General features: G+C 34.6%; 4 protein-coding genes and 1 long non-coding RNA gene across 5 annotated transcripts in view; 4 read left to right on the plus strand and 1 right to left on the minus strand.

Moving 5' to 3' along the window:
- Nucleotides 1–18534: 18534 nt before the first annotated feature.
- On the plus strand, nucleotides 18535–19692 carry LOC127094152 (RHOMBOID-like protein 1). Its single transcript, XM_051033016.1, has 4 exons — nucleotides 18535–18780; nucleotides 18856–19094; nucleotides 19183–19300; nucleotides 19564–19692. Exons 1-4 carry the CDS (start codon nucleotides 18736–18738, stop codon nucleotides 19690–19692), a joined length of 531 nt encoding a protein of 176 aa, XP_050888973.1. The 5' UTR covers nucleotides 18535–18735.
- A 15575-nt stretch (nucleotides 19693–35267) lies between these two features.
- On the minus strand, nucleotides 35268–37218 carry LOC127093267 (PKS-NRPS hybrid synthetase cheA). The gene is made up of 2 exons (XM_051032178.1): nucleotides 36002–37218; nucleotides 35268–35916 (listed from the first exon to the last, which is right to left on the minus strand). The coding sequence occupies exons 1-2, from the start codon at nucleotides 37180–37182 to the stop codon at nucleotides 35277–35279; spliced, it is 1821 nt and encodes a 606-aa protein (XP_050888135.1). The 5' UTR covers nucleotides 37183–37218; the 3' UTR covers nucleotides 35268–35276.
- A 489-nt stretch (nucleotides 37219–37707) lies between these two features.
- Nucleotides 37708–40192, plus strand: LOC127097240 (uncharacterized). Its single transcript, XR_007792961.1, has 2 exons — nucleotides 37708–38138; nucleotides 39828–40192. It is a non-coding gene; the product is annotated as an uncharacterized LOC127097240 (long non-coding RNA).
- A 4344-nt stretch (nucleotides 40193–44536) lies between these two features.
- Nucleotides 44537–48035, plus strand: LOC127092258 (protein NPGR2). The gene is made up of 5 exons (XM_051031106.1): nucleotides 44537–44991; nucleotides 45078–45330; nucleotides 45898–47114; nucleotides 47226–47379; nucleotides 47499–48035. The coding sequence occupies exons 1-5, from the start codon at nucleotides 44794–44796 to the stop codon at nucleotides 47816–47818; spliced, it is 2142 nt and encodes a 713-aa protein (XP_050887063.1). The 5' UTR covers nucleotides 44537–44793; the 3' UTR covers nucleotides 47819–48035.
- A 21236-nt stretch (nucleotides 48036–69271) lies between these two features.
- The window catches only part of LOC127094153 (exocyst complex component EXO84B), a 3531-nt gene continuing 713 nt past the window's right edge, over nucleotides 69272–72089 (plus strand). The window contains exons 1-6 of the mRNA XM_051033017.1: nucleotides 69272–69751; nucleotides 69838–69935; nucleotides 70010–71033; nucleotides 71118–71618; nucleotides 71760–71942; nucleotides 72031–72089. The exon at nucleotides 72031–72089 is cut by the window's right edge and continues 66 nt beyond it. Of these exons, the coding sequence (XP_050888974.1) occupies nucleotides 69566–69751; nucleotides 69838–69935; nucleotides 70010–71033; nucleotides 71118–71618; nucleotides 71760–71942; nucleotides 72031–72089 (2051 nt within the window). The 5' untranslated portion in view covers nucleotides 69272–69565. The remainder of the gene's footprint in view (nucleotides 69752–69837; nucleotides 69936–70009; nucleotides 71034–71117; nucleotides 71619–71759; nucleotides 71943–72030) is intronic.

Raw genomic sequence — 72089 nt, forward strand, 5'->3', positions numbered from 1 at the left:
TCCATTTTGGGCAGCTGAAATTACAGGTCACCTGCTATTTTTAGAAACTTTCTGTCTGACCTCCAAATCTTCAACCTTGGTCTTTGATATGTCAAATGAGACTCATATGGACATGAATGAGGCCTTTCAAACCATTTCCCACCTTCCAATCCATAAAATCGGGCACAGTTGACCACAGTTGACTTTCTAGGGTTTTTGGTTGACTGAACAATGACTGGTGACTTCTGAGCATCCAACCTTTGGCCAAACCACTTCAAAATGATCCTTGGACCATATGAGCTTGAAAAATCAACCCTAGGGCTTTGTCTCAATGAAAATGGCACTTGCTTGTTTGACTGACTGATTCTCCTGATCAGTTAGACCTGATTCATCAACTGAGCTTGCACTTGGGCAAATGGACAATGCAATGTTATGCAGTGGACATTGTTAATGCTATGACCTAATATGAAATGAATGTACAAAATGGTAGGGTGCGAATTTGAGGTGCTACACCTAGCTTTAGCCCTACGTCAGTTTGGTTATGCTCGAAGAGATGGTCCACATGAAATAATTATTCAAGGCACTGTGTTTGCCTATGACAACGACTCTCAAGGTCTCCGTCAAAAGTTTGTACGAGCTTGGGGCATGGTGAAAAGAAGTACTTTAGGACAGAAAAACTCTATTCCTATGGAACCTTATCTCAGATGGGTACGCGCCAGAGCTCGTGAGCTTACCATGCCATATCTTGCAATCGGACCTCTGATTGTCGAACCAAAAGTTGAAGGAGGTGCCCCTCAGATCATTCCTTATCCAGATATGCCTACCAATGTTGAAGAATTGAAGAAATCCTGGATCCAGTTGAGAGAGGAAAGGGATACTTTTGAAAGTCAGTTCGGTGCAGAAAGGAAGAAGGTATTAGAGCTCACCAGCCAGCTTAATGAGGAACGAAGACTCAATGCATATCTCCGCCCAAAAAGAAGCCGTCCCTGGGAGACTTGAGCTTTCATTGTATTTTTATCATTTTTTGTAATGAACATTGATTAAAGAAATTATTAATAAAAGTTTCCCTCTTTTGGTGGTTTACGCAAAGTTAAATTCCGAAAGTCCTTGAAAACATTTCATACATTGCATAGCATAACATAACATCGCATAACAGGTATTCTAAAGGATCAATGTTCTCACGGTCTTCCTTCTAAACAGAAAGATGGCTCTCGAACAAACTGTCAAAGATCTCCAGGCTCAGAATGCTCAATTCCAGGAGATGATCTTGAACTTATCCAAGGGGCAGGATGAGCTGAAGGCTCTCTTGCTCGAGAAGAAGAAAGACAAGAAAGTTGTGAGTTACAATAACCCGGGAAGAAGGCTTAAAGGACAGGCCGCAGGAGTCAAGATTAGAATTCCGAAGGATAAAGAAGATGAGACAGAAAATGATTCGGAAGATGAGAATGATGATCCCTTCGACCCTGAGGACGACGATGAAGATTATGAAAATGAACAGTACTCTCCAAAAGATGATAAGTATAAGTTGCTGGAAGAACGCATGCTAGCTATGGAGGGTCAAAAGGCGCCCGGTCTGGATTTCGAAGGCTTAGGTCTGGTCTCTGATGTGGTCATTCCCCGCAAATTCAAGGTCCCCGCTTTCACTAAGTATGATGGTGTGTCTTGTCCTCAGATGCATCTGAGAGCTTATGTGAGAAAAATTCAGCCGTATACCACTGATAGGAAGCTATGGATCCATTTCTTCCAAGAGAGTCTGTCTGGCACACAGTTAGAGTGGTTTATCAGCTCGAGAGCTCTAACACCCGCACCTGGACTGATTTAGCGACAGCTTTCTACAAGCACTACCAGTATAATTTTGAATTGGCGCCTACTCGGCTACAATTGCAGAATATGACTATGGGATCTAAAGAAAGCTTCAAAGAATATGCTCAAAAATGGAGAGATTTGGCTGGCAGAGTCAAACCCTCTATGACTGATCGAGAATTAGTGGACATGTTCATGGGTACACTGACTGGCCCATTCTACAGCCATCTATTGGGAAGTTCCTCATCGGGTTTCACTGAACTTATATTAACAGGTGAACGTGTTGAAAGTGGCATTCGAAATGGAAAGATACGGGTGACTACCTCTGCAAGCACCAAAAAGTCCTATCAGGGGAGGAACGAATCAAATGCTGTGTACGGTCAAAGGGGTCATAACAAGAAAAATCGTGACCATGCTGTTGGAGCAGTTACGATTACAGCACCGTCATCTCAAAACTTCCAACACAGACAAGACAGGCCAAGAAGACAGTTTACGAAAATCAATATGACTTTAGCACAGGCACTGCAGGGTATGCTAAAAGAAATTTTAATTACCCTCAGAGATCCTCCTGCAAATCCCAACACTACTTCTCCTCGTTATAATCCCAATGTCAGGTGTGCATATCACTCCGATAGCCCCGGGCATGATACAAACGATTGTTGGTTGTTGAAGAATAAGATTCAGGATATGATCGACGCTGGGGAAATTGAATTTGATCCTCTGGAGACTCCTAATGTCATCACTGCTCCTATGCCTAATCATGACAAGACTGTTAATGCTGTGGATGACAATTCCCACATTTCTAATGTAGCCGACTTAGCATCTCCTCTCCTGATCATCAAGAAAAATTTATTACAAGCTGGTTTATTTCCAGGTTGTGCTGAAAATTGCGATCTTTGTATACTCCGACCCAATGATTGCTTAAAGTTGAGGAATGGTATTCAACGGCTGATGGATGATCGTACAATTCTCTTAGAAAAGATTCCGGAGGTGGAAAAACCCCATTGAAGAAATATCTGTGATTTCTAGGTCCAAAGTTCCAGTGAAGATTACCGCCACTAGATTGCCTGTGAAGATTACTGTTGAGCCCAAGGTAGCTCCCCTAATTATTACTGCACCTGGGCCAGTACCGTATTCCTCAAGCAAAGCCATTTCGTGGAATTATGGAGGGGATGTTTACATCCACGGCATAAAGCAAGATGATAATTCTGCTAATCCTAATGACGTTGACATTGTTGGGACTAGTAAAATTACTCGAAGCGGAAGGATCTTTTCTCCAGAAATCTCACCTCCCATCCCTGAAACTCGAGGAAAGGAACCAGTAATCAATCCTTCTCAGTCAAGGACACCAGTCGAAGTTACTACCGAAGATGTTTCCAAACAGGAAATGGAAGAAATGCTGAAAATCATCCGCAAGAGTGATTTTGATGGGGTAGAACAGTTGGGGCATACTCCGTCTAAAATTTCGATGGTATCCTTGTTGTTATCTTCTGAATCTCATGCCAATGCATTGATAAAATTCTTGAAGACCGCTCATGTACCTCAGGAGACATCTGTCGATCAGTTCAAAAATTATGTTGCTAACTTGGCTGTTGACAATGGCCTAGGCTTTTCTGATGCTGACCCGACACCAGCAGGAAAGAATCATAATAAAGCTCTACATATCTCCATTGAGTGTAAGGGGATCACCTTGTCTCATGTGTTGATCGATAATGGCTCTTCTTTGAATGTGCTACCGAAAGCTGTGCTCGATAAACTTGACTGTAAAAGCATTGAACTGAAACCCAGTGACATTGTGGTGCGTGCTTACGATGGTGCAAAGAGCGTTGTCCATAGCGAGGTGGTTCTCCCTATCAAGATAAGACCTCAAGTCTTCAACACTACCTTTCACGTAATGAACATTCGTCCTGCCTATTCCTGCTTGCTGGGACGCCCTTGGATTCATGGGGCAAGTGATGTAGCTTCGTCTTTCCATCAAAAGCTGAGGTATCCAATAGAGGGTAAGATTGTCACTGTGTGTGGAGAAGAAAAGTATATTGTCAGTAGTGTGCATACCTTCAGATACGTCGAGATGGATGGTGAATTCTTTGAGACTCCTCCTCAGTCATTTGAAGTAGTTCCTCCAACCAGTCTTGTCCTTAAGCCAACTTCCCATGTGCCCAAGGTTATTCGTGCTCCTCCTACTATGACTTCTCTGAAAGACGCTCAAGCCGTGGTCGAAGATGGTGGTCGTACTGGCTGGGGTCAACTGATCGACGTACCGTACAAGTCTGATAGATTTGGCCTGGGATTTAGCTCTGAAAAGGCAGTCAAAGATCAGATTAATGATGTAGAAGATGTTGATAGCGATTGCGACTTGGATAGCTGGATTTTCCCAACAATTGGTGACGGACTCAATAATTGGAAGGCTGAAGACACTATCCCGATTTCCTTTAGTCAGGAGTAATTGTTATTGCCTATTTTAGTGTTGCAAATTTTTAATTTTTACAATTGAACTTCTTAAAGCATTGTGTCTATGCCCGGGGCATAAATAGCTAATTTGTTAAGGGTTTTGTCATTTTCATAAGCATATCCACATTCAATAAATCAATGGACTTTTTGCATTCAAATATTGCGCTCTTTATCTTTCCTGTCATCTTTTAAACAAGCTATGCTTTCTTACACACACTCACGTAACAAATTGAAGATCCATATCCACTCTGGATCATGTTGATAATAATTCTGCTACTGTTCATTATGACTTTGAAAATCCGATCTACCAAGCCGAGGATGGAAGTGAGGAAGATTGTGAAGTACCTGGAGAGCTTGCCAGACTGTTACTGCAAGAGGAAAAGACTATACAGCCGCATGAGGAATCAATTGAAACTGTAAATCTGGGTACTGAAGTAGACAAGAAAGAAGTCAAAATAGGAGCAGGCTTGGGAAACAGTGTCAAAGAAAGATTGATTCAGATGTTACATGACTATATAGAGATTTTTGCTTGGTCTTATGAAGACATGCCAGGACTGGATACTGATATAGTAGTGCATCGTTTGCCAAGGAAGGAAGATTGTTGTCCTGTTCAGCAAAAGGTTCGTCGCATGCGTCCTGAAATGTCTGAGAAAATCAAAACCGATGTTATGAAACAATTTGATGCAGGTTTTCTGGCTGTTACTTCTTATCCTCAATGGGTTGCTAATGTGGTACCAGTGCCAAAGAAGGATGGTAAGGTGCGAATGTGTGTAGATTACAGAGATTTGAAGAAAGCGAGTCCCAAAGATGACTTTCCACTTCCGCACATTGATGTTCTGGTAGATAACACCGCTCAACACAATGTATTCTCATTCATGGATGGATTCTCATGTTATAACCAGATTAAGATGGCACCTGAGGACATGGAGAAAACTATATTTGTGACGCAATGGGGCACTTTCTGTTACAAAGTAATGCCATTCGGTTTAAAGAATGCAGGGGCAACATACTAGCGTGCTATGGTGGTTTTGTTCCATGATATGATCCATCATGAAATAGAGGTATATGTGGATGACATGATAGCCATATCTCATACTAAAGAAGAACATCTCGATCATTTATACAAACTGTTTGAGAGGTTGAAGAAATACAAGTTGAGATTGAACCCGAACAAATGCATCTTTGGAGTAAGATCCGGTAAACTCTTGGGCTTTATTGTCAGTAGTAAAGGAATTGAGGTTGACCCGGCTAAGGTGAGAGCTATTCAACAAATGCCAGTTCCCCGTACAGATAAAGAAGTTAGAGGTTTCTTGGGACGTTTGAATTACATTTCCCGATTTATCTCCCATTTGACTGCTACCTGCAAACCCATCTTCAAATTACTGAGGAAAAATCAAGAGATGATATGGAATGATGAATGTCAAGAAGCTTTTGACAAAATCAAGAAGTATCTCCAAGAACCTCCAATTTTGATGCCACCAATCGAAGGAAGACCTCTAATCATGTATTTGACCGTGTTAGAAAATTCAATGGGGTGTGTGTTGGGGCAACATGACGAGTCTGGTCGAAAAGAGCATGCGATATACTACCTTAGCAAAAAGTTTACCGACTGTGAAACAAGATACTCATTGCTCGAGAAAACTTGTTGTGCTTTGGCTTGGGCTGCTCGCCGACTAAGACAGTATATGTTGAATCATACCACTTTATTGATTTCTAAGATGGATCCTATCAAATATATATTTGAGAAACCTGCCCTCTCCGGAAGAATAGCAAGATGGCAGATGATTTTAACAGAGTATGATATCCAATATACTACTCAGAAAGCAATCAAAGGAAGCGTGTTAGCTGATCATTTGGCTCATCAAGCAGTGGATGATTACCAATCTATGAATTTTGAGTTCCCAGATGAGGATGTCATGCTTGTTACTGATTATGAAGAACCTGGACCAGATGAAGGACCCGAATTGGGATCCCGATAGACTATGGTTTTTGACGGATCTTCTAATGCATTGGGTAGTGGTGTTGGTGTTGTAATTATTTCCCCCAAGGGTTGCCATACGCTTTTCACTGCTAGACTATGTTTTGACTGTACCAACAATATGGCTGAGTATGAAGCATGTATTTTGGGACTCAGAGCTGCTATAGACCTGAGAATCAAGTTTTTGAGTGTGTACGAGGACTTAGCCTTAGTAATCAGTCAGATCAAAGGAGCATGGGACACTAAACATCTGAATCTCATCCCTTATCGAGAGCGGGTGTTAACATTAATCCCATACTTTGAAGAGATTACATTCGAACATATTCCACGAGAAGAGAATCAGTTGGCAGACGCATTGGCTACCATGTCATCTATGTTCAGAGTCAGATGGGACGATGAAGCTCCCACGATCGCCATTGCACGATTAGATGAACCAGCATATTGTTATGAACTGAATACTGATGAAGTGGAAGAGAAACCTTGGTTCCACGAAGTAAAAAGATATTTAGAAACTCAGGAATACCCTGAAGGGGCATCCATCAATGACAGAAAATTCCTGAGGAAGTTCTCCGCTAAATTCTTTTTGAATAATGGAGTATTATACAAACGTAATCATGATTCGACTTTGCTGCGCTGTGTGGATAAAAGGGAAGCAGAAAAGATTATGGAAGACATACACGACGGTATTTTTGGGACTCATTCTAGTGGACATACGATGGCCAAGAAGATTCTGAGATCAGGGTATTATTGGTCTACCATGGAAGCTGATTGCCACCGTCACTCCAGAACTTGCCACAAGTGCCAGATCTATGCGGACAAAGTACATGTACCTCCTACTCCATTGAACGTGTTGACAACACCTTGGCCCTTTGCAATGTGGGGCATTGATATGATTGGAGAGATTAAACCTACTGCTTCTAATGGACATCGTTTCATTCTTGTTGCTATTGATTACTTTACAAAGTGGGTAGAGGCAGCCTCATTTGCTTCTGTCACCAAGAATGTGGTGGCACGGTTCATCAAGAATAGTCTCATTTGTCGGTATGGCATTCCTGAAAGAGTTATCACTGATAATGGTATTAATTTGAACAACAAGATGATTACTGAACTCTGCACGCAGTTCAAAATAAAACACCATAACTCTTCTCCGTACCGGCCAAAGATGAATGGCGCCGTAGAAGCTGCTAATAAGAATATTAAGAAGATCATACAAAAGATGACAGTAACATACAAAGACTAGCATGAGATGTTACCCTTTGCTCTTCATGGTTATCGCACTTCAGTGCGCACTTCGACAGGGGCAACTCCTTTCTCTCTAGTCTACGGAATGGAAGCCATTTTACCAGTGGAAGTTCAGATTCCCTCTATAAGAATTATGAAAGATGCAGGCTTAGATGAAGATGAATGGATTCAGACTCGACTCGATCAGATAAATTTGATTGATGAAAAGAGACTTGCGGCTGTTTGTCACGGACAGATATATCAGAAGCACATGATCCAGGCATTTAATAAAAAAGTCAAGAGATAGGTATATCAAATTGGCAACTTGGTAATAAAGCGTATCATTCTACCACAAGGTGATTCTAGAGGCAAATGGACTCCCACATACGAAGGGTCGTTTGTAGTTAAGAAGGTATTCTCTGGTGGAGCCATGATGCTTGCTACAATGGATGGCGAAGACTTCCCACATCCCGTGAACACAGACATAGTTAAAAAATACTACGCATAAAAGAGACCCGCTAGGTCAACGTATCTAGGCAAAAGTAAGGGCATCCCGGCGAACCAAAAGGGTTCGGGCAAAAATTAGGGATAAACATATAAAAATGTACACCCGGCAAGTCGAAAACCTGAAAAGGCGGCTTGGGCAAAAAAGAGTATCCTGGTGGACTGAAAACCTGAAAAGGCGGTCCAGGCAAAAATTAGGGATTAAAGCATATGACTATGTCCCGTTCTCGGTCAGCTTCACCCAAGTCAAAGGGATTGAATAAGCCAATCACTTCTATCCGACAGCAGGAGATGAGAGGCTTGAAGACATAATGGCAGTAGTGGAATTAAAATCAATAGGACTTTTTCTGCATAGCTTTCTCTTTGTTTTCTTGACAATTTCCTCTTACTAGGATTTTTGTCTCCTTGTACTCAAATTGCCTGTTTATAGACCCTCTTTCAAAATCAATACAATTTTTTTTTCCAAAAAGATGCTTTTGTTTTACTTTCTCTGTTTTGTTTGCATAAACGTCCATTGATTTAATTCGAATTAATATATGCATTTGAACATGATTGATGTTTACCGAAAATACATGCATAAAATAGAAATATCAGTTACTAAAAGACTTTAGGGTCGAGGATAAAGTCTAACCATGCTTTCCGATGAATCCGGTTGCTAATCCTATTCCCCAGCAAAACCAGTTATTTCCCAGAAGAAATTGGCATTACTAGACAGACTGGTCATCTCTTTTATCCCCCAGCCAGGTCCTGTGGAATATTTCTACCATCAGACAAGAAATCAAATATCCCCAGCTAAGAAAGGGTCATCAATACAAATATCTCCAACCAGAATGTGGGGATTTATTTTCCCCTGGCAAAAAATTTCAGACGCATAATTCATTCATGCATCATTTCACATCATACACATGCATGCAATGTTCGCATTTATTTTCAAAAGCATAAAACATCTCATGCATCATGACATGGCATGGGGCTAACTTTTTCAGGTTAATTATCCTCCCGATATAGTCAAAATAAAGGTTCATTCAGACGGACGCCCTTATCGGTTACATTTGAGATTCAGATGCATCTTTCAGATATAATCCATATGAATGTTCATTCTGATAAGCATTCTGACATCCTCCTAATGATGGCATCTTTAAGCCCATCCCGGACATTTATTGCAAATACAACATATACAAATATTATCAGATATAGCCTAACGTACGGTTCATTCTGATTCAACCTAACGTATGGTTCCTTCAACTGTTCCAATACGGTCTAGCGTACGACCCATTTGGATGTTCATCCCCTCAGATACTACCTAACGTACGGTACATTCTGAAGTGTAGTCTAGCGTATGACTACCCCTTTTATCATCAGATACAGCCTAACGGATGGCTCATTCTGCTCAGATACGATCTAGCGTACGATCCATTCTGATCTTTATTCCTCAGATACTACCTAGCGTATGGTATATTCTGAAATGTAGTCTAGCGTACGACTACCTTTTATCATCAGATACAGCCAAACGGACGGCTCATTCTGCTACTCAGATACGATCTAGCGTACAATCCATTCTGACCTTTATTTCTCAGATACAGCCTAATGGACGACTCATTCTGCTACTCAGATACGATCTAGCGTATGATCCGGTCTGATCTTCCATCCCCAGTGACGTCACCCGCCTAATGGACGACTCATTCTGCTACTTAGATACGATCTAGCGTACAATCCATTCTGGTCTTTACCTCTCCAGATGCAGCCTAACAGACGGTTCATTCTGCAATTCAGATACGATCTAGCGTATGATCCATTCTGATCCTTTATCCCCAGCAGCGTATGACCCATTCTGATCCTTATCTCATCAGATTCAGCTCACCATAACAACACCTAATGGATGACTCATTATACGGCCTAGCGTGCGACCCAGTATGACACCCATGTCTTCAGATATGGTCTAATGTACGACGCGCTCTGAAGCCCCCATCATCATACTTTCTGGATGGCATCTCTAAGCCCATCTCCGTCAAGACTAACTTTTAATTAACAAGCGCAAATTTTTGGGCATTCTAAGTGTTCAATAATCTTCTACCACCAGATCACGAATGGCATACATGCCATTCTAACTCTCTCGGTTTATGAATATTGAACAGGGGCAGCTGTCATACCCCAAAATTTGCCCGTTAAGTTTTTAGGACATTTTTCAAGACATTCTAATCCATTTTCAAGACATCAATGTTCAAGGAACAAGGGTCCAGTGCACAGGTTACCAAATCCAGAAGATGACCTAAACTGGCATGCTCTCTAAGCGAGCAAACCCTTCGCTAAGCGAGGCTCACGCGTCATTCCTTCGCTAGCTGCTCGCCTAGCGAATCCTTCACTAGCTCACTCGCCTAGCGAGCTCACGAAATACCAGAAAATTTTGGGCTTAATTCTGAGCCCACCAAGACACAATTATTATAAATACCAGAACTTCACACAGAGAAAGGAATTAGAGACAGACGGTGGACAGAGAGGGAACAGGCAAACCCTAACAGAGGCAACCGGAAAAACCCTGGAGGCTAACGAAGAGAATTCAGAGTAAACCCCAGATACCCCGAAGGAAACTCATATGCACAAAGGTTACCTCCGCCCAACTCAATCCGGTACAAACCATAAGAGTGATCTGCAAGTCCAGCGGCGCAATTGTAATTGCAAACAGGTTTGCCACACCCCCACTAATTTTATGCTCCTAATTTGACATCTGTAAATACATGAGGCATTATGATTGAATTTCTCATTTAGGTTTTTCATATGGGTTTAAGTATGCATGAATGTGTAACACGATATCTTGAATGTTTAACCATGTAATTTCTGTAATGGATGCCATAGGGTTTAGGGTTCCTGAAATCGCACTGTTATCAAAGAAGAACCCAGAACCCGCAGCCGTTCGCCCGCACTTCGCTGAGCGAGCATGTAGCGAGGGTTCGCTAAGCCTTCGCTAGGCGAGGCAGTAGCGAACATGACAGTATTTGTTTTGTCATTTGCATTCTAATCTGTACTTGATTGACATGTTTTCTATTGCATCTATACGCTGTTTTCCGGACACTATTATTGCCGTGATTCTTTTGTTTGGTGCAACTCTTGGTTGCACCCTAGCTTGGTATCCTAACCCGTTTGTTGAATTTTTGTGAGGGTTCACATACTCCTGAAGAGACAGTTTGCTAGGTATTCCACTTTATTTGTGGGATACCCTTGTGAAGATTCATTTTAATTACTTGACTGATTACATTGCCTTCGAACATATGACCTGGGCCCTCTCTTTGTTGCCTTACGATATTATGGCCATGTCCCGCGAATGTAAGGATACCCTTAGCAAAGACCCTTCGGTTAAATCATCATAGTCCCTCGAATGTTGCCTTCGAACACATGACTTTGTCCCTCGATGACCCTTCGTGGTAGCCTACGGTTAAATGATGATTGTCCCTTCGAATACTAAGTATCCTTACAAATGTTGCCTTCAATGACCAATCGACGACCCTACGATGTCCCTTTACATCCAAAGGATAAGACTACTTACTTCTCAATAGTAAGGACTAGGGGTGTTCGCGGTGCGGTTTGGGCGGTTTTTGCGATAAAAATCACCCGAACCGCAAGAGAAAAAAGCATGCGGTTCGGTTTGGTTCGGTTGACTTTTAGAAATAAAACCAAACCAAACCAAATCAATGCGGTTTGGGTTGGTTCGGTTTTTTATAATATTTTTATTGAGCCATATATACTCCTATAAATAACGACATAACTTTGTGTTTAGTCATTCATACATTACTAAATAACATCAAAATTCATCATATTTAGACAAAAACGTTTCATTCAATATACAAAAAACCAGATTAGACAAAAGTGGAATAAAAGATAAATATAAATAGTAGCATAAAATAATATCAAAGACGTTATAATAAAACATAAAAAAAAACATATGAGATGAGAGATTAGAGAAGATGAAAAAAAGAACATAAGAGATGCGAGATTGAGAAGAAAAGTGCAATAAAAACGTAATTGGAAGAGAAAATAGTAACATAAAAGATAAAAAAGAAAGAACATAATAGAGGACTTATTAGAGTAGAATAGGCGAGACCTACATGGAAAAAAAGATGAGAAGAATGTGTGATACTACTATGAGAGATTTAAGAAGGTTGAAATTGAAACCCTAAGTGTGATTAAGAGAAAATTGTTTGTAATTGTAAGGTTAAGGCATACTAGGTTTGAGGTTTGGATTGGATGTGGGATAAGTGAAGTTTGGGTTGTAACATAATGCGGTTTGGTTTGGTTTAGTTCGGTTTGCAAAATACAAACCGCAAACTAAACCAAACCGTGCGGTTTTATTAAAAAATGACCCAAACGAATCCAAACCAAATGCGGTTTTTTGCGGTTTCGGTTTGGTTTGGTTTGGTTTGCGGTTTTCTATTGGGTTGGTTTGGTTTTGAACACCCCTAGTAAGGACAATTTTACCCTCATAAGGACAGGAAATACCTATAAAGACCTTGGTTAGGTATAACTCTTAAATGCTTGCTCGCAGCTTAAAATACTTTTCACACCTCCCACTTTTCAAAACATCTTTTAGAAAATCACCACTTGGTATACATTCGCACCAAAATCATCGCCGAGTTATATTTTTATAAACATCTTTCAAAATCGAACGAGATAAACACTTTGTATACATTCGTACAAGAATCATTATACAGTTAAACCCTCCTTTCAAAATATTTTCTAAACACACCATATTTCTCAAACACTTTCTCGAAAAAGGAAAACATAAGTGAGCTAAGCAATTAAGAGCCCATGGATAACCATGGATACAAAGGGTGCTAACACCTTCCCTTTGTATAATGTACCTCCCGAACTCAAAATCTAATCAAGGTCTTTCCTGTTCTTTTCCGCCTTTCCTTATTGGATAAAAGAAAAGTCGGTGGCGACTCTTGCTATCCGCGACATTGCTTTTCAAAGCAAAACACAAAAGTCAGTTCACCGTATAACAATTCGGTACCAAACTAACAAGGTGCTTAAGGGGGATAAAACTGAAATGCAACAACTCTTAAAATTATTGGATGATAATAATAGTTATTGTCTAGGTACTGAACATACGGGGATGGAGTTACTATTAGAGATATATTTGAGACTCATCCTGATTCCATAAAGTTGTTCAACACGTTTCCTACAGTGCTCATACATGATTCAACGTACAAGACCAACAAGTATAGACCTCTATTGTTGGAGATGGTTGGTGTTACCTCATTTGAGATGACATATTTTGTAGGGTTTGCATTTCTAGTGAGCGAGAAAGAGGAGAATGTTATTGGACCTTAGAGGTGTGTCAGACAATGTTGAACGACCAAGTTGAGATGCCTATATTCATAGTTACTGACTGCGACACCGCCTTGATGAATTTGATTAAAAAGGTACTTCCTACTTTTTACGCATTACTTTGTAGGTATCATATAACAAAGAATGTGGGAAGTCAAGTTACACCTGCGGTTGGGATGAAATAGATAAAGTCTGAAGATGGAAAAATGGTGAATGCGGGTGTGGTTGTTGAAAAATAAGGGATGCATGGAATTGTATAGTAAATTCTTCCACAAAAGAATTATATGCCGGTTTCATTATGCATTTCAGGAAAGTGTGTGAAAAATATCCTGATTTGTTGAAATATGTTGAAAGCACAATTCTTGACTAGGTGAAGGAGAATATTGTTTGTGCTTGGATTAATAAAGTTAGACACCTTGGAAATATAACAACTAATCGGGTTGAGTCTGTCCATGCTACATTGAAGAATTGATTGGGAAATAGTAAGGGAGATTTGTGTAGATATTGGGACTCTGTGAACTAATTGATTCAAAACCAGCATAATAAGATACAAACATCATTTGGTCGGAGCATCACAGTTTTGGGAGTTTTTTTACAGAAATAACCCACTTTTTCATGGAAATTCCCAAAATACCCCTGGTTTTAAAAAAAATCCCAAACTACCCCACTTTTAGGAGGAGGCGCCAATTCAATTGGAGACTCCTCTTAAATACTTGAATGGAGGCGCCAATTGGATTGACGCCCATGTGTATTACTTGAGAGGAGGCGCCAATTGGATTGGCACCTCAGTGTAAAATGCAATTTTTTTTTGCTAAATGGTATACGTGATAGATAAATTTGAAATAGGACCAATTGATATTAATAAAATTTTCCGTTTACACAAAAAAACCTAATGGTGATGACCAGGATCACCTAACCGACCTTCGGTCCCACATCCCCTAGCTACCCTAACCCGTGGCCCTAACCCATGTTGGTGATTCACCACTCGTGTTTGAGCACCTGAGGGGCCAGGAGCGTCACTACCAACTATAGGAGATGGTCTGTTGAGGTAGTCAGACAAGTCGACATAGTCTTCAGTATGCATCGATGGTGTACCACCGTAGCTGAGCTCATGACCCATGCCAGAGAAGTTAGGTTGTGGATGACTCATTGGTGGGCGACCGGGACGGTAGAAGGGAGACATAGGTGTGAATGATGGGTCGAGGAAAGGTTGGAAAGGTTGTTGGAGTGTTTGGTAGAGATATGGTTATTGGATGTTTAGGATTTGTGAGGTTTGGGCTTCTTGGCTATGGTAGGAGGAGGGGCGGTTGGTGTTGAATGATCGTTGGGTGTTCTGGCTAAGGTGACTTTGGTAGGGTGATGGGGTGGGTGCGAAGCGATGTTGGGTCTCAGATTGATCGTCAATTTGTTGGTGGTGGTATTGGGTATGCTCTTGGTATTGGGGTTGGGTGTATGCCATGTTTTGGTTGTATGTTTGTGTGTTGGTTGAACAGAACGTTTGACGGACAGGGGGTTGTGTGTATCCGGTCTGACACTGTTGTTGGGGGTTTGATATTCAGGTGTCAGGTGTGTAGGTCATCTGGCGTGGGTCGTACAAGTACATATCCTCGGCGATGAACTGAAAACCAACCGATCTGTACCAAGCCATATAAGTACGACTTGGTTTTTCTTCAGTTGGCATGACTGCGTCAGTTAACACATGGTTATGGCGGTGCTTTAATTTGCGACACTCTGATATTGCGAAGCTTTGCCATGGATTGAAGTTCCATTGGTTTTTAACTTTACGCATATGCCATTCTCCTAGGCTAGCTGGGGGATCTAGGATGCTTTGGGGCATACCGAACTGCAGCTTCATACGATCACTGTTGTGCATCTCCATAGTTGTGAACCGTATTATCGGTGTGCATGCAGTCCATACGGACGCGTCTTCAGCGTTGACCTCATGGTCATGATCCAAATTAAGGTATGGACGCCAAATGAACTGAAATATGAAAGAAGATAGGATTATAATCTAGGTAGAAGAAGTTAACAAAATATAACGAAATAATTAAGTTATTATCCTTACGTATGTCGGTCGAAGGTGATCCAACAGGTTGCGATACTGAGTAATACAATGTCTTGGACATCTGTTGTAACTCATACCACGTGCAGACCATCTACACCAAAAAGTCAAAATATATTAGTTAGAGGTAATAATCTTTAAAGAAGTAAGTAAAGATATAGCAATTTAAACAACTTACTTTTGTGCATACGAAAATGTGAAAGGGTTGTTGTTGACGGGTGCTAGATACGGTAGTCTGGACCAACCTCATGCTTGTAGCAAAACAGCACATCCAGAAAATGTAGATGTGTCTTTGTGTTAGTTTTTGCACAAGGAGCTATAAAAATAGGCTAGACAAGCAGATCCCCAATTGTAACTTCCTATTCTATCTACATGTCTAAGTAAAGGTAAATACATAATATGCATGCTAGAACCACTACCTTCGGGAAATAAAAACGAGTCAATTAACAACCTAATGTAACACCTAGTTTTTATTATTCGAGCATCTTCGATAGAATGCTCATCTAAGTATAAACTATTATAGTACGAATTAAGGCGTGAAAGTAGTATACCTTGACCTCTTGTGTTATCATCTAACAAATCGTCTCCAGGATATTCAAAGAAGAATGTGTTCTAGCTATCAAAAAATTCTACATGAACAACTCTATTGATTTTTCAGTGAAACGCATTGATTCTAGAAGGTATGTTATCGAATGTCGTAACATGCTTTGTAAGTTTCGTTTGGCTACGCCTTACAAAGAGAAAAACGACTCTTGGGAGATCGCTTCAATAGACCCACCTCACAGTTGCATTGCAACTAACGTTAAACAAGATCACCGTAAACTAAGTGCTGCGTTGATATGTCAAGACATTCTGCCGTTGGTTAATAAAGACCCATCAGTGAAGGTGAGTATAATTATATCCCATATCAGAACAACATATAATTATACTCCATCTTACAAGAAAGTCTGGATTGCGAGAACAAAGGCTGTTGAACAAGTATTCGACAACTAGGAGGATTCATACAAGGAATTGCCACGGTTTTTATGGGCACTAAAACATATGTCTTAGGAACTGTGGCAATTATGGAGACATTGCCAGCGATGATGCCAGAAGGAACCTGTGCTACAGGTAATAGAATCTTTCACCGTCTCTTTTGGGCATTTAACCCATGCATTAAAGGTTTCGCATTCTGCAAACCTATTATTCAAATTGATGGCACTTGGTTATACGGAAAATACAAGGGTACTTTGCTCATGGCGGTTGCACAAGAAGGAAACAACAATGTCTTTCCCATTTCCTTTGCTCTGGTCGAAGGTGAAACGGCTGGTGGATGAGGTTTCTTTCTTCGACATCTCAGAATGCATGTGGCTCCACAAGCCAATATCTGTTTGATTTTTGATAGACATGCTGCCATTGAGAGTGCCTACAACAACCATGACAACGGATGGCATGATCCTACTTCTACCCATGTCTATTGCATCAGACACATTGCACAAAACTTCATGCGTGTTATACAAGATAAGAATCTTCGACGGAAGGTGGTGAATGTTGGGTATGCTCTAACTCAGTTGTCATTTCAATATTATCATGATGAAATTAGACTGTCTAATGAAGACGTAGGGAGATGGCTAAATAACATACCAGTAGAGCAGTGGACAAGGGCATTTGACAGAGGTTATCGATGAGGCCACATGACAACAAACCTTGTGGAATGCATGAATGGAGTATTCAAAGGAATTCAAAATCTTCCGATAATCGCCTTGGTAAGATCGACCTATTATAGGTTGGCTTCTACGTTCAAAACCAGAGGTGAAAGATGGAGTGCGGTGTTAATGTCCGGGCAAGTATTCAGTGCGTGTTGCATGAAGGTCATGAAAGAGGAGAGCATCAAAGCTAGCACACACGTTGTAACAGTCTTTGACCGTCATAGGCAAAATTTCAGCGTCTAGGAAACAATGGATCACAACGAGGGGATACCAAATTTAGCCTATGCTGTTTGACTAAACAGAAGTTGGTGCAATTGTGGAAAATTCTAGGCCTTCCGCATTCCTTGCTCCCATGTCATTGCAGCATGCACTTATACTCGTCAAGATGCTTACAACCATTTATCTGATGTATACAAGACCGTCACCGTCATGAATGTATATAATCAAAGCTTCTTGGTACTACCAATGGAGGAATATTGGCCTCCATATGAAGGTGATATAGTTTGGCATAACGACGATATGCGTAGAAAGAAAAAAGGAAGGCCAAACAACACACGTATCAGGACAGAAATGGATTCCACAAATAAAATGATAAGATTATGTAGTATATATCGTCAACCAAGACACAACAAGAATAATTGTCCCAATCGAGGAGCATCATCTGGGTCTTAAGCTTTTTGTAAAATTGTATTTTTGTAACCTTCAATTATTATATATCATTAAGTTTTTGTTACAACGAGGTTCATAACAAACATCACTACAAAATAAGCTATTTGAAAATAGAAATATTTCTAACTGATAACAACAATCAAATTGATGTCATCTCGATTGAACATCATTTCCCTAGCATCCACTACGCCAAAAATTGGAATAGACAGCGCACCTTAGAGGGCGCTTTATTACAAAAGCGCACTCTAAAGTGAAGCGAAAAAATAAGGAGCGAACAACTGGAATAGACAGCGCACTTTAGAGGGCGCTTTTATAATAAAGCGCCCTCTAAGGTGAAGCGAAAAAATAAGGAGGAGATAGAGGGACAACAATACAGGGCGCTTTTTAGAAAGCGCCCTCTAAGGTTACCCTTAGAGGGCGCTTTTAAAAAAGCGCTCTATAAGTCCATGTGCATTTCCAGTTTATAAAGCGCTTTTGGAAAGCCTTAGAGAGCGCTTTCATAAGTGCCCTCTTAGGCCCCCTTTAGAGGGCGCTTTTTTTCCACAAGCGCCCTCTAAGGTCCCCTTTAGTAAACATTAAAATTATAACATACTGCGCATTTTGTTATTTCACTCTCTGTTATTTTCGTTCTTTTTCACGTTAGGGTTCTCACTGCTACGATTTTCGCTACTTCTAAGGCGTTCTCCTTCCACCTCTGTTAGATCTACGACGTTTCCTCCTTCTATTAATTCGTTGTTAGCTGTTCGATTTTGACACCATAGGTATTTTTCTAATCTTCATATTACTTGGTTTCTCTTCTGACGTTCGCTATTGTTCATTTTCTAATCTTCAAATTCCTCTTGAGAAGAAATTGGTTTTGGTAAGGTTCTGGTTATTGGCGTCTGGTTTCTTCTATGTGCCAATTTTGAATATGATAACTGTTTTACTTGCTTTTTTTAGTTCGAATTGGATTGGTGTATGTGATATCGGGTTTGGGAGGAAATTTGCTGTGTGTTTTATTCCTCCATTCAATCATCTACGTTGGTGCATCTGGTGCAATATTCGGCTTACTAGGAGTGATGCTATCAGAGCTTTTAACAAATTGGAAAATGCATACTCATAAGGTAAATAAATAGGTTTATAAGTTATTAAGCTCAATGATGGTGTCTAATAGATATATTTTTGTTATTGTTTTGCAGTTTGATGAGATGTTGATTCTTGTTGTGATCATTGTTTTGGACTTAGCTCTTGGAACTTTTCCATTTGGAAGTAATTTTAGTAACGTTGGAGGGTTTACATCAGGATTTCTTCTTGGATTTGTCATTTTGACTCGCCGTCAGCATCATTGGCTTAATCTAAACAAGTCTAATACTTCCCAGAAGCAAGAATCTTATCAATATGTGCTTCAGATTATCTCTTTTGTGCTACTTAGTGTTGGGTAGTGTCTCTCTCCTTTTTTTTTTTGCTGTTAGGTGAATTACATTGTTATGTACTAGTGTCTCCAATGCGAAAGTGGTTGTTTACAGATTGGTCGGCGGCGGCGTCTTGTTCTTTAAAGGGGTGGACTTGAATGATTACTGCTCTTGGTGCCATTATATAACCTGTGCCCCTCCGAGCTGTAAACCAAGCTACATTTCTTGTGAGGTGAGTGATGCTGCTATGCTACTTCCTTATGTATTTGCTTGATCTATGCAGCTTCTATGAAGCACCGACATAAAAGTGATTACAACTGATATAACTAATCTTTAGTTCTGTTGACACATATTAAAAGAACCAGTTTCGATTCTGCATATATGGTTAATTTATTTGCCAAACAAATTTTCTTATGATGATTTAATGCTTGAAAAGTTCAACAATGAAACTTGAAATGTTACTGATGCTAACATTTTTGTGATGTAATGCTGCAGGATTACCAGATCGGAAACAAACTTAACGTGACATGTTTGAACAATGGAAGAAGTGGCGTTTTTTCTCTGTCAAACCGTAACCCTGACGAGCAGGCTGAAGAACTATGTTATCGCCTTTGCGGTAAATAACCAGACACAGAAATACAACATCTCTTAGGGAGATTTCATTCAATAAACTTAAGTATATGATTTGTTCTTACTGTTGCTGCTGACAATAAGAATGAGTCACTGTGGTTGTTGCCATAGTTGTTATCTCGTTATATATATTTCTCCTTGCTATGAAATTACTGCAGGATGTATATTTATAAGTTTGTCTGAAGGAATATTATATCAAATGATTCATATATTAGAAATGATCATAATGAGGGTATTTGGATCAATCCAACCGTCCGTGTTGTTAAGAGACATGTAGAACATATTCCAACCAAGAAAAGAAAGAGAACTTAGTGAAAAAGGTACAGGTCAAATGATTTTAATTGTTTTCTTTATTACAGGTAAAATGGCTTTTATTACAGCAAATCGAGTCAGTTGCATAAAAAAAAGGTATAAACACAATTATATGATATTTATGCATAGAAAATGTTAATTCTTGATCTTATACTTCACCTAACTAATTTTATGATATTTTAGGTTCATGCTATTGATATTGAACAAAAAGAGGTTGTTGCTAAGAAGACTGCGGCTAGCAAAAAAAACATACATCTCAGAGATGCTTTTGCTACTTAGTTTTATTTCTTTTTAAGTTATGAATTAGTTGTATATTTAGAATCTTTAGAAGTTAAACGATTATATATCAGTGGATTGTTGTATATGTATGGATTGTTGTATATAAGGCTTGTTGAATGCAATGTGTGAAAAAAAGGCTTCAAATTATACAGTTTTAGGTGTACTGCTTCAATATACAGGTTGTCTAAAATAAATAAAAAAATATAGCGCTTTTTAAAAAAAAAAATTAAATAACCACCCACTTTAGATGGCGCTTTCCAAAATAAGCGCCCTCTAAACCCTTTAAATTTCCACTTTAGAGGGCGCTTTCTAGTAAAAGCGCCCTCTAAACCCTTAAAAGTTTCCACTTTAGAGGGCGCTTTCCAGTAAAAGCGCCCTCTAAACCCTTAAAAGTTTCCACTTTAGAGGGCGCTTTCTTTAAAAAGCGCCCTCTAAAGTGGCCCTTAAAGGGCTTAAAGAGCCACTTTAGAGAGCGCTTTCACCAGGAAAAAAAGCGTTGTCTTTACCTATGCCAGCGCCAGATTAGAGGGCGCTTTAAAGCGCTGTTATAGGCCAAAAAAAGCGCCCTCTTTTCCCTTATTTGGCGTAGTGATCCTTATCAGTCTTCATTCACACCCAACCAAAGATACTGTCGAGTCTCTCAATACTTCTAATTTTTTCCCCTTCTAGTATTTTCCCATCTAACCAATGAACCAGCTCCCTCTTCAGTTGATCGAACGTAGTGATGTTCTAGAACATCATCAGCATTTGAGGTTTGTCTCTCTCATAAATCACCTTTCCGTATCGGCGACGAACACCAAACATGATTTCCAAATGATTAATTGAGATATGGAACAATGACTCACACAACGTATCTATTTATAACAAAAAAATTGCATTTTACACTGATGCGCCAATCCAATTGGCGCCTCCTTTCAAGGTATACACAGGGGCGCCAATCCAATTGGCGCCTCCTCTCAAGGTATACACAGGGGCGCCAATCCAATTGGCTAGGGCACCTTCCCTAGCCAATCCAATTGGTGCCTGCATTCAATTTTTAAGAGGATTCGACAATTCAATTGGCGACTCCTCCTAAAAGTGGGGTATTTGGGATTTTTTTTGAAATCAGGGGTATTTTGGGAATTTCCTTGAAAAAGTGGGTTATTTTTGTAAAAATTTCCAGTTTTGGAACACAAATTTAAACACAACAATCTTTATTCTCAGTTGGTCGGCAACATATCCCGAGCGGGTTTGAATTATATTTTTCACGAGGCTAAACAAAATGATAATATAGACTCCGATAGCCCAAAGTGTGGATGCACAATTATGAAACACATATGGTCTCCCATGTGCGTAGGTTATTGCAAAAAGGTGAAACTTTATAGTCCAATAAGATTGGATGAGGTTTGCACTTATTGGAAGAGGATTAGGTTTGATGACGATGGTGACATGAAAGACGATAAGTCAAATATCCCTATTTTGACCGAATGGGAAGTGATACAAGAGAGATTTTTTTAAGTCGATGATAACATAAAACTCCACATCAAAGAACAATTGAGGAAGATTGCTTATCCGAAAACCACAAACTTGAAACCACCCTCTCAACCGGTAAAAACAAAAGGTGCTCCAAAGAAGCTCAAGCCTACACCGAGTGACAACTCAGCGGTGCGATCACCTTCGTATTTTGAGCATGTTGACAAAGTTTTTCAGGACTCACTAACTCCAAAATTTCTAAAAAGTCTTTCCAAATGAGATTACATTAGCAAACCACCTCCTACGCTACCTCCACTAAAGATTCCTTCATTGACGAGATGTCGGTTTTTATGCACAAATACATCGAGTGAATCGTGAATGTTGAAGTGGATGGTAATTATGGATATCGAGTTATTTCAGATTTACTCAGTAAAGGAGAAGATAATCATACACTTATCTGCCATCAACTTATCCAAGACTTGAGGACTCATAAGGAATCATACACACGGTTGTATGGAAAGAAAGAACACTTTGATGAAGTTTTTGAGTCTCTTGTTCCTTGCCTTAATGGACCGGTACTGGAGGGAAAATGGATGTGCTTCCCTGAAATGGGTCACTGTAACACCCTCAAAATTACAACTACTCAAATACAGCATACAATTGCATAATCAGAGTAAATTAAAGCATGCATACACGAGGGCATCACATTTACTTCTGCCATAAACCACACATGCCATGGTCACATACAAGTAACACATATTATAAATCAAAACCAAATAACTAACATGCAAACTTACACAGTGGAATAACATCTCTCTTCATAAATGGTAAATAGTGATGATTCCCATAAATCATCGACCACAAAATATCATTTTGGGCTCTAAGGCCACTCAACATCAAAACCAACATATCCAAATAACAAGATAAAAGAGAGCACAACAATATCTCTCAACATCAAAACAAATACAAATAATCCCATAAACCTAAGTGTTACATGACCAGAGCACTAGAGACTACCTAGTCAAAACACAACAAGAACTAGCCTCCGAAGCTAATCTTTGTGCGAAGCACCACTATCTCTGGTACCTGAGCGATGTCGCGATAGAACATCATTCCAACAGAAGGGTGAGAATTCAAATCATTATAGAAAAACATAATAATATGAAATGTATAACAAACATACATATATTATTAGAATTCGTCACACTTCATACAAATATGCATCATATCATCTTATTAAAGAATCACATGTTTACCATCATACGACATGGCTCAACAATCCACAAGTATTCATTTATAAATACTAACCGATGTAAAGAATTCATATTTCACAACATATCAATTTCATGTACATACTATCATTCATCATCATTTACAAATTATCATCAAATATGTATACAACTTTCACATGATTCCATAATGTATACAAGTCACAATTTCTCACATATATCACAAATATGCACATATATCACATCAACAACACATCAACAATTCATATCAAATGGATCACCTAAAATCCATGTATATGCATATCTACCAAAATCATATCCACACAATCATATCACATAATCACATAAATAATAATTTAAACCGACACGTGCGACTCAATGTGTGACTCACTGCGATATGCATGTGGATCCCATCCGTCATCATTTTCGACTTGCCGAGCGTCTCTCAAATGGACTAGATAACCACCTCTAAATCTCAATTCGGCCTTAAGCTTTCAAACCCCATTCGGTGTTAGGTTTGGGACAAGCAAATAATCTACGCGAGATTACCCAACATTGCCTCTTTCATAGACTCATGCTAGTGTAAGTGTGCAACAACAACATGACTCATGCAATTAAGACGATCACAACCCCTTAATCATACATAAGCATACCACATCCAACATTTGCACAACATACACCTAACATGACTTCAATCCCAAACAATACATCAAATAGCATTCATCATCTCATCACAACACATTAACATAAAGCAAACAAGGCAATTCATGTTATTCATCAAATTCACCAATTCACATCACCAAATACATGATTTCAGGTATTACATTTCTTCATAAAATCCATCTAAAACCATCCAATACATGCCAAACAATAGAAAACATGTCATTCACATTCACTACACATACAACATACATCGACATTAGGATTCTTTTGATAAAATATTAATCTATTGTTATCAAAATGAATATCACGTTATAGATAATATTCTTAGCTTCGTAACGGTCCAAACGGCACCTCAAACAAAGTTACGGTTCAAAAGTTATTGAATTTACAAGTTTTTCAAAATGCTGTCAAAACCAGAAAATTTGCTGTTGCGAAAATGCCGTAAAAACAGAAAAACTGCTATTGCAAAAATGCTACTGTCCAGTACAAATTTTCATCATAAAACCACATTAATCCATCATTTTTCATGAAATAAATAGTTATACGATTCTAAGCTCCACTAATTTTCACCAAAATATCAAATCAACCATTTTCAAGTGAAACTCAAACATGCAATTATACACCAAATCATGTTCTATACACATACTCATTCATGGAATTCAATATAGAAACATTATAGCATAACATAAACATCAATTTCATGGATTAAAACATAAACACATGTTAGGGTTTCTCAAAAATCAAAATCCCCAAATCCTAAGTTCATGATATCTAACCCACATACATTACATACATTATGGTTATCCATAACCACTTGAAATCTCACCCTTACCTTAGTATAGATGAAATCTTTAGGTTCTTCTTCTTCTAGTTTCCTCTTCTCCTCTTTCTCTTCTCTTCTCTTCTCTTCTCTTCTCTCTTCTTCTCTTGTTTTACAAAACTAACTTTAATCTCTAAAACCCTTACTATCTTTTTAACTCATAATGGGCTTAACCCACTTATCCATCCATTCTAATTAATTAGACCCATTACTAGATAATTGCTATTTCTACTCATAAAATTCAATTATTCAAATAACACATATATTCAAATAATTCAAATAATCACCAGAACACATATTTAATTAATTATCACACCAAATAATGATTAATTAAAAAAACACATAATAAATAAATACAGAAATTAAATTGGGATGTTACAGTCACCTCATAACATGCGTGTATGATAGAGTGTATGTTGATCTTACACGATACGGTTTTTCGGAAACCTTTTTCCCATTGCGTACCGCCCCACCTCAAAATCCAAATGATCGTATTATGTGTATTGGGTGACTTTCAAAATCACAATATTTTGTTCAAGTTTATTTGAAACCGGGATGCCCTATACCACTAACATCACCGGAGTAGACGAGTCATTCAACAAAAAAAGTCGAGACTTGGCCGAACCATTTTATGGAAAAGATGCAAAAGTTCCAGAAATTGAATAACATTGAAAGAGAATCAAATGTGCAAAAGTCAAACGGGGTACCACACATAGATTTAGTCGGTGACAAATGTTTCGATTCGTTTTAATTTCGTGCTTAGTTGGGAAAATAAGTGTATGTAATTGTGTCTCAATATTAATGAAGTATAATTTATTCAATTTGTCATATTGTGTCTTAATACATTTTTTATCTTTCCCATAACAACATTTGTTCATTTGTAAAAAAAAGGTTTTGTTTTCAAACCTGTTCAGGAGAGGTTCCGGAGATGCATCTTCGAAACAAGATAATATAGTGCATAACCGAAGATATATCTCCAAAATCAGCACACCAGGTTTTGAATGATCCACAATTGTCTACAACTTCTATAAATTAAGATGCCCTTGTTTCTTATTTCACACAAACTAAAAATGTCTGAAATGTCACAAATGAACATCAATTGGTATGTCGCAAATGTCTTCTTCTCCAGCGCGACACTCAGGCGAAAGTTTAAGTTAAATGAGTACACATCTCTTGAAGATATTAAATACGAAATTAATCATCTCCTACCTTACGGAGGCAATCGAAGAATTGTGAAGTTCGACTACCGTTCATTGTCGATTAACAACGGAGGGAAAACTGAGTTCAACAACTTTGAGCTTAAGACGGGTGCAGATGTAAGGGCTATGTGGAATATGTATTTCCCTTTCGAAACAAAAGTTCCGCTCGAGTTGGAAGCGACGATTTCAAGATTGGTCGAAGATATTGTGAAAATGTTGAAGCGTCTATCAGGATATTTATATTGAAGTGTAATGTTGCATGTTGAACTCATCTATGTAATGCTTGTTTTATTTTATGAACGTTAATTTCATTTTGAAAAATTATATGTTTTTGGTGTCTGCTTCTGCTACTGTTGTTTATACGTTACAGAAATACATATATGAAAAAATTTCGAAGATGCATCTCCGATATTAAAAAAAATATCTTACAGGATGTCACTCAAAATGACATATATTAGATATATATTGGATACGTTCGAAAATATATCTCTAAAAACTGAAGAATTTTAGTATTTTTACGTGATATTTAAAAGATATATTTGATGCATTAAAAAATTCCCTATTTCAATTTTACTAATATCTTCCTAGTAATATCATCCGGTAACATCACATCAATTGATAACTTTAAGTCTGTCGAAACATTTTTTTTATAAACTCTAACTATATATCTGTTATCTGTTATAGACTGAGAAAAGAAATTGCTAGCAAAAGTATGACCCTATCCTTTGTGTTTGTTTATTTAATTGTGCCAGTACTGTATTTTATGGTGTTTATGATATCTTTTTCATTCATACATTATACTATAATATACCTAATAAACTATTTTAACAAATAAACATCATTAATATTAAAAAATATATCTGCACTCAAATAAGAATTTGTTAAGATACTTTTATTTTTAATAACATTGACATAAAAATAAAAATAATTGTATTATATTAATTACATTTTTTTAATATTTAAATATTTAAATATTATTTTTATATTGGTCACAAAAGTAAGTCATGTTGGGCCATATTTTTATACTGGTTAATAAAATTTTGTTTGAAAGTTTGAAGAAGAAACATAATATTTTAAAATAATATAGGGAAATTTTAAATATTAAAAAAGCATTTTATTTAAAAATTAAAATAATGTTTATCATTAATATATTTTTAATTTTTAAAATACTATAACAACAAAAATTATATTTGAGCAATTTATCTAAGCACTCCAAAACTTTTCTTCAATACAAATTTTAAGTTCCCTAGATTGAGAGATTTTTAATGACTTATAACATTAAAGATTTATTTCTTAACATTTCCAACTCACACATTTTTTTCTCAAATTCATAAATACATGTTTGTTAATAAGAAAATATTTTTTATTAATCAATTTTTTGATTGATTTTTTAAAAAAATTTAAATAAAAGTAAAAATAATTATATTATATTATTATTTTTTTGTTAATTTATAAATATTAACAACTTATTTACATATTAAATATTAAATTAAATCTTACACTCATTTAACACATATCAGTTTAATTATCACACACACTCTTAGTATATTAATTTAAATGTAATTTAAATTTAAAGAAATTAATCACAAGTAATTCAAAAATCTACTGTTTTTATATAACTTTTTAACTATGACAGATAACTAATAGTTTGGATATTTAGTATATTATGATGCCTTTTTAACTATGACAAATATATTCTACAATAATTATAAAAAATATGAGATAAATAAAATGACATGTGTACAACTGTATTTGCCAATCATAGAGCGGTAAGTGTATAAAGAGTTATGTGTTTTTGTCCATTCATGATTGTATCTTATCTTGTATATATAAATTATTGTAAAGCAATATAAACATAGAGAATAAATCATTTACAATTCCATAACACAATTATAAATGCATTTAGTTGAACTTTCTTTTTTCTTCTCCACGTGCAGTCTTGTTGAATATTCTACCATTAACAGAAATTAAAGGGATTAATTGTTTATGGGCTAAACTATTGAATCTGTAGAAATTGACTAAAATAGATTAAAGAATTATAAATAGATGATTTTGGAAAATTGACGGATTAAATTTTTTTTTTCTCCATACAAAATGATGTCATTTTGATCATAAAAAAATTAATATATAAGTAGAGTTTTTTCAAAATTTATTTGGAGCAACTTCTCCTCCTTAAAATTAATTTTATTAGATACTTCATATATTTTGTTGTTGAGTTTAGGTTGCAATTATATTTATTAAAAATTTATTTAGATTTGTATTATGTACTATATTTTATTATGTGATATTATGTTTAGAATTTAAATTTAAAGAATAATATTGTTAAATTATGGTATATTAAAGTTGTGTAAATATTATAATTTTTTTAGAGACCGAGTTATTTAGTTCAATTGGTTTAATAACTATCTACTTTTATTATAAAGACACATTTATTCAATTGGATTATCCAATTTAATCTAGTTATATCATACAGTTTGATAAGTGATTCATTGGTTCGATCAATAAATCAATGATCAAATAACTTTATTGATTTAATGATTAGTCTGATTTTTAAAATATTATATAAAACAAAATATATAAAAAAAGTATTTATTTGGATAAATATAATTTTATTTTAACAATTTGGTGCACATATTTAAAAACTTCTCTTCTATTAATACGATGACCATAATCGTTTACTATAAGAACAATGGAAATGTCTAACTATTACACTAAATATTGTTTGTTTAATTAGTTAAATTTAATTTTTATAATACACTTTAAATAAAAAATTATAATAAATTAATTATAACTTAAAATAAAATTCAAATATATAACAAATAGTTTTCTTTAAATAACTGTTTAAATAATTTATTAAACTTAGTTCTTTTTATTAATACCATCAACTTAGAAATAAAAATGAGAATAGTTATACTATACTACTTCTATCATACCTTTTTCTTTCCCACACTTTTTCACAAAGGACTATTAGAACATATAATTCATACATGATCATACACGAAGGATATGTTTTGTTCTTAATCAATTAATTAAATTTTATGTTTTTGATATAAAAAAAACATTCACGATGTATTTTTTACTTACAAAAATATTGATGCATTATAAAAAATAGTTGAGACCAATTAATATAAAAATAAATACTGAATAAATATTTACCATTGATATACTAGAAAATCAAGAGACAAATATATGTGATTAGTATAAAAAAATGAGGGACAATATGATAAGAAAATTGAAACAAATAATCTTATATCCATATAAAAAATAAATGACAAATATTTGTCACTCATAAATATAAAAAATTATGGTTTATTATTAATATATGAAAATATAAAATAAATATATGAAAATTACATTTATATAAATATATGAAAATATAAAAAATATTTGCATAAGGAAATCAAATTTGTTTCAAATTTGCAAAAATAAATTATTGCAATTGTTACAAATATTAAAAACAAATAATGATGAAGATTATCATTTATTCTATTATATTTTATGTGTTCATATGTTTCTTAAAAAAATATTCTTTTATGATTTATGTTTCTTTTTTAATTTTAACCATATTTTTTTAATAAGTATAAATATATTAAAAGAGAAAGGATAAAAAAAGTGAATGTCCAAACTAAAACCCTCTTAAAAAGAAAATTTATAAAAAGATAAATCAGATATATTCTTTACAAAATCAGTTCTAAGTTTTAAGATTAAGAGAATAGAATAGAATAGAAGGAAGAAATTAGATGTGCGGTCTAAATTAATGAAACAGTCTGCAAAACTATTATCTTCCTAATAAATATGATCCATCAAAAGAGAATCTGATTCCAATAAAAAAATTGTCAATTGTAAGAAGAGGCGATTTCAATGCTTTAAGGACATAAAAAAATTCAGCAAGAAATGAAGAAGACTAAGGTAAAGACTTATAAAATCCAACACTTTTGTGGTCTCCGAAAAGCCCACCAGAAACAACTTTGTTAGAACCATATAAATTAAACTTTATATTACAATTATTTAATTCATCAAATATTTGATGCATTGCATATTTCTACTATTTAACATAAACATAATATTTGTAACAAGCCTGTGTGGTTACACCAGTGTTTGTCTAGTGATACAAAATCACTTAAATACAGGGTGTGCTTTGTGCTTAAACAAGTAAATAAGGAATATACTGAAACTGCTTTGTTAATCTCCTTTTTATATAAAAATTACTATTTGTAGAGAAGGTTGGGATCATTTGAATTTGAGTTCTGATCGATTTATTAAGCTAAAATATTTTTCAGATTTTCTATAGACTATGTGATTTTCTAAGATTTTGGGCCCGTTTGTTTTGACTTTTTTTTAAAAATAATTTTTATAGTGTTATATATTTTAGTGTAAAAAAAATTTACAAAGAAATTTTTCATAAAAGCTTCAAATGAAAATTTTGTTTGAATAGTTATTCTTAAAATGTTATTTTAGGTACTTTATCATTTTATCGAATTTTTTTTTGGATATCAAAATTTCAAAAAATCACTTAATTTTGAAGCTATTTCAAATAGCTTTTTCTAAAAATCATTTTTGAGATACAATTTTTTTAAAAAATTGTGATTTTGACTATGTTTTGATCTTCAATAATGTATATTTATATTATACAATGAACAATTCAATCTTTTAATATATAAAAAATAAATTTAGAAAAACTTGTAATATTTTGAAAAACATTTTTGTAAAATCCATTTTCAAAAATACAAAGAAAAAATCTATTTTTTTAAAGATAAAACAAACTGGCCCTTTGTTTGAGAGTTTGGAGGAGAAAGAAGATGAGGGCTTTGAAAAATAGAAAGAACTGAGTAAAAAGAAATTTAAGAAGCTCAAAATTTGTGTTGGATGAGCTTTTTGGAGGATTTGGAGGGCTTAGACAAATCATTTAAATATAATTTTTGTTGTTATAGTATTTTAAAATTTTAAAATATATTAATGATAAACACTATTTTATCATTCTAAACAAAATATATTTTTCAAAAAATATTAAAGATTTCTCAATATATTCTAAAAAAATCATTTTTCGAAGCCCTTATCCGTTCTCCTCCCTTCTAAATTCCTAAACAAAATCTTAGAGATATAATTGATTTAATTTCGTTTATAAAAGATTTTGTTGTATGATTAACATATAAATTGATTTTTCGAATATAGTAAAAATATTTTTTTATCGAAAGAATTGATGTACAAATCAATTTGCATGACACTAGAAATAAATTTTGCGATTGAAATAGGAATAAAAAAAGATTTTAGGCACAATTTGAAAATTTTGGTTTTGATTACTCAATAGTTATGCTATGATGACGTTAAAGAGACAAATATGCATATGCACCCCTGGCCCACATGGAATTCTAGCTCTCTTCTTTCAAAAGTACTAGCACATTGTTGGTAATGAGGTGGTGAGGCTTATCCTTGATATTCTCGACAATTGTAAGATCCCATAGACCATGAACAAAACCTTCATATGCCTAAATCCCCAACGGCAAAAATCCTTCTTTTCCAAAGGATTTCATGCCTATTAGTCTCTGCAATGTCATCTGAAGATTGTTACAAAATGCATTGCCAATAGATTAAAACACATCCTTCAAGATATTATAGATGAACAAAGTGCTTTTGTTACGGGTAGGAAAATAACTAACAATGCCCTAATTTCTAAGGCGTGTTTCCATTGGATTAAGAAAAAGATCGAGAAAAATAAATGAGCTATAGATTTGAAGCTTTATATGTCAAAAGCTTATGACAATATGGAGTGGAGTTCATGGAGATTATGCTTTAAAAGATAGGTTTCCCCTTAAGGTTTGTTTGTCTGATTATGAGTTGCATTACTTATGTTTCTTACAAAATCCTTATTAACAGTCAACCTAGTAGATGCTTTTATCCAAGGAGGGGATTGAGACAAGGGGGGATCATTATCCCCTTACATCGCCATCCTTCGTGCTAATATGTTGTCTGGCCCGATTACTTCTGAAGTGAGAAAAAATAACATTCATCGTCTAAGGGTATCAAGAGGTGCCCCTATCATCTCCCATCTCCTATTTGTGGATGATAACCTCCTTTTCCGCTCGTGCCAATCAACAGGAAGCAGAAGCTATTTTGGAACTTCTTCTTAGATATCAAAAAGCCTCGGGACAAGTGGTGAACATAGAAAAGTCTAAGATTTTGTTCAGCAGAAATGTGAGGGTGGAGACAAAAAGTTATATCTGCTGCAAATGAAAGTGAAAATGTTGTTTGTATTGAAAGGATGTGGCATTAACCAATAGATGGTGTAGCCAATGTAAGGATTATAGGATTTTGCCAGAGTCTATAACACTACAGGGAAAAATGAAAGAAAATAGGTTTTCCAAAGTCTGTAACTCTACAAGGCAGTGCTTGAAGGTTTGCCAGAGTTTGTAACTCTACAAGGTAAAATGAAAGGTTGATAGAGTCTGTAACTCTACTAGGAAAAAAAGAAGGTTGATAAAGTCTGTAACTCTACAAGGAAAAAAGGGAAGGTTTCTAGAGTCTGTAACTTTACAGAGAAAATAGAAAGTCTGCTAGAGTCTGTAACTCTATAGGGGAAAAAGGTTGCCAGAGTCTGTAACTCTACAAGGCAATGCATGAAGGTTTGTCAGAGTCTATAACTCTATAAGGAAAACAGAAAGAAAAGGGTTTTGTAAGAGTTTGTAACTCTATAAGGCAAGATGAAAAATTGTCAGAGTCTGTAACTCTATAAGGCAAAAAGGAAGGCTGATAGAGTCTGTAACTCTACAAGGAAACAATGCATGAATGTTGATTCAGAGATAGGTGTTTAATCGTGAGGTGACTAACCCAAAAAATGTATGGATATTAAAGAGGATGTCATGTTTGATCCACAAAGAAGGTGTATTGTTAATGAAGATTGTTGAAGCAGACTTGACAATTGTTTGGTTCGAATTGCACTAAAGTCTATGAACGAAGGCGAATACTCTAAATAACTAGGGCATATGCCCTATACGCAGAGGTGCCCTAGACAAGGATGGGAAAAAATCCATATCATATTTCTCCATTGCTTAAGGCTTGTGGCGTGTAACTCTCATCATGATTGACAAGTGTTGAAGAAGATTCTTTTTGTGGCTCCTGATGATGAAGTGTTGTTTGTGAAGAAGGAGTCTTGACAATTATTTGATTGAATTGCACTAAAGTATATGAGTAGAGGTGAATACTCTGAGAAATTGAGTCATTCTCTACTACTTAAGGCTCGTGGCGTGTAGTCCTTGTCATAACTGATAAATGTTGAAGAAAACCTTTGTTGTGCTTCGTGTAGTAGTTCAATGTCTAATTTGTCTGCAATGTTGTGTCTGGCTTGTGTGGACTTGAGTGAAGTCTTGAGTCGTTTGTCTTGAAAGATCCAATGCAACTCCAGTACAAGGGACTGGTCTTATCAAATGATCAAGAGACTTTTGATCACTTGAATAGACAGAGGGAACAAACACATGTCAAAGGATTTAACTGATCAAAGAAGACTTTGATCAACTCACTCAATCAGGGGTGAGATTTAGTTGTAAACCAAGCCTAAGGATTTCTAAGCCTAAGTCCTAAGAAACTCAAAATGAAGCCATGCTTATAATTCTAAAATGAACCTAGAACTAAGAGGAACATAGCATGTTATCAGTTAAAAAATCTAATAAGAAAGTTAAACCCTAAAAATTTAGTGGTTGATTTCTAAACTAAAGCATTAGTTTGATTAATTCCAAAAGTACGAATTGAATAAAAAACACAACTAGAACATAAAATCACATTTTTTTCTAAGTATTTTTCACATTAAAATGCATAAAAATATTCTTAAATGGAAATAAAATGGATTAAACAATTATAGAAAAATAAAAAAATATATATATAAAAAAAATAAGATGGAAAACCAGGAAGGTGCAACGCAACATTGTTGGTGTGAAGAGAAATTATGTTTAGGCTTTGTACAACCAAAGCCCAATAACTCTCATTGTCGTGGATGGTATATTTAGAAGGGGTGCGCCAACAAATTGAATGTGTAGACAGCAAAAGCCCTTTGGGCTTGGTGTTTGTGAAGCCCAAGTGCGTGTGTGGGCAAGGGATGTGGAAAATGGCCTCAGATTGCAGAAAATTTTATCCTGTATCCCTACAATTGTACCCACACCCCTACATTTAAATTTTTTTGACAAAAATACCCTCATATAAATATGGTATATTTTCCATTTCAATTTTTTTTTACCATTTTCGTTGAAGACTTCCGGAGAAGACAAATATTTGGCTTTTTTGCATTGTAAACCGAAACACTCAGAGTAAGTCTTCTGGTTCATTAATTGTATACCGGAACACTTCTCTAAAGAGTTCCGGTTTGTTGCCTTTAAGGGGCACTGAACTGGAAGTCTTTTAGAAAGTCTTCCGGTTTGTATAGTTGTATACCGTAAGTCTTTCTTAAAGACTTCCGGTTTGGATGATGTATACCGGAACTCTTTAAGAAAGTGTTCCGGAAGGCTTTTTTGTTTTTTACTAACCGGAACTCTTCTTTGAAGTGTTCCGGTACGTAATTTTTTTTTTTTAATTTTAATTATTTTTTTAAACATTTTTTTTGCAGTGGTTCGAAGACGAGGTGCAGATGGCCGGATTCCAGTCCGCACGTTAGACCGGGGTGCATCTTCATCTGCAGCTGCAGCTGAGTCGGCTGGATATCCAGGAGGGCCGTACGATACGTCTCTTTTGGTGAAGTACGAGCATCATGTTGCTCGACGTGTATGGTTCGGTGAGGTAAGTAAACGGGCTATATTTGAAAATGAATAATAGTTGAATATTTTATAATTTGTTTTCTAATATGTGTTTTAATTGTTTTTAGGAAAGAGGTCCAAAGAAAGAGTTGAAGGTTGCCGGACATGGACTGAAGTTGACTTCTAGGGTTCCATTGGCTCTTCCACCACAGATGGAGAGTTGGGTATCTAGATCCGGTTTATCTTCACTGCAGAGAACCAGTCTGAACAAGATAGACACAAATCTTGTCTCTGCATTTGTGGAAAGATGGCATCTAGAGACATCTTCATTTCACATGCCGTTTGGTGAAATGAGCATTACTTTAGATGATGTCGCGTGTCTACTTCACTTGCCCATCAGGGGTATCTTCTGGAGTCCTCAGGATGTGACTGAAGAGCTAGCTGTTGAACTTGTTGTTGACTACCTAGGAGTGTCACAGGGTCAGGCACAGTCACATGTTCGTAGCTGCAGGGGGTCGTATTACAAGTTGGAGTGGTTATATGATTTATTCGTACATCATAGAGCTGCTTCCAGCTGGACATATGCGACTAGAGCATATCTATTGACGTTGGTGGGTTCCACCATATTTGCTGATAAGACCTTTACACTTGTAGAGGCACGATACCTCCTCCTGTTTAGGGACTTGGATGGATGTTCAGGATATAGTTGGGGAGCAGCTGCACTAGTTACCCTTTACCGATATCTTGGAGATGCGTCCATGTACAGTTGCAAACAGCTCGGTGGATATCCTACTCTCCTACAGGTATATAATTTAATTTTGTTAATTAAGTGTTGGATTCATTTTATAAAATATGTTAACTTAATTTGTTTTATTTATTATGTTTGTATTTTGTAACAGTGTTGGATTCACGAGTACTTTCCAACTGTTGGAAAAAGAGGGGAGAATTGGAAACTTGCTGATAACTGTGGTCTTCCCCGAGCGATGAGATGGTCGTATAGGCAGGGAGTCCTGAAGGTTGATGATTTACGACCTATTTTGGACGAGCTGACACCTGCCGATGTCATATCAACTTCTATAAATCGTCTCCACAACTCATCCATTGCAGAAGTCATTTCCACCTTTGATCCATCGTCTTCACCTACCTCTAACTCAACTTCCATAGTTAGTTTCCTCCAATGAACATGAACAGCATCAATGGGTATCGGTATACCACCTAGTCTGTATCTTCCTAACTCACAAGCACAAGGTAACCCATAAGATGTTCTAAGAGTACAACCACATATTTGCCTGTTAGTTCCAACATAATCAACTCTCAATAACTCTTCAGCAATACGTCTCAAAGCAGCTCGAGATACGGAACCACGCAAATAACCATAAAAGGGACTTACGTGTGCGTGCTCAACTTCGTAAAAACTCTTTTGAAAAGAAGCTCTAATGTTTCTCAGTTGTAACCTCAAGTTGTTATTCATTGCTTCCCAACATTTGACCATGTCACCTATACTGTTTCCTAACATCTGCTTTAACTTCCAATGAGCAGATTCAACCCTAAAAATATTAAAAATAACACATAAAAAATACATAGAAATAATATCAGATATAAAAATAACACATACAAAATTATAAGACGTACCGATTAGTCGTTGTGTTACCCAAATGTAGCACTCGATTAATCCATGGTCCAACAAATCTATGCCTATGTGGAGTCAACCATGTGTCTTTCACATAATTAATAAATCCACTATAATCAACACATGCTTGCTCAAGTTGATGCAACCGCTGACCATACTCAACCTCATCACTAGCCCAGACAACTTCCATCCATAATGTGTCTATCGTCTTTTGCAGGTCATTCACCACATGTTGTTTGCATTTGGCACCAACGTTTTTGTTAATGTGAAATCTACATAGCAAATTAATCGAGTTGGGAAACACAACTTCAATTGCTTTCATCAAAGCAAGATCTCTATCTGTCAAAATCACTTGTGGACACATGTCTTTCTTCACAAACAACTCTTTTAATTTCTCCAATACCCAGCAAAAATTCTCTGTTTGCTCAGACTCCATATACGCAAATCCAACAGGAAAAGTCAACTCGGTCGATGTCATGCCAACAATTTCAAACAAAGGTTGTCTATATTTGTTTGTCTTGTAGGTGTTATCCATAACTAACACAATCGGAAATATATTCAACAACTTAACTGAATCAGGATGTGCCCAAAATATCTCTCTCACCACTTCCGAGTCATCCTTTTTTCTACTCCAATACACATATCCTGCATCCTCAATAAGCTTAAACAGATGTTGTATCTCACTCCTAGGACCTCTTATCTCTTTTTGTATCACACTCTTATGCTTGTATACTTGCGTAATCCGAGTGACATTCTCAGGATAATTGTCTTGCAATGAAAGTAATATGTGTCTAGGTGCTACATGTCTCTTTGCCAAATCAGCGACATGTTGCTTCTCATCTGTGGTCAACCTACCAATAAACGAATGACCTTCTAATCTATCCGGTAAACCATGATTATGTAACCCACATTTTACATCAATCTTCCAACCAGATCCATCTTTCGCCGGAGTCGACCTGATTTTAAATGGACATCCACATTTCTTCGACGCACTTTGGGTACCACTATCACTAATCTTGTGTTTCCCACCTTTATCACAACCAAATATTATTTTGTTACTTCTCCCTCTCTTCCCCGTTTCAGTATCTGAACGACTGATAATAACAGTTACTTTATTGTTGATTCCAACCTCTTTAATCCATCTGATAACCTCTTCTCGTGTACCAAATCTTTCCGTCGTCATAACGCATCAGTAGTATCTACACATATTTGGGGAAGATTCTCCATTCCTGCAAAATAAATAAAAAAATAAAAAAAATTAAAAAATATAAAAAAATATAAAAAATATAAAAAAATAAAAAAAGGCGAACCGGAAGACTTATTGAAAGACTTCCGGAACACATATAATACATACCGGAACACTTCTCCAAAAAGTTCCGGTATGTAAAATTTGTTCACCGGAACTCTTTCAAGAAGTGTTCCAGTTTTGTAAATTTTTTTTAATTGAACCGGTACTCTTTCATGAAGTGTTCCGATTTGCTTTTTTGTGTGTTCCGAAAGTCATTCTTTAAGTCTTCCGGTTAGGGAAAAATACATATCGGAAGTCTTTTTGCAGGAGTTCCGGTGCGAGGGATGTGAAAGTGTAATTTCTGAAATTTTCAATTGAATGGTAAAAATGAAATGGTAAATTGGTTAAAACCAATTAAGGGTAGAATGAGAATTTTTAAAATTTTGTAGGGGTATGGGGCTAACTGTAGGGGTACAGGGGTAAAATTTTTGCAAATTCAGTCACACTTAATCATAACCAAGACCTATCTTCCTCTCTTGACCCCCCTTCTCACCGAAAATCGCTCCGCCACGCTGAAAGCGGTGGGTCAACCCTGATCCACCCATAATCACCACCATACAATTCGTTTTTGCCTCCTCTAATCAACTCTCACCTTCATTTTGTATAAAACTCACTGAATTGTCCCAAACCGCAAAAACACTTCAAGAACCCTAAGTCTCAAAATTAAAATTAAATTATGATGAAGAAGAATCAAAGTGTAATACCTTGGGGATTTGATTCCCCACATCCAAAGCTACATCCTGGTAACTTAAATGAAGAAAAATAAGGAAGAAGATCCTACCTACAAGGTTGTTGCTTTCCCTGGGAGTTATTGAATATTGAAGATGCTGATGGAGCTAAGAATACCATAGGTAAATGCTTATATCCTTCAATTCTTGCAACCTTGCTTACTTCTTGTTCTTGTTCTTGTTCTTGTTCTTGTTCTTCTCCTTTGACGCTTAGTATGTAGGACCTGCTTGAGTTGTTGCTGTTATTGCGTATATATAGTAGCGAGTGTGAAGAGAGAGAGAGAGAGAAGTTGAGTGATGAACTCAGAGAGATTCAGGGTGAGGAGCTCATAGAGATTGAGAATGAGAGGATTTAGAGTAATTGAATTTTTGAAGTGTGGAAATGATTGGTGGTATGTGAAAAATCATTTTTTCCTCATTGCAATGATTGGTGATGATTTATAGAGGTTTGAAATTGTGACTCTGTTAATCTCTGTTAGTTTCTCCCTGTGCAAGTTGTTTAAACGTTTTCACACTATTAGCTCAGTTATCCAGTTAGAGTTAGTTAAATGTTAGTTGCAAATTCTGTTAAAAAACCGTTAATGAAGTTAGTTAGATTCGATTAGGGCTATTAGTGTAATTAGCTAGGATTAGTTAAGTTAGTTAGTTACTCTGTTAGAAGTTGAGGTTAACAAGGTCATTTTTTAGTTCAGTTTGTGACAATTAATTGATTAGTGAAGACAATGGATTAAGCTAATTGTTGGTTAGTTAGGTGTTAAATTTGAATGGAGTTAGTTGGTATGAAATTTTGTTAGATGTTAATTAGTTAGGGTTAATTTGGGTTAGAACTTAGAAGTAACTTGGTTGATGTTAGTTGAACTCAATTAACAGTAAGGAATCAGTTACTGGAACTGTTAAACTAGCTGGATTTTGGTTAGAAATGTTAAAAACAGTTAGGATTTAACTAACTGTTAGTTGGTGCTAATGTTAGTAATTTGAAAACAGTTAGTGCATCAAATGTTAGTGATTAGCAATAAGTTAGTTAAAAAGCAGTTAGCAAAATCAATTGAATTTAGAGATTAGTTAATTCAAACTATTAGAAGTTAGGTTAATTGTTAGGGAAAAGTGAGTTAATGTATTAGTGAATTTGTTTGAATTGTCGGTTGAAAGCAGTTAGCTATTAGGTTGATGTTTCTATCAGTTAGAGAAATGTTAATTAATGTGTTAAGTTGTTAGTGAATTAAGTGTTAGTTGAGTTAGTTTTAATTGTGTTAACATGTTAATTTGGTTAGTGGTTTGATGCGTTATGTTAATGAACTATTTTGGGCAAAATGAATAGTAGTTAGAATTTCATTAGTTAGCAGCTTGTTAATAAGTTGGTTTGTTGCAATGTTGGATGGCCAGCCAACTTGCTTAACAGTAAGGGGACTTACAACTTCTTTGGTCAGTGGGTGAAGGGCTTGTGGCTTGTGACTTACTTAGGGTAGTTGAGTTGGATGGCTGCTGATTAACTTGGTCAGTTAGCCTAACAATTGAGGTTAGGATAATGCAGTCTTAGGTTTGCCTTGCAAGTTGAATTAGGTTTGGCAGTTAGAAGTCTTAAGAATTGGGGGTTTTGGCTGGTATGTTAACTTGGGTGAAATGTTGTTGAATGATTACGTTGATAACTTATGATGAAATACAGACTAGCATAACATTGCTTATTTTGGGATTTATGAACTATTGATGTGCTGCCATGTTTCCATTGTATGTGTAATGAATCGCTAGGACGATATGCATGTGATTGTGTATAGCATTATGTGAATGAATGTTGATGTTTTTTAGGTTTTGTAGGGATGCTTTAGGCATTACGAAGGAATATGGTCTTGGTCATAAAATGATTTTTGGCATGGGATTATCAAAGTTGACATGTTGAACTCGAACTTGAAGAAGATGAAGACTTGGAGCGAAAAATGGAATATCATGAGGATGAAGAGGAAATAAATAGTTATAGTGTTTAGTTTGACTTTGGTAAACTTTTTGACCAAAATCAACAGCTGACCAAAAGTCATCCTTAGGTCAAATTTAAGATTTCTTGTATAGTTTGCATCTTTTCCCCTTTTGTAATGTAGTTTTGGATTTTGAATATGAATTTGACATTGAATGTACAACTTGTAGCTTATTTTCCAAGAAATGCACTTTTCTCTCTATTTCCATAATTTGACCTTTTGCGTTTTGGCTCCCTGGATCCAAATTGAAATACCTTAATCAAGAGAATAATAGTCATCTATAAGTAACATGTAAAAATCACATAAGAAAATGGTCAACAAAAAGTCAACCTACCATGATTAACCAAAAGTCAAACTTGAGTAAATGACTTCTAAATTCTTTTGTTCATGATGTATTCAATATAATCATCAAACCTAGACCAAGATTAGGGTTTTTCCAAAGATCAACCAAGTAGTGTCCAAATAATCATGATATAGCATAATGAACCCAAACTGCATCGCAGATACTCCTAATCATGATAAAATAACAATCATTTTAAAAATAATATAAATTTTTAAAGGGAGATGAAATTTGTGATTTTTTTAAATAACCAACTTTTTGAAAAATAATTTTAAAATAATAAAATTTTCAAAAAAAAATCTAAAATAATCACATTTAAAAGAGGAGGCGCCAATGCCCTTGGCGTCTGCATTGACCCTTATGAGGAGGCGCCAATGCCTTTGGCGCCTGCATGGTGCATTAAGAGGAGACGTCAATGCCTCTGGCGCCTGCATGCGTTGACATGTTGGACGCCTAGCCTCTTGGCGCATGCATTTTATACCTCATCTCCATAAATACCCCGCCTTGGATGCAATATTTTTCACACAAAATCATCCCCTACTACCATATTTTCTCTCATTCAACTCCACTCTCCTTCAAGTTTTTGTGTTTTAACCATGTATGAATACATTCAGAAGCGAAATGTCAAAGTAATATTTCCCGCCGTTACGTCTCTGATAAAGATTCGTCTTTGGAATACAAATACATTTGAACGTCTTAATCGGATGTTGAACAGTTGGTTAGATGGAGAAATTGGAGATGGTGAAAGAATTAGAAGAATACAATGACTTATGTTCACGTTCAACTAAAATGGAGAAGTGCGCGAATGAGTGGATATTAAGACCGACCAAGACGCTCGTAGGATGATGCATTACATGTTCAAAATTGTTTTGATGGTTGTAATCACATAGTTCTTGTATTCTAGTTGTTTTAATTGTTTGTGTTATTGTTTATGTAATGGTATTTTCGTCATAGACGTATAATATGAAATAAATTTAATTTTTTATATATTGCAACAAAGGTACATGTGAATTTATCTGGTTGTGCTCGTTCCAACACTAGGACAGTTATTACGATTGTGGCCTGACTGACGGCATGAACTACATAATTTAACCTTTTTGTTCGTCGTATCCATTTCAGTTCGAATGCGGGTGCTGTTTGGGCGACCCTTTTTCTTCTTTCGCATAACTTCGTTGTACCAGACGATGCCCCCTTGATATTCTGGCCAATAATCCTCTTTTGCTACTACGGAAAAACTAATTTTATAAACATTTGATAGGTTGATGACTTTGTAAACGTCAGATAATAAGTAGGATGGATCCATTCGAACCTTTGAACATGCCACAATGACATGGGAGCAGGGTGTACGAAAGGCTTGGAACTTTTCGTCGTCGCACCAACCTCTATCTAGTTCGACTCTGTATTGTCCCATCGGCATGCCCTCATTGTGATCCATGGACTCGGTAACACTATACCAACCTTTAGTGCGGTCAAACGCCGTGACTACATATGTGTTTGCTTTGACAGCTTCATGTCTAATGAATTTCATTGAAGCATCACTGAACAACTGCCCAGATTGCAACACCGAACTTCATTTGGATCGTCTACTCTCAAATAGCGCCCCTAGCCTGAAATATATTGCCTGTACCAAACCGGTTATAGGTAGGTTACGGATGCCTTTGAAGACAAAGTTCATTGATTCCACGAGATTTGTTGTCATGTGGCCCCAACGTTGACCGTTGTCGTATGCCCTAGCCCACTTCTCCAATGGAATACTATCGATCCACCGTACTGCATTCGTGTTTGTCAATCTTATTTCTTTGCGATAGTGTTTAAAAGAAGGTTTTGATAATGCGTAACCTGCGTTGACAACCTTCTTCCGCAACGTCTTGTCTTTGATTTCCCGCATGAAATTCTGAGCAATATGTCTAATACAAAAGACATGTGCCGAAGAAGGATCTTGCCAGCCATTATCAATGTTATTATATGCATTGATGATTGAAGGGTGTCTGTTGGAGATCAAACATAAGTTAGGTTGCGGTGCAACGTGCAATCGGAGATTTTTTAGGAAAAAACTTCATCCTTCAGTAATCCCCCATTCAACAAGAGCAATGACAAAGATGAATTGGCGCATACATCACAAGCACCATGCAGGCGCCAGAGACATTGACGCCTCCTCATGAGGGTCAATGCAGGCGCCAAGGACATTAGTGCCTCCTAATGAGGCTACCAATGCAGACGCCAATGTCTTAGACGCCTCCTCTTGATCTATTAGTGTAGATGTTTTGATTGACTGCATTTTATGTTAAAACAGTTACTGTACTTAGATGTCTTGACTGATGTCATGACATGCTTAAGTAGTATGCTGCAGGATTAGCTAATACAGGATTTACTGAATGTCAAACTGGATGTTATGACATTCGTCCCTGACAGCAGATACTGAATTATAGATTAATCAGTTTTTCTGTTGTAGTTCAGTATTTAGTTCAGGCTGATTTTCTGTTCTGTTATGACAGTCATTCATGACAGCAGTCTCTGAATGTCAAACTGAATGTCATGACATTCATTCCTGACAGGCCAGTTAGTGTTTTTGTTATTTATCTCAAGCTGATTTTCAGGAAACTAACAGCAGGCTGATTTTCTGTTCTGTTATGACAGTCATTCAATACAGGACTTACTGAATGTCAAACTGGATGTTATGACATTCATCCCTGACAGCAGATACTGAACTATATGCTAGTTGGTTTGTCTGTTATGGTTCAGTATTTATTTCAGGTTGTTTTTCAGGAGAATAAAGACCTAGCACACAACCTGTTGTCTGGATGTCAATTTGAATGTTATGACATTCATTCCTGACAGCAGATACTGACTTATAGGCCAGTTAGTTTTTCTGGTATAGTTCAGTATTTATTACAGCTCAGTATTTCTTTCAGACTGGTTTTCAGGAGAATAACAGAGTTAGCATATGGCCTATGTTCTGGACGTCAAACTGAATGTTGTGACATTCATTCCTGACAGCATATGCTAAAGTGTAGGCTAGTTAGTTTTTTTGTTTCAGTATTTATCTCTGGCTGTTTTTCAGGAATCTAACAGCTGTGCTAAAATCCAGGAAACTAACAGAAGAGCTAAATTCAAGAGCCCTAACAAATAGCCTATTTGTTAGCACCCTAATATGTGGAAATTAGGTTAACTTGCCTAACCTTAATTTTAGGAAATACAAGTACAAGGCCCAAATCCAGTTGGGTGTTTAGGTTATAAATAGCAGATTGTAACCTAGGTTTTGTAAGCCTCAAATAATGAAAAATTAGGGGTGTGTGTGAGGTAAACTTCCCAACCTGTGGGAAGGTTACCATGTGTTTCTCAGTGCTCGAAGGCATGAGATTATTTGTAACTCAAAGCCTGTAGGTAAGAGTTTGTTATGGTCTTGAACGAAGTTGTGAAGCAAGTTCAAGTTGTTTAGCATTACATTGTAATTGTAGTGATAGGAATGGAAACTGGAGGTTTCTATCTAGGAGTTCCTAGGTATAAATTGCATTGGGTAGGGATTAAGTGAAGAGTTGTAAACGGGGGAGTTTAACTCTGAATTAATACTGCTGATAGTGGATCTTCTTCCTGGCTTGGTATGCCCCCAGAGTAGGTGATGTTGCACCGAACTGGGTTAACAATTACTTGTGTTTTTACCTTCTGCACGTTATAATTCTGTCTGTTATAAAATAAGGTCAACCTGTAATGCTGTAATAGGTGATGTTCAAATCAATGTTGAGACATCATGCTGATAACTGTGTAGGCTCAACAGAAGTAAGTGCTATGTTTGATCTCTGCTGTGTCTTTGTACCAGATGGACAGAACTGGGTGTTCTTCCATTCTATGGTGATATAGTAGCAGATGTCGTGACATTTGTGAATGTGTGCATATCAGTACTGAGTTTTAATTTATATAATTGTCTTACTGTATTAGTAACAATGTTGGATCAGATGTCATGACTTGGAGTAGAACATCTGAACTCTGACTACACCAGAATTTCAATTAGAGATGCGCTGGTTCATCTGGTGCATCCTCTTTTAAATGTGATTATTTTGAAAATTTTTATTATTTTAGAATTATTTTTGAAAAAATTGATTATTTAAAAAAAAAAAAAAATTGTTGAAGGCGTGAAGTAGATGGATGAAGTGGTAGGCGTGAAACGTGTGAGTGAAATCTAGTTAATGAAACCGTTTTTAATTTTAATGACATCCAGCCACCACACAGCCCACACACCAACGTCAAAACTCATCCCGTCCCCGTCAGCAGTTAATTAAAACCACCCACCAGACCCCACACCACGACAACACACTTACACTTACACAAACCAAACCAAACCCCTCATTCAATCTCATCCGTGCGCACCTTCTCCTCCTTCCTTCCGCCATTCCCTTCACGTTAGATCTCTCATCCCTTTCTAGGGTTTAACACTTCCCAATTCTCAATTCTCTTCATTTTTCTTCATAGAAGAATGAAGTTCCTACGCTCAGGGGACCAATTAGGGGCAACAGATGAAACCTACCCTTCCTCTCAATCTCTTATAACCAACGACTTCTTCTCAGCAAGCGGCCATTCTTTCCTACCTGGAAAACTTGATCTCAAACCGGACACCGGCAATATAGAAGAAGCAGAATTATCTTTGCGTGAAAGTGGTGTGTTGAACTACGAGGTTCGTTCATGGTGATTAAATTATAGTTACGGTTGAAATTCCAAGTGAAAGTTATGTAATTATGCAATTATGTACTTATTATGCAGGAAGCTAGAGCTCTGTTAGGAAGATATGAGTATCAAAAGGGAAATTTAGTAGCTGCTTTACATGTCTTTGAGGGAATAGATGTTGCTGTTGTGACTCCTAAGATCAAAATTGCGCTTTCTAGAAATGGAGAACGACGGAAGAGACATTCTCATAATCACGGTGAACCGGAAATGTCTATACATTCTGTTGGATTATTGTTGGAAGCACTTTTCCTAAAAACTAAATCTTTGCAGGTTCTTGAAAGGTTTAAAGGTAACCTTGTTGGTTGTTTGATTCTTAGTTTTGCTCTTTGTTTTCTGCTTCATTGAATTTTTTTCCTTTTTTTTTTATCTGCACATTGGTAGATCTTTCACCTGTGATCCACGTTATTTTACGACAATAAGAGTGTTTGGATTGACTTATTTGAAGTGTGTATGCTAAGGAAAAAACTTGTGACACTGTTTGGAAGAGCTTATGAAAATAGGCTTATGACATGTCCATTAATTGTTTTCCGTATTTCCATAAGCTCTCCAAGATAGATTAAAAACAACTTATATAAGCACTTATATGGTTGGTCCAAACAAACCCTTAATATCTGGTACATGTATTTAATTTCAACTGCTATGTGTCTTAAGGTTATGAAATTTATTTTGAATACTAGTATCTATTTTGTTGCATTAGTTCTTTTCCATATGAACCTATTATATAGTTGATGTGGAGTTTTTGTTGGAAGTAAAAACAGCTCAGAAAAGCATGCTTAAGTTATTATAAAATTGTCGGTTTCAATCACAATAGGACATTAGTCAAAGTGTAATCTAATAGTTCCAATCATTCTTGCAGAAGCTGCTCAATCTTGCAAAGTTATTATGGACATAGTGGAATCTTCATTACCTGAAGGCTTGCCTGATAACTTTGGTGCTGAATGTAAATTGCAGGAGACCGTGAGCAAGGCAGTCGAGCTGCTTCCGGAGTTGTGGAAGCTTGCTGATTGTTCGCGTGAAGCTACTTTGTCTTACCGGAGAGCACTCCTTCATCGATGGAATCTTGATGCAGGGACTACAGCAAAGATTCAAAAAGAATTTGTTGTTTTTCTTTTATATAGTGGAGGAGAAGTAATGCCCCCTAATCTTCGTTCCCAAATGGATGGCTCGTTTGTACCAGGAAACAACATAGAAGAGGCCATACTTCTTTTAATGATTTTGATAAGAAAAGTCTCTCTCAATAGAATTGAGTGGGATCCTTCAATTTTAGACCACCTTTCGTTTGCATTGTCTATTTCGGGAGGCCTGTCAAGGTTAGCCGATCATTTGGAAGAATTGCTCCCCGGGACTATTCATCGAAGTGAAAGATTCCATGATCTAGCTCTTTGTTATTATGGAGCAGATAAGGACTCAACGGCACTTGATCTTCTAAGAAAATTGTTGAATGGTAGAGAAAAGCCAAAACATGTTCCTGGTTTGTTAATGGCTTCTAAGATTTGTTGTGAGAATCCTACACTTGCAAAAGAAGGGGTAAGCTTCGCTCAGAGAGCGGTTGAGAGCTTGGATGGAAAATGTACGCAGTTAGAAAGTGTTGCGAAATTATATCTTGGTGTTTCATTATCAGCACACTCGAAATTAGCCGTTTCTGATTTTGAGAAGTTTAAGAGACAATCTGAGGCACTTCAAGCCTTGGAAACTGCTGGTAGAATGACCAGAATGATAGACCCGCTAGTACTTTACAATCTCAGCTTAGAATATGCAGAACAAAGGAAGTTGGATGACGCACTTTATTATGCAAAGTACGTCGTAAAACTGGAAGGTGGTTCTAATGTTAAAGGATGGTTACTATTGGCACGGATATTATCTGCTCAAAAACAGTTTTTGGATGCAGAATCTATTATTAACGCTGCTTTAGATCAGACTGGGAAATGGGATCAAGGTGATTTGTTGCGAACAAAAGCTAAAATTCAAATTGCACAGAACCAGTTAAAGAATGCCATCGAGACATACACTCAGCTTCTCGCTGTTCTTCAAATTCAGAGAAAGAGTTTTGGTTCTTGGAAGAAGTTATATAAGGTTCGATGTTGTAGCCATTTCGTCTTGTTCTTGGAAGAAGCTTTATAAGCGTAAAAGTATTATTTTTTCTGTTCTAGTTGCTTACCCTTTTATTAATACTATTTGTGATAGGACGACCGAGATCGTGCTAAGAACTTGGAATTGGAAATATGGCATGATCTTGCTCATGTGTATATCAGTCTTTCCCAATGGCATGATGCAGAGGCGTGTCTTTCAAAATCTAAGGCCATCAAACCATACTCTGCTTCTAGATGTCATGCTCTAGGTAAACATTCTATTTTTCTTATTGAGATTGAAACCATTCTTAATGTTTAATTACTCTGTCAAGCCTATAAACCATTTGTGAATTTCTAAATAGGCCACTTTTCTCTTCAAATTGTACAGGTATAATGTATGAAGCAAAGGGCCTTTACAAAGAAGCTCTAAAAGCTTTTGGTGATGCTTTAAACATTGATCCTGGCCATGTTCTGAGCTTAATCTCCACTGCTAAAGTACTTAGACATTGCAGTAATAAATCAAATCCTGCAGTCAGAAGTTTTTTGATGGATGCACTACGACACGATAGATTGAATGCTTCTGCTTGGTATAATCTTGGCCTCTTTCACAAAGCTGAGGGTACAATATCATCATTGGTTGAAGCTGCAGAATGTTTTCAAGCAGCACAGTCTCTTGAAGAATCTACTCCACTTGAACCTTTCAGATGACAGATTCTAAAAAACCTCAAGGTGGATTAAGCAAGCAGTTTTGTGATGTCACAATTTACAATTAGTATATTCATGTATAATTATCAAAAGTCAATCTAGAAAAGAGTAAAAAAAAAGGAGAAAGGAAATAAGGTGGTTCACCATAGAATTTGTCAAATTATTTGTAAGCAAACAATTTTATAAGTGCCAAAGAAATATAAAATTCCGAATTATGATTTGTATGTGGAATATTTAAAGTAATTGAAAAGCAACTATGGGCCGTTTGATTTGTTTTTTTAAAAAAAAAATGATTTTTATAATATTATATATATTGATATAAAAAATTTTTACAAAAACACTTTTCATAATTTTTTTAATAAAAATTTGGTTTGAATAGTTATTCTTAAAATGCTATTTTAGGTATTTCATCATTTTATCGAAAAAATTTTATGTACTAAAATTTTAAAAAATCACTTAATTATTTTAAATAGTTTTTTATAAAAATTATTTTTTAGATATAATTTTTTAAAAAATTATAATTTTGATTATGTTTTGATTTCTAATAATATATGTTTATGTTATACAATATCAAAATTAATTATTTAATTTAAAAGAACAAATTTATAATATTTAAAAAAACATCTTTATAAATTTTATTTTCAAAAAAAAAAAGTATTTTTCTTAAAACTAGAAGAAACTAGCCCATATTTTCATCAAAATTGCATGATTGTGGTCCCACTACATGATATCAAGGTAATCTGAAGGCTTCAATGGTGGCATGAAAGAGAGGTATTACCAATTCACCATGACAAGTTTGACCATTTGGTGGAAGACAGCAAGTTTGGAATAATTTAGCGAATGAAGAAAAGTAGGTACTCATTAAATTTTTAGCAAGAAAAAAGATATTCATATAACAAATGTGCTCACATTTTCATGCCTTTCTCATAAATCTTGGATACAATTACAGAGTTTTAGGTCCACATGGCTTGTATGGGCCATACAATATGGCTGTACTTTGATGCTAAATTTTCCAGGGCTACTTTTCCCTACTCCAATGTTTTTTTCCCTTGAACTTACCATCAAGCATAAAGTGAAATTAATATTTTATTATATTATATAAAAAGTGTTTTTTTTTAAATTTATGTCGGTATTAATATTCATGATATTAGTTTACAACTCTCTTTTGCTTCCTAAAAAATATACCCTCTTGAGTAACTGAACTTTGAATAATTTGGATTCAATTTGAGATTAGGTCTTCTTTTTAGAATGGTAAAAGTCTTATAGATAGAAGGACATTTCTCACAAGAATAAGAATTATTTATTTGATATATTTCGACGGATTAGAGTATCTATGATCAGGGAGGGGGTCAGAACTATTTTATCGTGAGAGTAATTTAAATAATATTAAAAATAAATTTAATTAATATACATTATCATTTTATAATTTTTCATATAATTGAAATTATATTTAAATATTATACTATTTCATGTATATTTTATAATATAGTTATACTATATAACCATTATACTCTTACAATATAAACAATCTATTATATTTTAATTATATACTATATTTCCTTTGTTTTTAATATAAGTTTTAAATTTTTTTTATACATATTAAAAAATATGATAACTATTATATAAAAGATAAATTATGAATTTTTTTATAAGATTATTATTCATTAATAAATTATTATATTATAAAATAATATACTATCTATACTGTAAAATTATTGAACATATCTTAATTTAATTTAAGAAAAGAGAGTACATTATTTAAAAAACATGCCAGTAGTATATTACATATATGGACACAATTCAATTATTATTGGGGGCACTTACCCACACTTGGTATACATACCTCGTCTTTGTCTATGAATAATTTTTTTAAAATATATTTTGATAGGCTGGAGTATCTATGAATAAAGAGGTGTTTGTGAATTTTTTTATTGATTCACAAGAAGGATGATCAACACTTAGATCAACAAATATTCTTGTCTACCGTTGGATAGGAGGAATATGCATATGTGGACTTGATAAAGTTTTCTCGCTAGTGGTAAATGTTTTACTATGAGACATACAACTCTCAAAATCGCTTTAAGTAAAGTAATTGTTGTGAAACGATGTCATCAATAACATAACAAAGTTATGAGATAAAGATAGAGTTTCTTGAACAATCACAAGAAACCCTGTTAAGGTTTACAAAAGAAAGAAGAAGAAAGAAGAAGAAGAATTGGTTAAAACTGTTTTACTATTCACTTATTCAATAAGGGTTCAAAAATTACAAGTGAATAATAACAATTAACCTCTCTCAACAATCTGAGAGAACTAGTTTATTTATAGAGTATTAAGCTAACATAAGCAACAAGCTAACTAAAATAATTGAGCTTAAATGAAGGCCCAATTCGACATACTAACTTAGAATACAAGTTAACATATTTCGACTACAACATGCACAACTTCTGTCGAAATATCAAGCTATCTCTGTCGAGATTAGAGTTTGATACAAGTTCTCACAAATCTCCACCTTGGAACAAACTTTAAAATCATCAAGGAAACAAACTAACTTTCTTCACGCAGCTTTATCAATTGCATACAGTAGAAAAACTTGCAGTTTGTCAATGTCTTAGTGATCATATCAATATCATTCTCTTTAGTCGAAACCTTTAGCACTTGGACTTCTCCACGCTCGATTATCTCTTTGATGAAATGCAGTCTCACATTGATGTGCTTGGTTCGCTCATGATAAGCTGAATTCTTCGACATGTGTATTATACTTTGACTATCACATTTAACAGCGATAACTCGAACTTGAAGTTTCAGCTCCTTAGCAAAACCTTCAAGCCACAATGCTTCTTTCACAATTTCAGTGAGGGCAATATATGCCGCTTCAGTGGTTGATACGACAACAACCTTCTAAAGTGTTATTTTCCAACTGATTAATGTGTCAAACATAGTGAACACATATCCATAAATAGATTTTATAGAATCCATACATCCTGCATAATCAGAGTCGACAAATCCTTCAATTTTGACTTTGCTATCATCACCAAATACTCCACCATAAATAAGTACTATGTTCAGAGACTCATTTATGTACCTTAGAATCCACTTTAATGTTTGTCAGTGCGTCTTCCCATGATTGACCATATACCTACTTACAAGGCTCACTTTGTACGCTATGTTTGGCCTTGTATAAACCATAACATACATCATAGAACCTACTATACTAGCATATGGAATGTTATTCATAAGGTTATTTCGACTTTAGTACTAGGACTTTGAGTCGAACTCAGCTTGAATTGAGGATTAGTCGGTGTTACAACATGCTTTGAATTTGACATACCAAACTTGTCGAGAATCTTCTTCAGGTATATCTTTTGAGATAAGCATAATCTTGACCGCTTTCTCTCTCCAAATGTCAATCCCAAGAATCAGGGAGGCAGCTCCCAGATCCTTCATGCCGAACTTGTCGAAATATCAAGTTATCAATGTCGAGATTAGAGTTCGATCCAAATTCTCACAAGTCTCCACCTTGAAACAAACTCTACAAACATCAAGGGAACAAACTAACTTTCTTCATACAGCTTTATCAACTGCATATAGTGGAAAAATTTGCCGCTTGACAATGTCTTGGTGATCATATCAGCAACATTGTCTTCAGCCGAAACCTTCAACACTTGGACTTCTCCATGCTCACCGCACCAGTTTGTTGTGAAACGATGTCGTTAATTATAAAACAAAGTTATGAGATAAAGATTGAGTTTCTTGAACAAACACCCTGTTTAGGTTTACAAAAGAGAGAGAAGAAGGAAGAATAATAATTGGTTAAAATTGCTTTACTATTCAGTTACTCAATAAGGGTTCAAAAATTACAAGCGAATAACAACAATTAACCTCTTTCAACAACCTCAGAGAACTAATATGTTTATAGATGCTCAATTCGACATAGTAACTTAGAATACAAGTTAATATATTTCGACTACAACACGCATAACTCTTGTCGGAATATCAAACTATCCCTGTCGAGATTAGAGTTCGATTCAAATTCTCACTGTAATCAAACATCAGAATGCGTGTTCCAACAATCAATATACTTTCATACTATTTGTCTTTGTCATCTTTGGTTTTTAAGTACTTGACTAAGGCACTTGATATGTTAATTCAAAAACTCACTTAAACAATGTTGTGTCTCCTAACTCAGTAAATATAAATTTTAAGCAAATTAATTTTATCATCTAAAAGGAAATAACGTCATGCTTGTTTTCTTTCTATTTTTGTATAATCTTTATTGTATAACTCTTGTATAACATTGATTTATATATAATTTTAATTAAAACAAAAACAAAACTCGTTGTGTGTGGACATCCAACACACAAGTATTACGAGATTTTACATAATCACTCTTAAGAAATAAAATTATGGTCATTTAGTATTAAACTAGGAGTTTAATTGAAATGCACTGACAGTGTAAAGATATTTTACACTGTCAGTTAATCATAACCATTGATTTTTTAGAGAAGTTTGACTTTTTCTATAATCACATGTAAAGTAACCCAAACAGATGATTGTGATGTATTGACAGTGTAAAAAAATTTACACTGACAGTACATAACTATTAATCTCTTAAACTAGTTGATAATTATACATGAATTTCAGAATACTAAGACAAGAGTTTTACGACATGTCGACATCCCATTTATTTAAGTTAAGATTGAAATCCAACCTTACACTAAAAGTAAAAAAAAGAAGTTCTTGAATGGTTTAATTTTCATTTTCAAATACAAAAAATATCTTACTTTACAACATATTTGGCATTAAGACAACGGTAGAAGTCTATTGTGACCTTCATGAGGTTTGTTTGATTTAATACTTTATCTGTTGAATCAAGAATATACTCGGTAGTGCGAATAATATCACTCAGAACGATTTCAGGCCAAAACAAATTCAAAGTTGATATTTCTTCGTACAGTATAGATAGGGATGTGACAAAAGAAGCAAAGGAGAAAAAAAGACAGGGTGTGGTTTTTGGATTGTTAAGAATATGTTTTGACATTCTTGTTTTTAGTTTATAATAATTGTTTTTTTTTACGGAAACAATCTCTTCCAAGAGTTCGAAGATTCCTGGTGTGTTTTGAAAAAACTATTCCATACAGAAAAAGAATATAATCCAATTTTAGATTCTTCAAATCAATTGAATGTAAAACTCACGTTTGAAATTTTCTTATGTAGAATCAAATAATAATAATAATATACTTTAAGGTCAGTTCTTGAAAGGTATCCGTGAACTTTGGGCAGGAAGAAGATAGCACCTTTTATCGCTTGCACTTCTAACTTTATCACTTGCCACCACATACACGACATAGTCAACCATAAATCAATTAAACATGAGAAACAATGGATGTTGTCTGGGGTCTATTTTGGATATGAGATATCAAATGAATAGTGTTCCTATCAAGAATTAGAAAAAGAATAATGTTGGTATTAGGAATCATAAATGATAAATATGAACTGTGAGGTTGAATGGTGTGGCGGCAAGTGCTCCCTGGTACGGTGGAGCAAGACTGATTTGAAAGTTTAACACTTTAATACTCAAATCAGTCAAATGGGTTATGATAAGAGCAAATGGGTTATGATGAGAGCATACTTGCAGGATGTGTCTTATATAAGAAAGGTCAGAAGAACCACCACCATGATTTCCAATGTGAGATGCGGGGGACCGTCTGATTATATATGAGTGGGTGATCACCTGTAGTCAAAGATTGGGTGAGGGTCTCATGATTGCAGGTGCACAACATCTTCAACATCTTAGTGGGCACGCTTTCGGACTGGACCTTCTTGTGATCAGGCCTCTCTGCCTTGAGTCTTTAGCCGACCCAAAACAGTTTTCCGCATGGTCTGCCATTGCGTAGTAATGTGAAGATCTTGGAGAATCGGGCCGCTACCATGGTCATCATGACAGACTCTTGCTTTGTAGAAGTGGATGAGGCTTGGCGAGTGAGAGTAAGTGACCTTGGAAATAAGCGAATTAAGTGTCAATCTTATCATTGAAAGGTTTTGTATGACCGTTCTTACACATGGTCCTATGTCCCTAGGGTTGGTGTGAGGCTGCACTTTAGGGTGCTTGAGTGTTGTTGTGATCTCGAGGAATTTATCTGTCAATTTTCATCTTCATACCTTCCTTCGTTCTGGAGCATCGATTTTCCTACCTTGCTCCATTATATAAAGATCATTTCTCCTTTCAAGTTATGTTTCTACTCTTTGCTCAAATTGTCTCTTCTCATTTTTCACCAACTTTGATATTCCTTCCCTAAGCTCCGGTAATATCTTGTTATGTTTGTTTGTTTTCATTTCCATATTTCACAATTCACTTGGCATCTCGTGTTTTTGAGCAATCCTTCACCATAGCCTTATCTTCATATCTCCAATTTTTTCAGGTACCATTTATATCTCTCTTGTTTACTGTTGTTGTTTCCTTCTTTTTCTTCATCAAAATGGCTAACTTAGGAGATGTACCTGCAAACTTTATAGATATGCCCGGTGGAGAAGATATAAGTAACACTTCATCTCACACAAGGGTAGTAGACCTAGAAATATTGAATGTTGTTCCTTTAGTAGTTATCCACCCCCTGTAAATCTCATAGTTTTTAGTGAGAACTCTGAACTAGACGAGTTCCATAAAAAATGGCAGTGAACCCATGAATCCCTAATTTTGGGAAATTGCAGATGATCCTTTAGAAGAAGTTGGATAAGCAAACTTTGTTCATCCCATCATTAAAAAAGCTGGCCCTGGTCCCTATTCTTCTGAGTTACATGTGGTCGATTTAAAGTCTATTAAGGCGTATTGGGATGATCTAGAGGATTGTTCTTACATCAAAGCTTTTAGGTCTTTGAATGACCGGGAACCCAACAAAAAAGAAGTTAAAGAGTAGCTTGACTTTAGGGGTCGTTCTAAAACTTATGACAAACATTTTCTTTTTGTTGACAGTGAAGAGGAGATGGTTCAAAAGGACCAACAAGGTATCGAGTTTCCCGCTAATGTGACTCAGTAGTTTTAGGTGGAGGTAGAATTGGTGGGAAAAAATTACATTTTTATTACGGTTCAAATATTGAAGAGTGCCCATCGGGACGTGAGGTTGTCTTCTGATTGGTATGTTTTTCACGTTGAACCTAGAAAGAGGTCGTGTCACTACTACAAAATAGACCTTTCGTAACACCCATTTTGCAATGGTCTTCCTATTAACCGCGCTAATAATTTTTTTGGATACTTTTATTTTGGTATTTACTAAAAGATATTTCACAATGGTCATAGGTGCCAACCGTGGTGAAAAATGGCACCTCGTCATGTGTTCGAATCCTAGCACCTAAAGTTTTGTTTTTTATTTATTTTTAAGCCATTTTTCACCATGGTTGGAACTTCAAACTGTGGTGAAAAGTGGTGTCTGGTCATGAGTTCGAATTCTAGAACCTACAGTTTTGTTTTTATTTATTTATTTATTAAAAGACATACAACAAATGTTGTTTAAAGTAACTGTTGTGATAAGTTGAGACATACAACAACAATTGTTTAAAGTACCCATTGTGATAGGTTGAAAACTACAATTTTATTTTTATTTATTTTTAAGCCACTTTATATAAGCGTGTTTATTTAGTTTCTTCACCATTCTTAAATAAATCTTTATCATTCATTTAGTGAGTATCAATGCTCAAGACACTACCATTAGTGATTCGTGTGAAACCTAAAACTTAGATGAACTTCCAACTTAGAAGACTTCATCTTCTACCTTCAAACATCCTTTTCCATTTACAACACTCTATTTATCCATTAAATCAAGCTAAAAAACATCATTTCTTATATAAACAAAACTCGAAAATGTCACTTTTTCCATTAACAAATTTCAGAACTTCATCACCTATTCGCCAACTTGAATTAGACAAGGAAAACATTTGAATTAGATAAGGAAAACATGGATTCAAGTTAGCGATGTTAGTTTTTGTTGTTCTTGTTGTTGTTTTTGTTGTTCTTTTTGTTGTTGAGATATACAACAATGGTTGTTTAAAGTAACTGTTGTGGTAGGTAGCGTGCTACTTAACTTATAATCACGGTCGCACGATCGTGGTGGAAAGCATCATACATACAATCACACCTTACCTCACAATGGTTAGTCCAACATGGTGGTATCCATTTTCCAACCGTTGTACTAGGTGTTTTCCGTAGTAGTGTGTAGTTCTTTTAGTGGATGCTCAGTTTCATTCCATGAGTTTCTATTTTCTAGATTTGGATTTAGGCTTCCCTTTAACAACTTTGAAGTGGAGTTATTAAATAATTTGGGAACTACTCATTACCAACTACACTCTGTAAGTTGAGCCTATGTAAAGGTTTTCCAATATTGGTGGAAATACCGGGGTTGAGTGCCAACTTTAAAGTTATTCTTTATCTTTTTCAGTGTGACACGTACCTCTTCTAGTGCGGAGTAAGGCCATGGCATACTCTTGCTTCGTCAGTCGAAGAAACTGTTTGATGTCTACATTGATAGTTGGAAGAATTCCAAATATCTTTACTTTATGGTCGTTCCCCATATATAAGAGGCCTACTCCAACTTCTTTGTTCTTCTTGAGGACAACTATTCCTCTTCGTGCTCCCCAATTCATAGTTGACCTAATTTGTGGATAGATTCCATAAATACTGGACTTAAGACAAATTCTTTAGGGTTTCAAACAAGTATTCATTCTCTTCGGATGCTTTGGCTCTAGAAGCAAGGTTGTTAAATGTGGATTTATATGCTCTCTATGAGATCTTGGGATATGAAGATGGATTCAACCCTTCAAATGTGCCACCTACACAACAAAAAGGAAATATATTAATATATGGTCAGTGGTAGAACCAGTCGATAAAAAATAAAGGAAAAAGCTTTTTAGTGTTATAGGAAGAAACATTCTTATTTATCTTTATTGTTATTTTAATATTTAAAATGATCATTTTCCTTGTTGTGCATAAAACATGAGGTTAGTTCACAATGTGATAAAGAGGAAAAAGTTCTTGGTAGTAAAGAACAATCCCCCACTTCCCCTTCGGCCCCTACTCCAAACACTATTGAGGTGGCTCCGGTGGTGACTTAGGAGGAAATAAATGTTTTGAATATTGAGTAGACACAACCGACCTAATCCAAGCAAGAAAATAGGCCGAACCAGAATCGTTTGTCTTCAAAGGGTTGAAGCAAAAAAAATTATGATCGGTCAAAGCTCTCCGGTGGTGAATTTTCCAGGAGGGACTGGGGAAAGGATACAGCCCAGGAAGAACATTCAAATAAAAATTCCAAGTCAACGTAACCTACCGTTGAAAATTTGGTCTTAGGCGAAAATCAAAGTGTTCCTCTGCTTACTCCCTTTAGTTCTTCATGAACAAAAAGCCTCATACCATGGAAGTGCAATCTTGTTTCTCTAAGAGTCTATTTGCGAGTTAGTTTTTGGAGGGAAGGGATTTCGAGGGATACATCTATATTTTGACATGTATTTGATATTAAAAGAAAGTATATATGCTAATGTATCATTTTTTTTTTTAATTTCAAATATGTACCAAAATATAGACGCGGCCCTCCAAAACCTTTCTCTTCAAAACCTCTAAAAACCAACTAGCAAACAGAGCCTAAAAAGGAATATGCTTATATTTAGAACTTGTCTGACACCTCTAAAAAGGGATTGATGGCAAAAATAGCTTATCAGATGCACCGAGGTGCCTCCTTGATGGCCAATGGGACCACCGGTCATGGGGAAGTTCTAGTAGAGAGAAATTTCAATAAGGATAAAGAGCAGGTAAAAAATAATATGATACCATCCTATCAGAGGGAACAAATTATAGGAGCAGTTAGTCACTCTACGAAAAGACAAAGAAAAATTGTGCTCCCACTGAAGTACTGCCAAGGTCACAATCTTGAAGGAGTCATTGGCAGAAAATGAGATTTTGGTATTCTTTCACTAAGGTGGAAGAGTCTAACCCAAGACAAAGAAAGATTTAGCTGATGTACAAGAGGAAAATTTGGCCAAATTGACGGAGGGGGAAAAGGATGTTTAGAAGGAGAAGTTTGATCGCTCAAAGAGGAAAATTCTTATGAGCATAATTTGGTTGGGTTGCACAAGGAGCTGGAAGGAGCTATCAAGCTCAACTCCAACATTATGCAGACCACCTTCCAGAATGCCTTGAGCTACGTGGAGTTGTTTTATCCTAGTGTGAATATTTCTCGAGAACAATTGGATGCAAAGAGGGAAGTTGTGTGTGTGTGTGGGGGGGGGGGGGGGGGGGGGGGGGGGAGAGCTGGATTCCGCTGAGGATTAGACTCTAATGTTATATTAGTTAATAGTTTTTATTTTTTTATTGCCGATCTCTGATGTTTGTATTAATAACTTCTTATGGATATTTTACGACTTTGTTTTTATGATCAATGTTTCTTTCTTTCTTCGTATGATTTCAACTCGTCATTTATCTTCGTGAAAAATTTTATTTCATCATGATGTGCGTATGGTGGTTTAATTTCATCTTTTAGTTGGGATTTTATTTCATCATATAGTCTTAGGTGATTTTATTTCATCGTGTAATATTGAATGGTTTTATTTCATCATATATATGATGTGAATGGGTTGAGCACTAACTTTTCTTTGACGTCTCCGGGGACCATGTTCGGTTAAGGGTTGGTTCCCATTCTCTGCCTCCAAGTGAAAATCTAGTTCAAGGTTGTCATACCCAAGGATCCACCACCCACTCTTTGGAGTGGCTAGCTACCTAGAGTGGGTTGTGACAAATGCGGCTTCGCTCGCCTCATTTTTCGGTCCTTCCATATTGGTCTCGTGTGATGTTCTTATATTAGGAAATACATGTATAAAACTCAATGAAGATTATTGCAGTATTTATTTTAAAGGTATTACATTAGATAGTATTTTTCAGAGTAGGTTCAAACATGTTTATATAAGTATCATTGGATAGATAATGTATTTGGTGCTAAGTTGTTGGTGTTATCTTAATTTCAGGATGAAGTTAATCGTTTTGTTATGATGACTAAAGCGTAATCAAAAGTGAATTTGAAACTTGCCGCGTCATCGTCGTTTTGGCAATCACTTCCACATAGTTGTGATGGGGATATTTATTGGGTATTAATCTCCATTTCTATGTGTAGAAAGACTCAAATATGTTAGATCATTTTTATCTCACTTATCCTAAATAAAGATTTTTTCGATGGTGCATGCGTGCGTGCGAGTGAGAGTGTGTCTGTATGCGTATGCTCGATATATATATATATATATATATATATATATATATATATATATATAGAGAGAGAGAGAGAGAGAGAGAGAGAGAGAATTCATGTTATTTTCAAAATAGTTCCATAAAAATAGAAATTCCATATTCGGTCATTGTTAGGTTAGAATAATATTTGTACATAAGGTTCTTGAGAGAAAATGCTACATTTTCACAATTCAAATAGTCAAAACAAGGCCTGAAGAGAAAGATATCATGTTCGCACTGCACTAGGTATTTGAGAAGTTTTTTGGGCCGTTTGTTTCAGGTTTTTGAAAAATTATTTTTATAGTGTTACATATTTTGGTTGAAAAAAAATTACAAAGAAAATTTTCATAAAATTTTCAAATGAAAATTTAGTTTGAATAGTTACTCTTAATATGTTATTTTAGTTATTTCATCATTTTATTGAAACATTTTTTTGGGTATCAAAATTTAAAAAAAAAACACTTAATTTTGAAGCTATTTCAAATAGCTTTTAATAAAAATCATTTTTGAAATATAACTTTTTAAAAGAGTTGTGATTTCGATTATGTTTTGATCTTCAATATTATATGTTTATGTTATAGAATGTCAAAATTAGTCTTTTGATTTAAAAAAAAACATATTTAAAAAACTTGTAATATTTTAAAAACGTTTTCATAAAAATCATTTTTAAAAATATAAAGAAAAAATCTATTTTTTAAAATCTAAAACAAACAAACTCTTCTTCTTCTCATTCTTACATTGTATATTTTGTTATTTATTCTAGTTATTGAAACTATTTGTATACTGTTTTGTGAAGAAGATTTTCATCATCCTTCATAACTTGGTTTTGATGAAGACAAAAGGCTATCTTAGAAGAAAGATCAAAGAAGAAAAATATTGGAATCAAAGTATCAGGTTTGCATAAGCTTTGGATTTAAATGGTATTGAATCTTAGACCAAGGTGCAATGTGCAATTTAATTGTTATATCCAATAAGTGCCGAAGAATTAATCATAAAGTTTGTTTCATAAATATTTTCAATGTTGCATCTTTAATTTAGTCATTTTTCAAAAGTTATAATCGAGTAAATCGATTAACCTCTTCATGTCAATCGATTTACATTAGTTCTATAAAATTATTTTTTCAGTTTCTAAACAGGTCAATCGATTAACCAATTATGTAAATCAATTTATCATTCCATTTTCAACTATGTCAATAATTTACCAAGTTATGTCAGTTGATTTACCTGGTGTATTTTCACATATTTTTTTAACATTGAGGAATGATTAATGGGTTGACATGATCAGGTAAATCAATTTACCTTTGTATCTTTTGGAAAAATCTTGAACCATTATTATACCATTCATCTCAAATGATCATGAAACCTCTCCATATCATTACATGATTTTATGATTATTTTTCAACCATTGTTTCTGATTTTCTAGAGGTATTTAGTGCATTATGAATAAAAGGATTTTTTTTTTAATTTCAAAATCACATTTTTCTTGAACAATTTTCTTCTATTTTTAAGTGTCAGAAATTTTTACAGAGAAACTTTTCTTGCATAATTTTCGATCGTATGTGAAATTTTTTAGTGAATATACTTAATCACTTAAATATTTATATAATCTTGATTTGTTCATTGAAGGAGAAGATTGAATTTCAATATATCAGAAAAGCATTTAAGATCTCAATTTTATCATGTCGGCTGAAAAGTCTGTTTGTAATAAATTTTAGGCTTAATATATATTTTAGTCTCTTAACTTAATTTAATGTTCCTCTTTAGTCCCTTAACTAAAAAAACATTACAAGTTAGTCCCTTAACTTCACTTTTGTTACTCTATTTGATCCCTTTCGTCAATTTCTGGCAAAAAAATATTAAGTTATGGTGACATAGCGTGACAGCAAGACCATTTGTACAAATCTGAGTCAGCATATATAGTTAAAAGTTGATACACTGTTTAAATAGCGAGAATTTTGTTATCGGAGGTTAAAGTAGTTTGCTCCTAGATCCGTAAAGATTGCTTTCGTTAATCCTTTTTCGCTGATGATGCTTTAGTCAAGAAATTTGAAAATTTATTGACGAAGAAAAGGACAAAATAAATGAGTAAAAAAGAAGAACCAAGAAAATTTACTTGCTTTGAATGTGAAAAAAGATGACATGTCAAGAGTGAATGCCCTACATTTAAAAAGAAGAATAAATTTAAAAGCAAGAAAAACAAAATGTCAAAGAAAAGACATGTATCATGAGAGAGATATAAATATGCCAAAGAAGATTGTAGGAGAAGTCTTGGTATGAGGCTTGTACAAATATCTAACAATAGTGAAAATCTTGCACGGTATGTAAGGGGACGAGATATACCCTTGATTGGAAAGGGGAACTAGTATACATAATTGTGTTCTTTATTTTTCTGCATTTAAGTTCTGCACTTTACTTCATAAGTTCATCAACATATTTTCGGAAAAATAAGAACAAAAGAACATCTCTAAAATAACCGAAAAAGTCTCAAAATCTTATTCACTCCCCTCTTAGATTACACTCTGGACTAACATTTGGCATCAGAGCAGGTTAAACTAACTTGCTCCTAGATCCGTAAAGATGGCTTCCGTTAATCATGTTTTCGTAGATGATGCTTTATTCAAGAAATTTGAAAAAATATTGAAGAATAAAAGGACAAAAGAAATGAGTCAAAAATAAGAACCAATAAGGAATTTTATTTGCTTTGATTGTGAAAAAATATGATATGTCAAGAGTGAATGCCCTACATTTGAAAAGAAGAATAAATTTAAAAGAAAGAAAAATAAAATGTCAAAGAAAGCATATGTATCATGAGACGACAATGAAATAAGTTCATCTTTAAATAAAGATCATGCAAACAAGGCATTGATGATATCACATCCTTCAAGTGATGAAGAACATGAGGCAAGTGATTCTAAAATTAATGATAGACCTTCATATGATGAATTATAAAATGCTTCCCATGAGTTACATGAAACTTTCTAGACAATGCTCAAATATAAAAAATAAAATTATTTTAAATCTAAAAAGTGTGGCTAATGACACATAAGTGGAATTAGAAAATGTCAAAAATTATATCTGCGATAAATATTAAGATCATGAATCCAAAATTGTTGAACTACACCAAGTGATCAAGAACTTTGAAAAATGTTAATTTGATTTAGAAAATGTGTTAAGTAGTTAAAGATATTCAAGTAATAAATTTGGAATTGACTTTTATAATTTTGATAAACTTAGTACAAAGCAAACTATATTTTTAAAGGCTACTAGAAAATTCAACCATAAGGAATCAAAGAAAGTACATGTTGTAAATCATCATAAAAAAATATCATGTTAGAAATAATCCTTATGTCCATAAAAGGAATCATGTTTTTAGACATACATGTTTTTATTGCAACATAAAAGGTCATACCCCTAAGATTTGCTATATAAGAAACTATGTGTTTCTTATGGTGAGTTTGTGTGGGTAAAGAAAGAAACTAACACAAGAGGACCCAAAGAAAAATGGGTAACTAAAAAGTACTATTAATTTTTTTGTAGGTACATGAAGATCATATGCAAATCTGGTAAAATTAAGATTGGTCTTTCAAGATACAAGACCATATGATATGGTATAATTAAACTTTAATTTGATTAAATATTATCTGAAGAACATCAATACTGACATAATCATTGACATCAAATTATTATGAAGAAGATTGTGAGATATTTGATCGAACTCTAGTATGGTCGAAGGATAGCTTCTTAGTTCGATAATCTGACAGGATCATTAACATGTCGCCGAAGTCTATTCATATGTTGTAGTCGAAGTATGCTAAGATTGTTAGCATGTTAAATTTGGTTTGTTTGTTATGCCCAATTATTTAACTTAGCTTATTCTCTAAGTTAGCTTGTGTAATGGGTCTGTATGTAAAAGCCCATTAGTTTAGTATGTTAGTTTTCTTATAAATAGCATACTAGTCTCTCATCATTGAATAATACAAATCTTAATTATGGTGAGATAGGTTATTTGCTATTTTGTAACACTTGTAATTTTGTTTCAAAGAGAAAGTAAAAAATAGCAGTTTATAACCAATTTCATTGTGTTCTTATTGTTTTCTTATTTTCTACCCTTGTGGGTTTCTTACTGATCAAGAGACCAATTATACTTTGCAATTTCGGCATCGTTTTCACAACAAATTGGTGCGGTGAGCATTGAGAAGATGTCGTCAACAAAGTATGAGACTAAAAATTTCACCGGAGTGAACGATTTCGGTTTGTGGCGATTGAAGATGAAAGCCATATTGGTTCAGCAGGGTTGTTTAGAAGCGCTGAAGGGAGCTGCAACCATGGATACTACAAGGATAAAGAAAAATTGACTATGCAGTTGATAAAGCTGCATGAAAAAAGCTAGTTTGTTCCCTAGATGTTATAGAGTTTGATCCAAGATGAAGATTTGTAAGATATTAGATTGAACTCTAGTATGATCGAATGGTAGCTTCTTGGTTCGACAATTCGACAAGATCATTAGGATGTTGTCGAAGTTTATTCACATGTTGTAGTCGAAGTATGCTAGGATTATTAGCATATCGAATTGGGAATGTTTGTTATGCCTAATTGTTAAAGTTAGCTTGTTCTCTAAGTTAGCTTGTGTAATGGGTCTGTGTGTAAAAACGCATTAGTTTAGTATGTTAGTTTTCTTATAAATAGTATACTAGTCTCTCATCATTAAATAATGCAAATCTAATTAGGATGAGAGAAGTTATTTTCTATTCTATAACATTGTTTCAAAGAGAAAGTAAAGAATAATAGTTTATAATCAATTTCATTGTGTTCTTATTGTTTTCTTCTTTTCTACCCTTGTGGGTTTCTTACCGATCAAGAAACCAATTATACTTTGTAATTTCGGCATCGTTTTCACAACAAAGATAAACATTTTTTATGTATAATGTATCATTTCCATTATATTATTATTCTTTGGGTTTTAATCTTTTTCTTTTTGATAATGTGAAAAAGGGGATAGAAGAAATTGTTGTTTTTGTTATTTTTTAGGATATCAAAGACATCATAGGCAAATATTGCAAAAGAAAGAGGGAAAGAAAAGTGGAGATATGCAAGATAGATGGAGATATACAAGATAGGGGAAGAAATCAAGTATCAAGCAAAAATCTCCCATCAATGTGTTTTTTCATCGTAGAAAAGGGGAAGATTATGAAGAAGATTTGTATCATCCTTCATAGTTGGTTCTTATGAAGACAAAAGGGTATCTTAGAAGAAAGATCAAAGAATAAAAATATTGAAATAAAAGTATCAAGTTTGCATAAGTTTTGGATTTCAAAGGTATTGGATCTTAGACCAAGGTACAATGTGCAATTTAATTGTCATGTAGTTTGATGCATAAATATTTTCAATGCTACATTTTCAAATTAGTCATTTTGCAACGTTGTGATCAAATAAATCGACTACCTTCTTCATGTCAATCGATTTACATTGGTTCTGTAAAATAATTTTTTTGAGTTTCTAAGCAGGTCTATCGATTAACCAATTATGTCAATCAATTTATCATTCCACTTTCAACTATGTCAATCGATTTACCAAGTTATGTCAATCAATTTACCTAATATTTTTCACATATTTTTTAATGTTGAGGAATGCTTAGTCGATTAACATAATCAGGTAAATCGATTTACCTCTATATCTTTTGGAAAAATCTTGAACCATTGCTATACCTCTTCATCTTAAATGATCTTGAAACATCTCCATATCATTACATGATTTTATGATTAATTTTCAACCATTATTTCGGATTTTCTAGAAGTATTTGGTGCATTATAAATAGAAGGATTTTTTTATTTCAGAATCACCTCTTTCATGAAGAATTTTCTTGTTTTTAAGTGTCAATAATATTTGACAAGAAACTTTTTCTAGCATAATTTTCAATAATAAGTGAAAAAATTTAGTGAAAATATTTGAGCACTTAAACATTTATATAATCTTGATTTGTTCACTCAAGGAGAAGAATGAATTTTCAATATATTAGAAAACCAACAAAGCTTTATGTTTTATAAAGTATGCTGCAAAGTCTGTATGTACTAAATTTTATTTGTTTGTTGTAATTTTCACCAAGTGAATGGTCATTTTTATTCGTAAGAAACTAGTCATATTTTCTACAAATATTTACAAATAGGAAGGGTTGTCTTTCTATTTGTTGAAAAATTAAAGTCCTTTAAATCAGTGTAATTCAAAGTGATGAAGAAACAAGGTTAGTGATTCTTAAATTGATGATATACCTTCATATGATGAATTACAAAATATTTTCTATGAGTTACATGAAGAATTTTTAAAACTTTCTAGACAATGGTCAAAACAAAATAAAACTATTTTAAATTTAGAAAGTATGGTTAATGACACAAAAGTGAAATTAGAAAAGGTCAAAAATTCTACATGCGATAAATGTCAAGATCATGAATCCAAAATTGTTTGAACTAAACTAAGTGATCAAGAAATATGAAAAAAGTCAAATTGGTTTAGAAAATGGGTTAAGTAGTCAAAGATATTCAAGTAATAAGTATGGACTTGGTTTTTCTAATTTTGATAAACGTAGTACATGTCGAACTATCTTTGTAAAGACTACTAGGAAACTCAAAAATAAGAAATCAAAGAAAGTTCATGTTGTAAATCGTCATAAAAGGTATTATGTTATAAATAATCCTTATGTACATAAAATGAATCATGTTTTTAGACCTACGTGTTCTTATTGCAACAGAAAAGGTCATATCTTTAAGGCATATTGCATAAGAAACTATGGTGTTCCTTATGTTGAGTATGTATGGGTAAAGAAAGGAACTAACCCAAGAGGAACAAAAGAAAAATGGGTACCTATAAAGTATTATTTATTGTTTCGTAGGTACTTTAAGACCATACGCAAATCTTGTAAAATTAAGATTGGTTTTTCAAGATACTAGATCATATGATATGGTAGGAATAAACTTTCATTTGATTAAAGATGATTTGAAGAACATCAACATTGATATCATCATTGACATCAAAAATCATTGAGAAGAAGATAAGTATTTTTATATCTAATGTGTTATTTTCCTTATATTATCATTATTTGGATTTTATTCCTTTTTCTTTTCGATAATATCAAAAGGAGGAGAGGATAAATGTTGAGTTTTTGTTATTTTTCAAGATACCAAAGAGATCATAGGAAAATATTGCATAATAAAGGGGGGAGATATGCAAGAAAATGGGAGTTATGCAAGAAAATGGGAGTTATGCAAGATAGGGGATATATACAAGATAGGGGTGAAATCAAGTCTCAAGCAAAAATTTCTCATTAATGTGTTTTGTCATCATCAAAAAGGGAGAGATTGTGAAAAAGATTTTCATCATCCTTCATAGCTTGATTTTGATGATGACAAAAATTTATCTTAGAAGAAAGATTAATGAAGAAAAATATTGGAATCAAAGTATCAAATTTGCATAAATTTTATATTTCAATGATATTGGATCTTAGATCAAGATACAATGTGTAGTTTAATTGTTATAAGCATTGGGTACTCAAGAATTAATCATAAAGTTTGTTGCATAAATATTTTCAATGTTGCATCTTTAACTTAGTCATTTTTCAAGGTTATGATCAAGTAAATCGATTAACCTCTTCATGTCAATCGATTTAAATTGGTTTTGTAAAATGATTTTTTAAGTTTCTAAACAAGTCTCGATTAACCAATTATGTCAATCAATTTAGCATTCCATTTTCAACTATGTCAATCGCTTTACCAAGTTGTATAAATCGATTTACCTAGTGTGTTTTTACATATTTTTTGAACGTTGAGAATGGTTAATCAATTAACATAATATGTTAAATCAATTTATCTTTGTATCTTTTTGAAAAATCCTGAACCATTACTATACCTATTCATCTCAAATGATCATGAAACATCTCTGCATCATTCCATAATTTCATGATTATTTTTCAACCATTGTTTATGATTTTCTAGAGATATTTGGTGCATTATAAATAAAATGATTTTTTTATTTCAAAATCAACTCTTTCATGAATAATTTTCTTATGTTTTTAAGTGTCAGTAATATTTGACAAATAAATTTTTTCTTGCATAATTTCAATCATATACAAAAAAGTTTAGTGAAAATACTTGAGCACTTAAATATTTATATCATCTTGATTTGTTCATTGAAGGAGAAGATTGAATTTTTAATATATCAGAAAAGCAACAAAACTCTCAATTTTATCAAATCTATTGTTAAGTCTGTCAGTACTAAATTTTATTTGTTTGTTGTAATTTTTATCAAGTAATAGATTATTTTTATCAGTAAGAAAGTGGTTGTATTTTCTACCGGTATTTACATATAGGAAAGGTTGTCTTTCTATTTGGTAGAAAAAGTCATTTGAATTGGGGTGATTCAAAGTCTATCTTAATTGTTGGTGTTTTTGTAAAATCAAGAAATTGGTGTGCTTCTTTATTGTTGTTAGAAGATTGTAGGAGAAGTCTTTATGTGAGGCTTGTACAAATATCTAACGATAGTGAAAATCTCTCATGGAGTGTGGGAGACTAGATATACCCTTGATTGGAAAGGGGAACTAGTACACATAATTGTGTTATTTTTTCAGCATTTAAATTATATACTTTATTTCATAAGTTTACCAACATATTTTCGAAAAAATATGACCATAAGAATGTCTCTAAAATAACCGAAAAATTCTCAAAATCTAATTCAACCCTCTCTCTCTTAAGTTGCACTCGAAACTAACATATTTTGAGTTTTTTTTAACCTCATTTGATTATAGTGAGACTATTTCTTTGGTTTTGATGACCGGTGGATTTTAGGGCTGGACAATCGGTTGGTTTGGATCAATATCGAACCTAAAACTTAAATCCAATGCAAATGACATTTTCATTTTAAAGACTCAATTTCAACCGATTAAATTTTAGTTTTCGGAGGATTCGATTAAATCGGTTTAGCAGATACATTAGGTGAGTTTGATCGATTTAATTTTTGTTGGGCTAAACTCATAAAAATGGCTATTTTTTTATAAAATTCACAAATATTTATTTTCTTTAAAAAACTATCACAATTTTTTAGAAATTTTCAATAAAAAGTATTTTTTATTATTAAAAAAGCCATTATAATCATTTGACATTAATTTGATTATTATCATACTTTAAAGCACAGATTAAATAATATTTAAAATTTTATATTGCATATGTTTTGTATCTTTGTGAGTATACAATGTCACTATTAAATATGATAATAACTTTACAATATTATGAACCCAACTTTTATAATTGATCATCTCTATAGTAATAAAAGTAAATAAAATAAATATTAATTGAATTCGGTCGGATTCTATTTTCGACTAATCTAAAATAGTCATCCGAATCCTATCAGAAAAACTCTATATTACTCCAATTAAACAATTGGATCAACTCGTTATCCGACTCGACTCGATTCGTTTGCACAAAAGAGACCATGAGTTGGTCGGTTTCAATCCAACAATTCAAATTTATTATCCCTAATAAATTTTATCTTTTCTTTGAGAGTTTCCACAATAATAATTTGTTGTTATTTATACACTTTCAATTGTTAAATTATATTCATAATTTTAGTTGTCACTCGAATATTTTTGTAAGCTGAGATATTTATATATTTTGTTTAGGCGAATATAAAAAAAATTATTTAAATTTTTGTTTGATAAAAATAGTAGTTGATGATAAGTTAGTTTATGATTTATAATTTATAGGTGATGATTGATACCTATAGTTGATAATTAATGACGATAAATTAATTAAAGTATTAGGTAAAATTAACCATTCAATTAATTAATAAATATAAAATAACTTAATTATTTGATCTTTTTTATATTTAATACATAATTATTTTATTTTAAATTAAAATAAATTATAAAGCCTAAAGCGAATTATAGTTAAAATAAAAAAATTTTGGAAAAAAATTATAAACATAAATTAAAACACTATTTAGCGTCTAAAAAATAATTGTAATATAGTAAAATAAAATATACCAGAACTCTTACACAATTATCTAGAGTGGATAAGTTAATTTACGAACTACAACATGACAATTTTACAGGAAAATAAAGCTGATCTTTTGTTGGTAAACGACAAAAAAGCTGATTTACTCAAGCAGAAAATTTTCTGAAGTTTCTTCAAACTAACTTATCAAACATTCCATATATCCTCATGCAGACAAACGATGAGACAGACGCATGACTAGAATACAAAATGCAACGTAAAATAAAACAAAAAACAGTAAGAGTGGTTGATGCCGAAGCAGGTTTTGTTGAATCATAAAACAAAAACACAGTTTATTGGCGAACATATCAATGAAGCAACCATTGTTCTAGATGAATAAACGACGAAGCCTCAGCGGAAATTCCCATGTCCAAAACAACCTAGTATCATCAAAATATATATATATATATAATGAATGAATGAATTTGTTTCATCACTTTCATTGCCAATAGGCAAATGGAATCCTCATCTGCCACCAAGTTCCGGTTCCGAGACCACTCGATTCCGGTGTCTCGAAACTCTATACACTCTTCAGAGCCGAGCTCAGACGACGTTGTTTCCATCGTCTCGCTCTCTAATTCTAATATCTCTGATCAGCCGGATGATAACGCCAAACTTGATATTGAATCCATCACTGGAAGGGTACTTTGACTTTCATTCACACACTCTTGAATTCATTTTATATTTTCATGATGTTCATCACTGCAACATGTTTCGTGATATGACAGGGCATCAAACATTTGTGTGACGAACTTCAAGAACTCAAGGAAGCAGCAAATTTAGATCTACACAAAAATATATGTGCTAACTATTCATCATTCCTTAGGTAAGGTAATTTGTTAAATTCTACTATAATCTATTTTACAAACTTTAGTTTATTATTTTCTCCGTCATGTGTAGAATACTAGAGGAAGTGACAGGAGTGGAAAATGAGCTTGTGCAACTAGAAAACCACTTCTTATCACATCAAATGTTGGTCAAGGATCTTAAAGATCGCATATATCCTAAGATATTGTCTATAAACTTAACCATTGAAGAATGTTTAGATTTTGTAGTACCATCTCCACCGAGCGAGTTAGAAGCTCATATCAATGATGTTTCAGAAAAGATGGATATTCTCATGTCAGAAAACAAACTAGATGAAGCCCTTCAAGTTCTAGAATCTGCATACGAAGATGAAGCTCTCTCTAATAGTGATGATGAGATACTGCTATATAACATAATGATTTCCGAGAAAAAGTCAATGATTATACAACAGTTGATACAGATGGTTGAGAATAAAAGAATAGAAGTACCAGAACTCAAAAGTGCACTAACTACACTTTGCAGGCTTGGTGATACTCAACTTGCTATTCATCTATTGCTTAAATTTTACCATTTGTGCATTATAACCGGAACAAACAATCTGCAATGGTCAAGTTCGTCGTTAAATGAGATATATATCAGAAAGCTAGCAAAGTTTGTGTTTTCTATGATCTCACAAGCGGCTAAGAGCTTTGAGATGTTATGTGGGGAAACTTCTCCTTATGCCTCAGAACTTGTGTTATGGTCATATGAAGAAACAATGTCATTTATTAATTGTTTTGATAAATTTGTTAAATGCACATCAGAAGTAAGTGTTGGGTTGTCCTCTGCTATAAAGGCTGCCAAGTTTGCGTTTTCGTATTGTTCTTTACTAGGTAAAAATCAGAAACTAGTGCTGCTGCCATACCTGGTAGAGCATCTCTACCCCTGCATGGAAAAGGTTTTGAATACACATATAAACCACTTTAAGAAAGTTATTCCTATATTCTCAATAAGTGATTCTTGGATTTTAGAGAAATACATCGTGTCTCGAGTGTTTGGTGGAGATGGATCTTCGACAGAGCAACCTGATTATTGCCTGCTAACTTCCAGTGGCCGGAAGGTTCTGACCCTATTGCAGGTTTGTTGAATGATCATATATTAATAAACATAATTGATGAGTTCTGATGTTATGTATGACATATTTGAGTGTCTCTCTAATCAGGCGATTGCAGAGGATATTTCTCCTTTAGTTGCCCTTGAAATGGAAAATCTCGTCACTAGTGGCCTCAAGAACCTCTTTACTGAGTATATTATCATACTCGAAAGAGCCCTTACTTATGAAACAAATGAAATGGAGGAAGATAGTCCTAGAATCAAGTTAGCTGAGTCACTGACACAGCAGGTTTCTATTTTGGCCAATTTGTCAACATTAGTGCAGTTTCTCTCTACTATGGTTAAAGGTATCTTTAGCAGCAGAAGCAGTAATCACATGGATTCACAAGTAGTGAAGAACCATTCAATTGTTCATCAGCATCAAGAACTTGATGATTTCCTCTTGTTTATTGAAGAGAGCTCCATTAAGTTGAGAAATGTGTTCTGCCAGCAATTAATTCTCAGAATGTTATCTACTTGTAGCAGCCATGAAATATTTTCAGCAATTCACTACAATGATCTGTTTGATGCTAACAAAACCCACAATCCAATGCCCTCTGCAATATTTCAGGTATAGTTTTCACAAGTAATTAGACCAGAAATAAAAATGACGCAAATATTTGTGGAAAAATAATTGCTTCTGGTTTTGCATCCATATATGCTTATGAAAGATTTATATTAATTACGTATAGTTTTTATTTGTCACGGATAGGTTTTATTTCTAGAGCTGAGGAAAATTGAAAAACTTGAAGACGAAAATGTGTTTGAAGTGAATTGGTTGATGGAATTACTGAGGGAGGTGATGGTGTGTATGTTTATTTTGGTTTCCAAGAACAAAGAGATCAATGCAACAAAAGAAGAGCATGTTATCTTACAAACTAATGAGGCCAAACAGGTTTCTGATTTCCCTCCCTTCTGTTTTGGAGCCAATATTCAAGTTTTTTATCAATCTAAGTTATTCTGCATTTTTAATCCTTGAGCAGTTTATTTTGGATGTGCAATTCCTAGTGGAAATTGGAATGTATGGAGGATACTTCTCCAC

Source organism: Lathyrus oleraceus, chromosome 6, assembly GCF_024323335.1.
Source record: "Lathyrus oleraceus cultivar Zhongwan6 chromosome 6, CAAS_Psat_ZW6_1.0, whole genome shotgun sequence".
Classification (NCBI taxonomy): Eukaryota; Viridiplantae; Streptophyta; class Magnoliopsida; order Fabales; family Fabaceae; genus Lathyrus; species Lathyrus oleraceus.

Coding starts and splice junctions, on each gene's coding strand:
- LOC127094152 (XM_051033016.1), top strand. CDS start 18,736: ATGCTATCAGAGCTTTTAACAAATTGGAAAATGCATACTCATAAG. Junction 18,781..18,855: donor GGAAAATGCATACTCATAAG/GTAAATAAATAG, acceptor ATTGTTTTGCAG/TTTGATGAGATGTTGATTCT. Junction 19,095..19,182: donor TTTGTGCTACTTAGTGTTGG/GTAGTGTCTCTC, acceptor GGTTGTTTACAG/ATTGGTCGGCGGCGGCGTCT.
- LOC127093267 (XM_051032178.1), bottom strand. CDS start 37,182: ATGACGACGGAAAGATTTGGTACACGAGAAGAGGTTATCAGATGGATT. Junction 35,917..36,001: donor GGTAACACAACGACTAATCG/GTACGTCTTATA, acceptor TAATATTTTTAG/GGTTGAATCTGCTCATTGGA.
- LOC127092258 (XM_051031106.1), top strand. CDS start 44,794: ATGAAGTTCCTACGCTCAGGGGACCAATTAGGGGCAACAGATGAAACC. Junction 47,115..47,225: donor CTTGGAAGAAGTTATATAAG/GTTCGATGTTGT, acceptor TATTTGTGATAG/GACGACCGAGATCGTGCTAA. Junction 47,380..47,498: donor TTCTAGATGTCATGCTCTAG/GTAAACATTCTA, acceptor CAAATTGTACAG/GTATAATGTATGAAGCAAAG.